At 42.2% G+C, this 60,948-nt stretch overlaps 1 protein-coding gene across 1 annotated transcript; it reads left to right on the top strand.

The window, feature by feature from the left end:
- The first annotated feature begins 239 nt into the window (after positions 1 to 239).
- Positions 240 to 48,629, top strand: bcl11ba (BCL11 transcription factor B a). The gene is made up of 3 exons (XM_074660225.1): positions 240 to 1,247; positions 12,217 to 12,693; positions 45,097 to 48,629. Exons 1-3 carry the CDS (start codon positions 1,193 to 1,195, stop codon positions 47,103 to 47,105), a joined length of 2,541 nt encoding a protein of 846 aa, XP_074516326.1. The 5' UTR covers positions 240 to 1,192; the 3' UTR covers positions 47,106 to 48,629.
- Positions 48,630 to 60,948: the final 12,319 nt, after the last annotated feature.

Below are 60,948 nucleotides of genomic sequence, written 5' to 3'. Positions count from 1 at the left end.
ATAATTGCACATATAAGCCTGCGTGCATTTTAAATGTGAATACAGTGCTCGTGCAAAGTGTCCAGCATCCTGTGGACGAGGTACGGAAGCCCCTCAGGTCACGGTTTGACAGAACTAAATCCCGCTCTAATACCGATGGGACACCGGCGGAGATGACTTGAGCGACTCTGACCACTGCTGCCGTGCGCGCCACGCGCCCGAGTGTGTGCGAGGGTGTGAGAGTGGTGTGTGTGTGTCAGTGTGTGTGAAAGCCACCACTAGTCGCCCCCAGTGCTCTTCAGTCTCCACTCTCCCTTCTCACCGCAGACTGAACGTCACGTCCGCACTTGAACTTGAGTTTTCTCCCATTGTAGAAGCCAGAGAGCCGCACAGAGCCGCACAGAGCCGCACACAGCCCGGGGATGCGGGACTCTGCAGCGAGAGCACAAAGACAAAAGAGGCTGGCAGTCTGTCCTCAAACACGCACTGGGCTTTGACTTCCAGAGTTCAAGAGTAACCCGCCCGCCTGCCCGCCCGGCTGGCAGTGCCACTGCCCGAGCAGCAGAAGAACAGAACAAGTGCCCACCACTTGGTGACACCCAGAGAAGTACCGAGAAGGACATTGGATTCCTATTTGACACACTTTAACACCTTAATTGGCGTCATTTGAGCAGCTTTGTCCGGACAGGGACGCGCGGTGTCCAGGGTGTCCGGAGAGTGGACACAGGTAGTGACTGTCCATCAGGGGGTGACCGCAGACCTCCCGCGTCTTCCCGCGTCTCTCCTCCACTCCACTCCACTCCACTCCGCTCTCCTCTGACAGATGGTGTGAAAGCGGCGGCAGGCAGAGCCGGACTAGCCTCCTTTCCTCTCCTCTCCTCTCCTCTCCTCCTCGCCTCTCCTCCCTCACCAGCAGCACCAGAAGGGAGGCGCGACACCACTTTGGCTCCGAACTCCGACCGAGCGCCCGGCCGCCCAACGCTGCATCACGGCCGGTCACCGCAGCGCGCAGGAGCCGCTGCTCGCTGGAGGTCAGTTCCAGGGGCACCTCTGGGGCCACCAGTGCAGAGAGGTCAGTTTGGGGTGGCCAGCGAGCGGCCACTTTTGGGGCCAGCTTTTGGCCGGTATAAAGGAGAAGCAGCAGCAGCAGGAGGAGGAGAGCCGACCCTTCCAGCGCCGCTCTCCGGGCGATGCCAGAGTAAATGCCAGGGCGATGTCCCGACGCAAGCAGGGGAACCCGCAGCACCTGTCTCAGAGAGAAATAACACGTAAGTACATTCACATCATCACTACATACACTTAGCTTCTCATTTCTCCTCTTCCTTGTCATTCTGACAAGTTGAGTGGATTTTTTCCCGCTGGATGATCGGTGCGTAAAAATGAGCATTTTCAGAAAGTTTGGACAAAGTGCGTCCTGAAGGCCACTTATTTCTTCTCCTGGTTTACTGACTAAATTACATACAGGCCCTAATTTACTTCACTGATTATTAGGGTCTATAAATAGCCTGCTATTTTTAGAGCAAATGTACACATCCAGCAGAGACAGTGAAAAGTGTTTGGCTGCGTATTTGACTTTTCTCTGTGAAAGCAGCTCACGGACAAGTCGAGATCCGTCCGTCCTGGTGCTTAATTGAGACATGACTTCTTTATTATTCCGCTTTTTGATTTAATTAAATTATAACCAGCGCTGTCAGTAGAAGAAAATTACACTTAATTTTCAACTGGTCATAAAACCATAATTGTACCTCCATCACTTTTATTCACTTCATACTTTTTAAACGCACTTTAATAAGCAGTTGTCGTTTCTTCCCGATGACTATATTAAACGCCAGCTCTGTTATATTCATATTAGGTGAACACACAAAAACAAGTCAATTATGATTTAGAGTATTTAATTCTAACAAACTCTTTTACATTTTCCACTTCAAGAAAAAAGGCCGATACTTTATTTTAACAGACAAATACTAAACTGAATTATTGTGCCAGCTGCCACAGGAAAAATAAATGATGAAATAAAATAAGACAATATTCCTCTTTTTTCTTGCTCTGTATCGAAGCCACGGAGTTCCTCCGTTTATTCTCTTTCTCTGCAGGTTATTGAATGTTTGATAGACACATTACTGCCTCGTGCCAGCCTCTCTCTATTATACTCTCTTTAATTAGTTAGTCCCGTTCATCATGTTTTTCTGCTGCATGGATGCAAAGCTTAGACTTTGTAATATTAATGCTCGGTTTAGATTATTTAATACCCTGCACGCCTTGACAGAGAAAAATTCCAGGGTTTCCCCCCACGGCACTTTATGCAGAGTGCAATAAGTGACGGCATTTACAGGCAAAATACCTTAAAGTGAAGTAGTTGTATTTATGTGGAGGATTAATACCATCTTAAAGGCGTTTATTGGTGGAAAGGAAAAGAGTGCCGGAAAATGGATTTGATATTTTAGAAAGAGAAACTTTTTTTTAGTCCTAATTTCAAACCTAAATTACACTTGTGATTGAAATAGGAACCGCATCGCTCTTCCTCCTTATTTAACGCAAACACTGGATGTTTTGCCGCTGAACTTCTCAGCAGTGAAAAGTCTTTTTATTTTTTTTCTGGCCTCAGATGAGTTTTTCAGCTCCAGATGTGTGTGGAGCTGGCAGCCTGGTGCGTCCTGACAGCAGCAGCAGCAGCAGCACACCTTCATGCACGACTTTAACTACTAAAAGCACCAGAGATCAGTAAGGGACACTTAGTGATGAGATGAATTCAGCTAAAAGCATCTGGTATTGATTCACATCACAATAATGAGTCTAAATCACAGAGGAAGTGCAGACTGAGTAAGTTTAATCCTAATGTTACATTTGGTGAACATTACTACTCTCTTTCGTCCAGCTTGAGGTTATTTGGTGAGGCTTGTGTTGTGTGAAGCGTGCCAGATCAGATCACTTACACTACACTATATCAGTGCGCACGTCAGTGGTTCGGTGCCTATAATATAACAGCCATATTTACAGTATAGGGACTCAGCTCAGTGTCCTTACCCAGGCTTTCGGCCACGCTGCCTGGCTGTCTATAGGTTCCTTTCTATGTTAGGAGGCTTGGCTTTATGGCATTGCACCGCCAACCCACACGGCCATACACACACACACACACACACACACACACACACACACACACACACACACACACACACCTAAAGACAATGCATGTGGCATGGATGTCAAATCATCTCCTGACAAGTAGAGATTTTATTGCTTAACAGAGCTACAACTTGTGTGTGGCAGCTCTCGTACGCAGGCCTGCAGTGCGGTTACCTTTAGAAATGGGTCACATTGTGCACGCTGCAAAGAGCCCAGTATATATTTGAAGTGATAAACAGACAGACAGGTAACAGATCTCGAGATGAGGAAAGATGAGAAAGATGGAGCCTAATAAATGAGCTTCCTGTTTGTATTGTAACAAAGCTGCTTTAAGCTCACTGTGTGTGTGTGTGTGTGTGTGTGTGTGTGTGTGTGTGTGTGTGTGTGTGTGTGTGTGAGTGAGTGTGTGAGTGTGTGTGTGAGAGTAATCATGAGTGTGTGTGTGTGAGTGAGAAGTGTAAAATGCACTTCGGTAGTTGTGTCCACAGAGCAGGTCTGACCTGTCTGTCTGTCAGATTTATCACCATTCAGGCTGCAGCACGGTGCTGTACATTCCATAATTTATGTGTAAGAGATGCTCGCCAATTTAGTATGCTTGAGTAGACACATACACAAACATGTGCACACACACACACACGCTTATATATGTATGTAGGCTTGCATGGACATCAACACACACACATATGCAAATGTACTTGTGAATCCCCCTCACCAAAATTCGCATAATTCTTCCCGAGCTGTCAGGTCATAAAATCTGTTGGATCTGTGTTTTAATCGGAGCATTTTAAATTTGGATTTCACACCACAGTGCATCACACAGTCCAAAATTTGACATTGTGCATGAATTCTAGATTTCATAGGAAAAAGAAGAAGAGTTGCTCCACCTCTTTTGTCTTTCAGCATCAAGAAGAAGTTTTAGGAAAGGTGAGACGTATTTTCTGGAGGTTAAATTGCTGATTTTTTAAATGCAGTCTGGCAAGGCCTCAGTCGTACTGCAACATTCTTACACTCAGTGCTCAAAATATGAGGGATATCGAAGCCCCGTTTTGCACAATTCCCAGTTGGCTCAAAGCTTAAAATGATTCTGTAATTGATCTTCTTCCCTTTGTTTTCATCTTTGTTGTGTGATAAGAACCGATTTTTAAAAGAGAAATCAATAAGGGATCACCGTTTTGATCTGGAATCAACTATTCAATGCACTCCATGAATGGAACATTAAAATGAAACGATCTGTCCTGAGAGAGACACACGTGGGTAAGATAAATTGGTGGAGATCTATATATTTTTTTGTTTGCCAGTCAGATTTGGTGTGGGTTTTGGCATCGCCAGGCTGAGACAGTTTACACCCGAAGGTGCAGACGTGCCTTCTGCTTCTCATTCACTGCAAATAACCCCAGCTTTCCTCCGAGAGGCAGATTTAGTGTGAAGAGACGCAAACAGGACGAGAGCTCCCGTTGTAGCCGCAAACACACACACACACACACACACACACACACACACACACACACACACACACACACACACACACACACACACATGAGGAGAGAGAGAGAGAGCTGCGTGCAAATTGCAGTCGCCCACTTGAGATGCATGTTTCCCTTTGGCTTGTCAAATAGCCGTGCACCCTGCTGGGGCTAAGTCTTTGTTAGAGAGAGAGAGAGAGAGAGAGAGAGAGAGAGAGAGAGAGAGAGAGAACCTAGTAACTCCTTCTTTTATATGCACTGAAGCATTCTGTAGATGAGGTGTTTTTGAAATGTCATAAATGAGTCTTATTAAGTGTCACAGCTGATTGTAATGAATACATAATGATATTCCTAATAGTCATATCATTCATTATTTTAAATAACACAGTTAATAATACAATTTGAGAGACTGCACAGGTAACGCTTTAAAGAGTTGCTTCATTCAAATTAACAAAAGAGTTTGCATTGCTCTCATCATTTTCAAACTTTAGATGTTGAGGTGTGTGCACTGTACAGAGTACCCAGGGCTATCTGGAAACACACATTGCTATGACATTTTATTTGTCAACGTCATATATATATATATATATATATATATATGTATATATATATATATATATATATAGTACACCAAAAATGATTTTTTTTGTCAGAAATAATCCTATAGATGCAACATAAAAAGTGTGGCTTTTTAGAGTGTGTGTGTTTGTAAATGAGTGTGCACAGGACGAGAGCTTCCAGTTCCCACAGAGCATGCCTAAACTCATTTTGTTGATCAGCAGGCTGTACACACACTACCACAACTGATACTACATTACACACGCACACACACACACACACACACACACACACACACACACACACACACACACACACACACACACACACACACACACACACACATACACACACACACACACACACACACACACAGCCATAGCCTGCATACCAGAGTGTTGGTTTGCTCAGCTGAGGCTTGGTGAGCTGTCTGTCTGTCGACGCTCTCCCTTCAACGCCACACATCTACCCCTGAACCCCCCCCCCCCTCTCCAACTCTTTCTGTATTTTCTTATGTCTCTCTATCTCTCCTTTTCTCTCTTTAGGTCTGTCTCTCTGTCTCTCTGTCTCTCCTTCTCTCTCTTTAAGTCTGTCTCTATGTCTCTCTATCTCTCCTTCTCTCTCTTTAGGTCTGTCTCTATGTCTCTCTATCTCTCCTTCTCTCTCTTTAGGTCTGTCTCTATGTCTCTCTATCTCTCCTTCTCTCTCTTTAGGTCTGTCTTTATGTCTCTCTATCTCTCCTTCTCTCTCTTTAGGTCTGTCCTTATGTCTCTCTATCTCTCCTTCTCTCTCTTTAGGTCTGTCTTTATGTCTCTATCTCTCCTTCTCTCTCTTTAGGTCTATCTCTATGTCTCTCTATCTCTCCTTCTCTCTCTTTAGGTCTGTCTCTATGTCTCTCTATCTCTCCTCTCTCTTTAGGTCTGTCTCTATGTCTCTCTATCTCTCCTTCTCTCTCTTTAGGTCTGTCTTTATGTCTCTCTATCTCTCCTTCTCTCTCTTTAGGTCTGTCTTTATGTCTCTATCTCTCCTTCTCTCTCTTTAGGTCTGTCTTTATGTCTCTATCTCTCCTTCTCTCTCTTTAGGTCTGTCTTTATGTCTCTATCTCTCCTTCTCTCTCTTTAGGTCTGTCTCAATGTCTCTCTATCGCTCCTTCTCTCTCTTTAGGTCTGTCTTTATGTCTCTCTATCTCTCCTCTCTCTTTAGGTCTGTATTTATGTCTCTCTATCTCTTCTTCTCTCTCTTTAGGTCTGTCTCTATTTATCTCTATCTCTCCTTCTCTCTCTTTAGGTCTGTATTTATGTCTCTCTATCTCTTCTTCTCTCTCTTTAGGTCTGTCTCTATTTATCTCTATCTCTCCTTCTCTCTCTTTAGGTCTGTCTCTATGTCTCTCTCCCTCTCTTCCTGCTAGGGGGAGCTCTCAGGCTGTCAGTGCTGCGCTGGCTTTGCCAATGAGAGGGGTAGCAGAGTGCAAATGTGTGTGTGTGTGTGTGTGTGTGTGTGTGTGTGTTGATCAGATGACATCAGCGCTGAAAGACCACATTCAACTCTTAACTGTCAACACCTGCACACTCTGTACTTGACTGTCTCTGTCACACTCTTTATTTACACTGTCAATTCATGACAGTGGCTGACTGACATACAGCATTCAGTATGAATGTGTGTGTGCACTGTAGTGTATTGACATAGTGGAGTTGTAGCTACTGTAAATGATTGGACAACATTCATCTTAAGCTAATCGTATATTTTGCTTTATTTTTGTCCTGAGAATTTTTTCCTAATCAAATAATTTGGTTTGAAGATATCAACCCCTTTTTTCTCTTTTAGTTTAATGACATTTTGTAAACTGCTTTGACAATATTGTCTGTGTTGTCTCTGCAAATGATCCCTGGATAAATTAGTCTATCACATACTATTATTAATTTGTCAACGGTTTATTACTAAGCCGAATCATAAAGCATGTTATAAAAAAGGACTTCATATATTTCAATTCAGAATAAAACCAATCAGTCATTTGTTACTAATCTGAAAGGAATTGTAGGTATGTGTATTTTGGGGATGAAGAACTACAGGTAACACAGTTGCTCTGCTATTTGGAGCTTTGTGTGCTGTGTTTTCTGAGGAGCGCTTCATTCCTACCACAGCACCTCCCGGTGAAGGTGGCTCTGTGCTCACTCACACATTCCTCTCTCCTCTAGTCTGAACTCTCTGCCACTCTCTGTACCGTCTTATGTGAATCCAACTAACACGGCAATCACACTGAAACAAATGTTTAGAATTGTTTGTACATTTGCATTTGAATTGGCTTCTTTGAGGTACGCAGGTTTTCATTTGGAATCAGGTCAAATCTGAAAATAGGCTGCGAGTCGTAACGGTGGAATATTTATTCCCAAACATTACTTCTATTTCTGCTTAAATATAAAGGCATGTTTTTAATTGCTAGAGCACCAAAATGTTCTATTCTAGTAGAATTAATGTTACTGTGGCAGTAGTATTTTTAGTAAAGTATTCCTTCAGGCATTTTTCCTTTATTGTGATAGTTTACAGTAGAGAGGTGACGGGAAACAAGGGGAAAGTGAGCAGATGACGTGCAACAAAGACTCAAAGTGGGGAGGTTGCAATTACAGGGATAACACCTGAAACACCACTTCATTCTCCCAATGCACTTATATATATATATATATATATATATATATATATATAAAAGTATGACATTTTAGTAAAGGTTATTAGATTTAATTTTTACAAAAGGGAACACTGGTACATACAATGACTGAGTAATGGCTCCAAAAACGAACCTATACAAATTCACAGATCAAATGAATGACTTCAAATACTTAACAAAATGCACCAAAAACACTAATCAGTACGACGACTAGAGCTTTTCAAATTTCTCACTCCTAACCGAGATTTTCAAAACTGACTTTGGATGAAAAGCTACTTCCTGTTTAGACATTGAACATTGTTACTGGAAGTGTTCTGAAGCCGTGTCTTCACTTCAACGGTCTCTGTGGTGGCAGATCACTTTGACTTTTTTCCTCTTACTTCTAATATCTCCGTCATCTAGGTTGCTTCATGTATTTACTGTCAGTGTCAAACTGTTTGTGTGTGTGTGAGTATTCACTGTGTGTGCAGCATTGCTGTGACCACCGATCAGCTCTGGAATCTGCTTTTACTTTGAAGCTTTTGGATGATTTCAGTAGCCAATCGAAAACCAGGAACTTTCACCTCCAAATCTTAGTGGTGAGACGGATGAGCTGTAGTGGCCCGTTGGAGAGTGCACATGTGTGTGTGTGTGTGTGTGTGTGTGTACGTGTATGTTTGCATACGTAGTAACCGTCCGTTTCTTCGGGTTTGGAGAAATGTTGAGGTGTGGCTATTGCTTAGTTGGCGACGAATGACTGTGATGCTACAAGTGTGTCTGCATGCCGAGCATGCGACAATTGTGATCTGTGTGTGCGTGTGTGCTGTGCAGTCTCACCCACAAACATTTAATCTTGGTTCTAGCCTAGCATGTGTATCTATGTGTGGTTGAGGAAACAGTAAAACAAAATGTACCAGTAAAGTCAAGTTTTTATAGTTTTCATCAAGTCTTTTCTTTTTAACTGGCAGGACCTTTTCTCGTTCTGAGAGGAATTTGCAGGCTTTCATCAGTCAAAAAGGGAAAAGTTATGATGCTATTAAAAAAAAAAAGTAAGATTATAAAAAAGATCTGTTGAAGAGAGGGAAAACAAATATTTGAGAAGCAGCTTTGCTCCTAATATGCTCTCCCATTTGTGTCTGTGAATATTATGTGACGGTTGTGTGGAGAGCGTGAAGGGTCGAGATGGATTAACAGCACATTTATAGTGATAGGCGGTGAATAGAGGAAGCCAAACCCCAGAGACGGTAGCCTGCTCGGAGAAAACTTCTCCCTGACGACGGGAATTCAAAGCAGCGCCTGTTTTGGCCTCAACACAAGCCAAACACCATATTTATACTCTCCAAATACCTGTTGCACTACCCTATCCTTGCAGATACTATAGATGGTTTGTGTTATTTTTGAGCCGTTCATTTTTAGACGTTCCATTTCCTTTGATTTTTTTGTTCTTCTTCTTCAGCCCGGGTTAACTGAAATCCTATTAGCGCTCTTGCCTGACTCACCCGAGCCTTATTAGGTAAATCAGGCCAAAGTGACGCTTCTTCTATTGCATGTGTCATTTGCATACACACTGTCGACTTCATCGGCATGCAGTAATTATGGGTAAAAAAACACACAACCAAATGCACGTTTAGTTTTTCGATACAGTTTTTAAATACCCACTGAAACTGGCTTTGGCTATGAACATATAGGTATTTACAGTATATTTATATACGTTTGTACATACATATCTGCAATTGAGTGTAAATTTAATAGTATTTCTGTGGTTTCAAAAGAATCAGACGTTGTGATCAGTGTGTCTTCACACACACAGGAAGTCAGCAGTGTATTTGAGATTTGGCTGTCATTTTTTTTGTCATAATATAATAATCATTAATCTCGTGATGAAGTCAAGTTTGCAGAGGTCAGTGTAATTGTGGAGTGTTTGTTCCAGGTCAGCTCACTGGCTTTATTCTCTCTAATGTTTATTACTGGAGAAATACACTCTGCTGTACATGGCTGTTCATTTCAATAGCGGAGGACAGATGGCTTCAGCCTGCAGGCCACACACACACACACACACACACACACACACACACACACACACACACACACACACACACAATGCACACAATGTGTGTGTGTGTACCCATGATGTACACATGCACATACAAACATGATACGACACGATGCACACGGTACAAACATGCAACACGTACACACATGCAGAAGGAAGCGGTGCAGTTGGTGTACGGAGATGTGGGCTGACAGAGCTCAGATACTGTACACCTGCTCACACGCACATGCTTCCTGTAGCCGTAGAAATATAAATAACAAAAATAATAATAGAAAAGATGTAATCAAATTAAGAGCCTCCTCTTATATTTTAATTTTTTTTGTGATGATGATGACAATGATATAGACGTTTACAAGAACTATGCAATTGTTTGTATAGTACACTTTAATTGTCATATATATGTGTTTTTATTTTTTATATATATATATTAATTGTGGTACCTCTAGCAGTAAGAATTGCACTTATTGTATATTGCTATTACTACTAAATAATAATTGTTGTTAATCTGGACTATATTACACTAGGGTGTAATAAGGTGCTATGATAAATCTGAGGGATCAGAAGATGATTAAAGGAATAAGGAAGAAAGCATGTCTATATTTCTGATACAAAAAGTGTGTTTTTTTAAATAGATTTACATTTTTTTTTCGATGTTTTTTTAATCTGAAAAATCACTTTTTTGTTGAATTGCTCTGATTCAAACTAAAGCTCTAACCTGCTATGTGTGGTCACAAGTAGACATTGCTTCACTTTAAAGGGTCACAACCCAAAAAAGTCAGGAACCACTGACGTGCCTAATATATATATATATATATATATGGGCGACGGGTCATTTGGGGCAAAGCCCACCTGCTGGCAGCAGAAAAAAAGTGTGGTTTTAGTGGTATTGAGTAACTTAGAAATTAATATTAATGCGTGACATAAAAAATCCTCGATTGCTGCTGTTATTCATCATTATTCTACAATTTAAGATCACTGAGCCGTATAACAGAAGGCTGAGGAGAACAGGTATGTGCCCAGGCGGATATCAGTTGTTAAACTGATATGTCCAAAGTAGTTGTTGCCCCACCATTTTTTCCACCTAAAAATGTCTTTGTATAGTTGGAATGTATAGAATGGCTCACATTATGTGTTTGCAGTGTGAAAGCAGAGGGTTCAACAGTGGTGTATTTCAAAGCAGATCTAAAGCAGTTATATGTTGAGGTGTGCTGCTCCATCTGGAGCCTTCATCTGCATTTGCCATCCCAAATCTGTTTGCATTTCTAATGTGGAGGCTGAGACAAATGGCCAACCTGCTACTAATCCATCATCTTGTATTAGAGAGAGAGAGGGGGAGAGGGAGGGATGATGATGATGATGATTTCTGTCTTTTCCTGTTTACCTCTGGGGTAACTTCTCCTCTCCATCCTCCTCCTCCAGACCTCCTCACTCCTTCACTTTGGTTCCTTCAAGCAGTAATCTAAACCAATCCCTCATTTATAGCCTGTTCATAAAGGCTTTTACATTTGTTATTCTAGCACACATCTGCTGTCTGACTGCTCTTTCCCTGCAAAACTCTTCTGCTGCACAAGGAGGAAGGTGTAGTACCTTTACGACAGCAGCAAGCAGCCCTTTGATTTAACATTATTCATAGTAGGAAAACTGGACAAAATAAATCTGTTAATTCACAATTTTAACGCTGAAAAAAGCATTTGCTTGGAACTGTTATCAGTACTCAAATGAACTTAACTATGTACTGTATAATTTAAAAGTACATATCATGGTGTCGATATCACCCAACATACTGTAGTTTTTGCTAAAGAATTAGCATGGACAACTGTAGCTCGATCCACAATTTTCCTGGAACACGTGGATTAATGGTTCCCAAACCTTCGGTCAGGAAGATAAATAGACCTGTGATGTGAGGTTCCAAGTAGACATTGCTTTGTTTTAAATTGAAATAGTAGCGAACCACTGACACGGATAACTTAAGTTCTCTTCACTTATTCTTTTCTCTAATTCTTCTACCTTCTACCTTCTTCTATCGAGTTTCTTCTACCTCAGACGAATACACTGCCTTTAAACTGAAATAAAAGTTGCAAAAGTATTGAAAACTTTTGGATTCTGATAACGTTTGTAAATAACCAAACACACACACATACAGATTATAGCGGTTGATCCTGCTCCACATTTATCTCAGGAATGTCGTACAGTATTACAGGTGAAATGAACAGAAAAAGCAGCATTGTGTTGCTCAAGGGCCCATATCGATGTCATTCTCCACTCATACCTAAAGGATTCAAACCTGCTTCTTCTAGCATTTCCAAAAATCCCACTAAACAATGTGTGTTGAGTCCAGTTTGCAGATGTCCAGGTGTTACATCATCTGATATGTCTCTTCTGTTTTTCCTATTGGACAGCGGAGGTTGAGCACCCAGATGGCGGACTGCTCTCCGACTCTCTATCCCTCCACCCGCTCCGCCTGCCCTCTCACCCTCTCGGCCTACCTCCCCATCGGTTGGACCCTAGCCTGGCCCACGCCCTGCCGCCCGGCCTCCACGCCGACCACGACCTGCTGACCTGCGGCCAGTGCCAGATGACCTTCCCGCTGGGCGACATCCTCCTCTTCATTGAGCACAAGAAGAAGCAGTGCCAAACGCCGCTGCTGGCCAATGGCTGCTACGACAAGATGACCGACCAGGGAGGAGGAAGAGGAAGGAGTCCGACTCTGCAGGGCCTTCATCACCACACACAGCGGAGGGAGCTGAGGAAGGTGGTGGAGCCGGTGGAGATTGGCATCCAGGTGACACCAGAGGAGGAGGAGGTGGGAAGAGGTGAGAGGGGAGCGAGGACGCCCATCAAAGGGATTTGCCCCAAGCAGGAGAACACACCGACAGGTAGGCGTGATAAACACACACCCTTTAACAAAACACTTGAGCTTTTTCATCACCCTAAATACATAGGACTTCTTTTGACCAAATCATTTAACTACATGTACACATAAATTACCTTCTCAGCTTTTGTGGTGGCATCCTGTTGAGATTTACCCCATCCTCTCCAGCAAGAGAGAGAGAGAGAGAGAGAGAGAGAGAGAGAGAGAGAGAGAGAGAGAGAGAGAGAGAGAGAGAGAGAGAGAGAGAGAGAGAGAGATGTTCATTTCATTAGAGGGAGAGGACAACAGAGCGAGGGAGTGAAGAGAAAGAGGGGAGAGACAGGCACATTACCCACTCAAAGCCCTAAACCCCCTCAAGGACTCGGCTAGTTGAAACAAATTGTGCCAAACGTGACAGAGAGACTCACCCTGACTTTCATGGAGAAATCCAGCCTAAGCCATCTGCTTAAAAAGGTGAAAAGCTCATTAAAATTCAAATAAGCAAAGGAGGGGAAAAAAACACGATGAGAGGAGAAGGAGGAGGAAAAAAAACAGAGAAAGAGGGATTAAAAAGAGGCTAGTTTCTCCTCCATTCAGAGGGGTAAAGAAGCAGTTTAGCAGGAGTGCAGCTGCGGGGGGAAGAGCACCAGCAGTTATCTCTCAAACCAGTCAAGACGCTCAAAGAGAGCCAGAGGGGAAGAGCAGAATATTCCAGTCTGAGACGAGAACTCCTCTCAGCTGTCCTGCCTTCTTAGAGGTCACCGGTTGTAGAACCAGAACTCTGCAGCTCAGTGCTCGACAGCAGGTACTCGCCAACAACCAGCAGGTGCTAAAATGACTCACGAGTCAATGGCTAGATACCAACTTCTCAAAGATGAAAGCATTTTGAAAAACAGCATTACTCTAGTTTGACATGTAATGTGTCACAGTTGAAATAAAACACTTAAGGTTGACTAAGTATTGTGTAAGTGTGATGCACACAGTAAATCTTGATGGTTACCATTCATACTCAAACAGTAGCGTTGAAGTAACAGCAAATCTATACTGGCAAGTTAAACTTGGATTTTTTTTTTTATCCAGCCTCATGTTTCTTTTCAGAAAAAACTCTCACTTGTGCATCTGTCATGGCAGGCTGTTCTCATTCACTGTTCGTAGCTATACCTACGAAAAGTAATGTGCTGTAATTCGTATACATCCCACAAAATCAATGCGCATTTAGTCCATGTAATCATGAACCAGGAAGTGTAAAGAGCGATAAATGCTGCGTATGGAGGAGGTCGGGGTGGACGGCTCACCCAGGAAACCGCTGTTCATATCCCATGTGAAACCAGAAGTCAACATTGATTTATTTGCCATGTAACTTCAATTACAGTAACAAAAGGAGGTAAATGTTTGTGTAAAATCTATAAAATCTGTAAAATCATTTGGACAAAAAAACAACTTCATCAGCCACACCGGACTAAACTTTAGAGGGAAGTGTTGACCCAAAGCCACATGAGGAACATTCACACTCTTGACTCTGGCTCCCCATTTAGCAGGACAGAGCTCCTCTGAACGTGTCAGTCTGCGGTTTGGCCTGCGCTGTAAAACACTGTGTTTGGGCCTGAACTTCATCAATATTTTACCAGGCTGTTACAACTCTGCTAGGCAGCCGCAAAGCGCTGCTGTAGACAGCACAGCCATCTGAACCTCTGGAAGAAGCAATCTGAGCCGTAGGAGGGTGCAAACAGCTGACGTTCTCATCCCAACTCGTCATATACTGACGCTTTGTCAGACCCCTCGGCGTCACTCGTTTTGGTTGCGGGAAACACATACGTAACAACGTACATCGCTATCACGCTATCGTTAGGTTTAGGAAAAAACAACATGGTTGGACTTAAAACTACTACGTTTGTACAGTGAAGATGACACTGAACACTGTGAACACGGGACATGAATGAACAGCTGATTGTAACATCTCCTGGATGAAAGCCTTGTGTTTGTTGGACCCATCCACCTCCCCTCCCACCCGCCCTGTGTGTCTTTTCGCTCTTAAAGCTACATCACCACACTTCCAGCGCACTTTCCCAGAGCGTTTAGTATCGACGCAGATGGGTTTACAATTACATTGCAGTTAGCGGAAAGCCCGGTGCGTTTCATACCGACGCTAAAGGATGCCTTAAGCGCCGGTATCTAACACCGATGGAGGTGACAAAACATTGGTATTTGATGCCTTGGGACTGAGCAGGGCTGAAATAGCTCTAATACAAGCCTGCAGAGCTGCACTCAAGCATGTGCACTAATTGATTGGCGTAGGTCACGTTATTAGGTCGGCATTATTCATATTTATGTGCATAAGTATATTCCCCCCCCCCGTGTTTAAATGCTTGCAATATATCTAACTGTAGTCCTCCTGTGAAATCAATTCCACATGTGCAACGATGGAAGGCTTGAAATTGTAATTGCACAATATTTCCTCATAACGGAACGCGCAATAATTTTCACATTAAAAGCGAAAACATATTAGCGGCTCAATTGGACGTGCACTGCAGCAACTGTAAACTATATTGCTGCAATAACATTTTATGGTTCAAAATTACCCTTGGTATTTCACAATTTCCACATGAAATATGGCCAACTAGCACCTTATTAACACGAGGAGAGGACAGAGGGGTTTATTAATGGAGCCGGAGTTTAATTTGGAGAGAACACGCTCAGCCCTGCTCATAATCAACGGGGGACTGAAATATGGCAGGTGGAATTTTCTCTTTGTAAGTCAGAGGTTTTTCTCCGATAGATTTTTACACCTTTCATTACCTGGTGAAAGGGGGAGGGGGGGGTTGGGAGGGAGGCAGAAAAGAGAAGAGAGAGAGAGAGAGAGTGAGGGGAAAAATGGGTTTGAATGTCAGCTCAGAACACAACTGGTGACGCTGCTTCGTAACCGGCTCCCAGCAGGTCAAACTACTCCTTTATTCTCAAGCTTTTTCACTCCCTTTTGTTCTCCAAGTGGAACACACACATATTCACACATTTGACAATTTAAGGAAGGAGTCATTTTTGATTAAGAGACTCTGTAAAAGCATGTTTTAATATTGTGTAAAGGAATACAGTGAATGATAAAAACCAGTATAAGTCCTCGATACAGTGGAACTAAACTTTCTTGGCATGATGAGGAAACATTATTTGGCCAAATAGAAACATTAAACCAATTACTAAAATGATGTCAGGATTGAGGGTGTCTTTTTTTAAATTTTGTAAATGTCACTGTTTAGAGCTTTTTTCATTTTCTTTTAATATTTTATCTGATACTTTGCAGTTAAAGTGCTGCAACAAGCCATGTATGATTTTGTTACGGGACAATGTTCTAACAACAGTCAGCTCTCCTCCTCTTCCTCCACTTGTACTCCCGTCTCCTGGACATAAATGATAGCCATGGAGGCCGTCAGTAGGCCACTGTGTGTGCGTGCGTTACCACGGGAGGGAATAGAACATGGAGAATATCTGAGAGCACCATCTTACCACACAAACACACACTCCCTTTAGGCCACTCGCAGCCTCCCAAAAAATCTTTGATCTCACAAATCCATATCTGGGGAAAAGAGTTAGTAGACAGCCTCCGCTCCTCTACCTGGACATCCATCCAGCTCCTGTTCTCATCTTCCTCTCCTTTCCTCTCCTCTCCTCCACCTGGCCCAGCCAGCACAGTTATATCACCATCGCTAGCTGTTAGCTAGTTGACTATAGATGCTAAAATAACATGCTAAAAAGCTTATGTTATATTGTATGAGTTAACATGTAGGCTAATCGTTAGCTGGTAAGGTAAGGTTAGTCCAACATAGTGATATTATCCAGACACACAACCAGTCACTGTATCACGGGTGCAATCTGATCCAGCCAAAAACTAACAAACACAACACAAATCATCCATGTGTATTCATTTCAGTTCATGTGCTTCCATATTCATTTAAATTCATCCATCCATCCATCCATCCATCTGCAACCGCTTATCCCGTTAGGGGTCGCGGGGGGGCTGGAGCCGATCCCAGCCGACATTGGGCGAAGGCAGGGTACACCCTGGACAGGTCGCCAGTCCATCGCAGTCATTTAAATTCAAATAAACTCAAATAAGCAGGTTGGCTCAAATAAGACACTCATACTCACAGGAACTGAAGTTGTTGAATGATAAGAAAATTAGGGATGCACCGACACTGGATCAGATATCGGGCCGATACTGACTCAAATAGCTGGATCTGATATCGGTGACAATGGGGCCAAACCATTCAATAAAATGTTATGTTTATACACTATATACATTATATACTGTCATTTTTATTTCCTGTTTAAGTTTTGACCAGTTTGTTGCTGCATTAAAAAGGTTCACACTTGAACTGTAATTCCTGTTCATTTTAAAGTTGCTGGTGTACCATTTATGATTTTAATAATAGATAACAATTCAATACATTTATATTTATTGATTTATTTTGTTTTACAAAGTTAGGAAAGCAATGTTTAAGTCAAGCCTGATGTTGCCGTACACATACAAGCTACAGCTTATTAATTAAACACTGGTATTGGATCGGTATACTTGGTATCAGCTGATACCCAAAGCCCAGCTATCGCTATCGGTATCGGTATGGAAAAAGTTAGATCGATGCAAAATAAAACATTTTATCTTTTGTAAAATGACAGAGGTCCAATTATTTTAGCAGGGACAGATAAAAACCATGCTTCATGCTTTGGAAAGCATGAAGCATGGTTTTGACAAAACACGTTGTAGAAGGCATTTTGAAGTGGCAACCCTGTAGCTCATGTCAACTCCAAATCTAGCAAAATTCAACATAACATGGAACAGACATGTGAACTGGTATCTAGTGGGAGGACGGTGTATTCTAGTCGTAGAAGGTCTGTTCCATATTAACACTGTCGAAGGATGTCATCCTTTATTTATGCTACCGGAGCTTCACGTTATTTTCACCCTCCAGACTCCCAGTCAGTCAGGTTAGACAGAACGAGAGAAAGAGAAGGAAACATATCATTTTGACTTTAAGGCGCACACATACGTCCACGTAGTGTACACACATCAGCGAGGAGGAGTCACCACCTGACACGGTGTTGTGCAGCCCTTAAAGCCTTGTCAACTAGGGTTTAATTCAGACATTTAACCAAGTCTAGTTGGAATGAAGAGGAACACACTCACACACACACACACATGCATAAAGGGGCGTGTAGTTTTGACAAACTCAAATATGATGACACCCTTTTAATCTGACAGAGCCATTTGACAGGTGTGTGTGCTTTGCCAGCGGTCTGACTCTACCTCTGCTTTTACACACGCTTTTCATGTTGTTTTTTTTCCAGCTGACTTTTTTTTGTTTTCCTGTTCAGTCTCTGTCTCTCACACACAGATGGTTACTACACACCGACACAAGGAGCTCTCTGGATTTCTCTCTCTTTCACACACACACATTTTGTTTTCAAATTATGAAGCAGTATATTCATGTTCATCAACCCAGCAGTGGACCACATAGTTATACATTATATATTCTTGTCCATCAACACTTTATGTGCACTCTATGTGGACACCCACAATTTTGAAAATGGGTGTACTTCCCCTTTAATTTCTGCATTTAATTGCCACTAACCTCAGCTTGTAGTAAGTACTGTAGCCTCTTGCGTTTGTTGGTTGAACAACTCCATACATTGATTACACCTTGTCAGCTCTAAATTTAAACACACACACACACACACACACACACACACACACACACACACACACACACACACGCATCTTTAAGTTGATTATCAGACGGAAAAAGAGAGTAATTAATATGCATAATTTACAACAGGATGTGAGATATGCAAAGTATGACTGAAGAATAAACACATAATGAAAAAAAGAATTATCAAGAGGGCATGTTTGAATCTTATGTAAACATTATGCATATAGACACGCACACACACACACACACACACACACACACACACACACACACACACACACACACACACACACACACACACACACACACACACACATCTTCATTAAATAATGACTGAGCACAGTGGCGTGTCCCTAAAATATTTACCATATGCTTATTTATCTTCCAAATTAAACTGCACAAAGACTTAACAAAGAGCTACGGCACAGTGTCTGTGTGAGTGTGTGTGTGTGTGTGTGTGTGTGTGTGTGTGTGTGTGTTTGATATAACAGCCTGTACTTTAGAGGCATTACGGCGCCCGCTGCTCTTGTTTTTTTGCGTTGTTTCAATAAAGCTGGGAGGCCTCTCGGATGGAGCGCCGGCCTTTTTGAAGTGGTAATTACTCTGGTTTGTATTGCTGCTCGCTCTCTCTCCCTGTCTCTCTCTACCTCTCTCGCCCTCTGTATCCTGTGTGCTTTTGGCTACTTTCGGTTCGGGTGTTTGTGTGTGTCTGTGTTCACACACAGAACAGTCCTGATGCATTTTTAATAGGCCTGAAAGGATGTGAATGGACACATGCACACACACTCAAGCAGTGAGGAAACTACACTTGCTGTTTTAGTCTTGAACGCTGTTGAACAAGTTACCTGAAAAATGTAATTTATTACTTACCACTTAGTGAAGAAGTAATTATATTATTTTACTTATTGCTCAACAGCACAATCTATGACATTCCTTGTTACATTACTTTCTGTTACGTAGTAAACGTGCCTTCTAACATCTGCCAAAGCTGCCACATCTTCTGTATGTAGGGCTGGTTGTCAAGCCACACAATGTTTTAGGTACTGACTAAAATGTGTCAGAAGAGTATCGAAAACTATCAAGTTGTGAAAGCTAACATTGAACATGTTTTCTAGGCAGCCCTGTCTCCTAAAAATTTATTTCTTATACAATGAAACTGCATTGTGAATTACGCTTTGATGGAAACATATTTTGTCGAGTTTGTTTTTGACGTATCAAATACGTTTGCAATGATAGTCTGTGTGCATAGGGAGGAGGTCGGAGGGGTGTATGGGTCAACAAACAGGACTTTCACCGAGGAGACTGCTGTCCGTGTCCTGTGTGAAACCAAAAGTCAACGTTCACCTATTTCAATTTACATCCGTATCTTAATAACGTAACAAACATAGTCAACCAAGTGTTTAAAACTGTTTAAAACTGCGACCGTAATCCGGCAGAAAATACATTTCCCACAAAACGTAATTGAGAAAGCAGTTCAGTTGTACGGGAATGGAAGTCTGTGACGTCTGTGACAGTGTTGGGAGGCCAGCTGCTTCCCTACACCTCCAGCACCTGAGTCAAGCTAACGTAGATCCTTGACTGAACACACTGAGACCAAACCTGTAACCCCCCCATCTAACTCCTGGTAACAGCCCCCCCGTAATGATTCTACACTACTGAATATAGTCATTATATAACATGTTACTAATGCTTTACTGCCCGCCATTGGTCTTGAAGACGTTTAGCCACAACTCGTCATGTGTGTGCATCTCATTTTGTCCTCCCTCTCCTCCCTCCATCCACTTCTTCTACCTTTCCTCTGTAAATCCAGCATGCATGGACACAAACCAGACACGAAGGCTGTAAAAAGACACAGAAAGACCAGAGTAGAAAGACATACACAGACACAAGCAGAGAGAGAGTTTCTGCCATTAATAGAGCATACAAAGGCACATCGGCATCTCGTGTGCTTCTTAGCATTTTCAAAATCCCTTTTTGCGATTTTCGCCTCGTCGCCTCTCTCTGCCGCGTTAATCACTTTGCATGCACTCATTTAAATATTAAAATTGTCTTTAATCATCAAAGCCAGTGAGCATCATGCATATTCATATCATCTTACCCCCTCCCCCCCAATCCCTCTCCCCCTCCATCCCTCCATCCCCTGGATCTCAGGTTCATTACTCTGCCGCACAGCCATTAGCCACTTCCCTAATCACACAGTTTACACACACAGACTAGCCCATGTGTGCACGCACACACACACTAACACAGCTAGCCACCAGCGCTAACCAGTGCTAATCCGCTAACTAGACTAAAACACACAGGCATCCCTCCAGTCTAAACTGAGTGAGCAGACTTGTCATCCATCCCGGCTGCTAGATGGCTGGAGCTGGGAGTATTTGTCAAGAGGCTCGATGAAACCCTCATTTGCATAATGACTTTGTAGTTCTGCATTAATAAAATTTGCATATGAAGCCGTGTTAATTACTCCTGATCAGCCTTTTTTGCATTCATGCATGGTAATTTTCGGCGACTTGCGAAAATTGATGTCCTGGCGTCAGGGATGAGATTGGTGGAAGAGGCTCTGTGTGTGTGTGTGTGTGTGTGTGGATGAGGATGAAGACAGGGCGGGGATGATGAAGATGGGGGATTGGGGGTGGGGGAGGGGGGGCGCAGATTGCTGTAGTTTGTTTTTTCAGGCACCGTCTTTCTATGTCTGTCCATAACTTTTATGAAATCTCTTGTAATTGTTGAGAGTAAAAGGAGAGGATTTTCAGTAAACACACACATACACACACATTCACACACATACACACACATTCACACGTACTCTCAGAGGCTGGCTGCCAGCCATTTGTGAATCTATTGTTTACTCTCAGTTCTTCATTTCAAACAGTAGAGACTTTATTTTGCACTCAGCTTCTCTAACGGGTTTGATCAGGACTGGATAATATTCACAGCATTTCATAAATGAATTTTGGTTCTAATAAGAATATGTTTTCTTTTTGTTGTTGTTATTGTGTGCGTGTGTGTGTGTGTGTGTGTGTGTGTGTGTGTGTGTGTGTGTGTTAGTAATATGGTTCAGTAGCAAATTTCTTTGACATTTTTTCTAATAAAGCACCCCCCTAAATAGAGCCACATGTGACCCTCAGAGGTCCCTGGACCCCACTTTGAGAACCACTTGGTTTAGCAGCTACTGAGACATGACGTCTGCTTTGCCGCTTCGTTTTAAATAGCTTTGGAAAATCAGCTTTTCTTTGATGAAAATGGCATCTAAGTGAGTGAAGGTTGATTTTAGAAGCTTTCCGTTTATTTAAAGCTTTTCCCTCAAGGACTCGCTCATTTGAATTCCCCACAGGGACGATCAGGTTTAACAAACCTCCTGTTAAACCCAGTTAGTGAGTTTCTTCATGGTCCCTCCAGAGTTTGGGCATTTATTCATGGCATTTCTGTTGGCCTTTTGCTTGTGGTTTTGGCACGGTGCTTTGAATGTATGTGTCATATGTGTGTTCTTAGATGCGCAAAAAAATCTATAGCGAAGCGGAGAGCAGCTATGGTGGAAAGGAGAGGAAATGTCTGTTTTTCCTGGTGGTCTCTGATTCAGTCAGTGACAGAATTAAAGCCAGGAGCTATAAGCAGCGTGGAGAGTCCGGGGCGCCAGCCAACGCAAAGACATTTCCAACAGGATGGACATGAATCACAGGCAGTCATAGATAAAGATTTTAAAGTGGTAATGAATCATGAAGATTCTTCTTTTTTGTTTGTTTTCTCTCCATTTTTAGTGGTGAGAGCTCATGAGAGGTTTCTGTTCTGCTCTTCATGTCTCGCTGATCACTTGTCAATCAGAGGGATGTCTTTTCCCTGTAGGTTCTGAGGGTGGCTCTTGTTTTTCATCAGTTAGGTCGTGGTAGCTCTCACTGCTCATGTTAACCACCTAGCTCTTTCTCCTCTGTTGAATGTAAAATATCACTTCATGTGCTTCCTGTGGTAGACAGTTGGTAAAATGTATGCAAAAATAGTGTAAAACATAATAGTTTTTTTTCCCTCTGTTTGAGTTGAAAGTATGAGCCAAAGTCATAGGCTCCTGTGGAATAGTGTTTTTTTGCAGCCAATGATAAGAGCTGGCTGAATTCTCTAAATACTAAGGAAACGTGCTCCAATGCTTCCTTTCTTATCTCCTTTAGCATAGGATACATTGGACCATCCTTGACCAAAAGGAGATAACGGCGTCCCACAATTCCTTGCGGCATTAATAGGCACCATTTATCCGTCAATAACATCCACCGTCGCATAAACATGTTGCTTAGTTTAAGGATTCTCTTAGCATCGTGGTTGTCTTTTCCTAAGTCCTCATGAACTCTCTTTCACATCTTTCCTTGACCTCCAGCCCATTCTCATTCGCTTCGACACGGCCGTCGGTGCGTGATACCGCTGCACGTGCCTTGTGCCTTTAGCACCAGTATGAGACGCACCGGGCAACAGTAAACATTCCGAGAAATTGCGCTGGGAGTGTGGTGACATAGCTTAAAGAGTGAAAAGACGCACAGGACGGGTGGGACGGGAGGTGGATGTGTCCAACAACCACAAGGCTTTCATCCAGGAGACCGCTGTTCATGTCCCGCGTGTTAAGTTTCACTTTCACGTTACAATCAGCTGTTTGTTCGAGTCCCGTGTTCACAACGTTCAGTTTCATTTTCACTTTACAAACGTAGTAGTTTTAAGCCCAGTCATGTATTTTTTTTCTAAACCTAACTAGGTGGTTTTGTTGACTAAACCTAAAGTGACTCCTCGGGGCATGACAAAGCGGCAGTATGTGAGGAGTTGTGATGAGAACGTGTTGTGACCTCATGACGTTTTCCATCGAGGTTAAGGAAAAGTGGCGAAGATTAGACATACAATGTCATTTTTTGGATGATTTCTGAAGAAAGGAAACATGTTCTTGGAGTTAATATCCACTTTTTAAGATAAATGACTACATACTACAACACGTGCTGTTAGAATTTGAACCCTTTGACAATGTGAGCATTCAAAAACTAAGCTTCCATAAATATTTACCAGTGTGGTAGCATGAAATGGGTGATACCCCCCCACACTTGCTTTGAATTTCATCTTTCCAAGTTTTTAACTAATAAACTCTGCTGCCTACAGATGTGAAAGTCTCAACTCAAGCGGCCTCTTCTGTTAAGGTCTCTGGCTTGTTGGAAACGATGGTCATTAAGGCAACAAATAACATCGATATTAAAATAAGGTCATTAGATTATTTATTTTTTAATTATGACCTTATCAAGACATATGAGTGAACCACAAGACTGTTGAGAAAGTGTGTTCCAAAGCTACATTTTCAGTAATGTATTATTACACATGTCACTTGCTATTGTTTTTGTTACAGGTAAATCTAAAGACTTTCTATTAAAAATTAAACAAAATAGGTATTAGTTAAATGAGAAAAATAAAGACTTAAAGAACATTTTGAAACAGTACTGAATTAAAGTTCAGCCGCAATTTGTAAAATCAGCACAACTGAAAAACAAATGTGACATATCAACAATGTTCACTTCAAGTGTCATCAGAGCAGTAATGATGGCTCCGAGGGAGGTGTGATCTCTGAATAAAATATAGGTTCCTTGGTGAATAATCCCTGTGTCGATGGGAGAGGCTTTCTTATAGCGTGTTGGCTTTTGTGACTCTAAGAGATCAGATCAGGCGATAAAGCACTAGGTGTAGTTTGTTTCCAATTGTGTCCCTGAGCTAGGAGCTGTTGTCAGGCAGGTAGTATGTGAAAGTGAATAGAGAGAGGAGAAAGGCTGAAGGAGGCTGATTGGGAAGCTTTGTGGAGGTGACAATGGCTGGATGCAAAGCTACACTTCCCTCCTGCATTCATCTGGACTCGCTGCTGATGATGTTTCAGGACGCAGGCCCTCCAGGAAAGGCTGCGCCCCGCACTCATTCTGAATGCCATTGTACGCTTTGTAGGCTGCAGCGTGTGTGTAAGAGAGTGTGTGTGTTTACAGAGAAGCTGTGCTCCCTCCCTTCCCTGTGTATGCGTGTGTGAGTTTTGTGTCACCTTTTTTGCGTCAATTTGGAACACGTGCTTGTCTGTGCAATTTTTTTCTCTCTGCAATTTTTCTCTAGGCAAATTTGTAATGTGTGTGCGTGTGTGTGAAATGTCTGTAAACGTGTATGTGCTGGTAAAGATGTAGCGTTTCTTCTGTAAGAAGAAGTGTGGTCATTTGTAGAAATATCTTTAGAGGCACATTCAGTTCTGTGTTTGCAGACTGATGCAATATTTGTAATCATGACAGACACCCAGTCTGAGCTCCATATGATCAGTTCTTACAGCAACACCGACACATTTACCCAATGAACCTCAAACTGGCCTTTTCCAACACACTCCCAGTTTTATACTTAGTACCAGAATGAAGGTGGGTGTCACATCCTGGAATATCTAGAAAATATCCCATCTGCAGTTAAAGTCATCATTTACAATATTTACATGTAAATAAAATAAATGCATGCAACACAAGTGAACCTATATCGAAGCTTATTTCATTATCACTAAGTTCCACTTAGAATGGAATAACTAAAAGGAGATACAGCATATCCAATGTGGTGCAGCAAACATTTAGCACCAAAGATGGAGACAAAAAATGAAACACATCTTGAATTTCTAAAAAACAGGATTGCATTTGTATTTGTGCACACATGAATTGGCTACACATTGTGTCCTGTGTGAATTAGGATGCAAAGAGTTACAGTGTTCCACATAAAGACATCAAACGCCCTGTGTCTGACTCCATGCTCTGTAGAACTGTGATATCTTTCTACCACAGCGGGGGAATAAACTTGACAGTCAACTGGCCTGGGATTGGCTATAAAAAATTTTTGGCGTGCTGGTCATCGCCAATTCTCTCTTTTTTTATCACCTGGAAATATCTGCTGCCGTCCAGCGTAACACTCTGCCATTGCAGACTCCTCTGAATTAACTCCTGAACTGTGCTCGGACTGAGACCGAGTCGTAGGGATTTTTCTGTGGCAGAGTTCTCCCTGCTGAGTCTCAGAGACGACGCTGTGCTTTGTCTTGTCTCCTCCTGCCGGAGCAGCCTGCTCTTTCTCACCGTCTTTGAGGATCTGAATCTGCAGCCGTTCCTTGTGTCGTCTATCAACCTGACACTGGTGTCTTTCACTACAACTCTGCATACAAGATCTGATTTTGTAAAGTCAAGAGTGCTGCAACACACACACACACACACACACACATACACACACACACACACACACACCACCTCAGAAATACGGTGAGACTCCGTAGCCAAGCTGACTTGTTGATGCTTCAAAACCTCTTTGGACAAAACAGACAGAGACATAGCTCTTGACTAAAAATAACTTGACAATATTGTCACTTCACAATAGCAGGCAGCGGCGGCAGCTCCAGCCCGGCCGTGCGGACAGGATGGGATTACCACAGTGTTTTGCTGCGTTGGGGGGACTCATTACTGCCCCTCTCCTCTACAATGGGCTGTTGGCGTTTAGCACCGGCCAAATCACCACTTAACAAAAGCTAATTTCTCACTTGGTTAAACTGGGAAGGATTAGGGGCCCTGTGACGGCGCAATCCATGTTTGGTGAAGAGTGAGGGATGGAGGGATGTTAGGAAAGGATTTAAACCTCAATTACAAGGGACTGAGGGCTTTTGTGTGTCCGTGGCGAAGGTGGGACACCGAGGTTTAGCGACTTCGCTGGAAATGTTTGCTGCCTTGTCGTGTGGGTGTGTATGTATGTATGTGCATGCAGCCGAGGGTGGCATAGCCTGACAAATACATGTTGATCCCCTTGTTTAGGAGGGTTTATGTCTCCCCAGTTTCACATACTAACAGCACTCAGGCTACACACAAGGAGGGACGACTCACAATCAAAGCTTATGACACAACTGCTATTTAAACCCTCCCTGTTTGTGTCATGTCATGGAAACAGCAGATGGTATTACATTGTCTGGCCGCTGTAGCTCCCATCCTATAAAAAACATAAAAAAAAACCTTAAGGACCCTATATTAAGCTTAAACCCCCATAGGATGCAGTACCACCCTATACCCCATTTAAACCCCCTTAGACTACTGTAGCAGGCTTTGCAAAACCCTCAAACTTCTGCATTAAATATAGTGCATGTTGTATTGTGTAATAGTGTTGAAACCCCTTCCTGACGTTGCAATTAGAGGGGCTTTTGCAACTTCAAAACAAGTGCACCCACTTATTTTATTCTTCACACACCTACTCCCATCACCTTGTGTGTTGTATGTACAAATTGAATGATTATTGCGTCTCGCCCTCCCCTCAATGACAGCAGTTTTTTGAGGTTATTCCAGCACAGCTATTAACACTTTTGCCCTTAGACGTGTTCGGAAGATACTTAATACGTACTAGTCTGTTTCAAGCATACCGCTTAGCATCCCTTTCCATCTCCTTTATCATCCTCAAAACAAAGTTGTAGCACACAATAGAAGCCTTTCCTTCCCCTTGAGATCCTGTAGTATCCCATAGCACTGCTTAAAGCCCTTTACCACCTCTTAAAACCATTTAGCACCACCCCTTCCACCACTGCAGCCCGACCAACTTTTACTGGCTTTTCCCTCTACCCAATATTTAGCAGTTGTTGCTGTCTTCAGCGCTCATATTCATCTATTTATTTGGTGCGAGGGACATTCTTGGTGGCGGTGCAGTAAAACCAGAGCAGCGGTCTCTCTCTGTCTTTCACCCAGAACCAGATTTTTTAGCTGCTTTCAGCATCTCTCATCTCCTCGAGACTTTTGAGGGAAGAAGAAGAGCGGGATAAGGAGGGGGTTAGATTTCCCCCCTGAACACCAAACCCTTTCGTTTGTATCAAAGCTTTGCCTCACCCCCGCTGACACCCCTGAATTATTCACTTAGAGGTAAAGATAAACAAAGCTTGCTAGCTACAGTTGTTCTATTGATTTCTCTGGGCAACATCACAGATAACAAAAAGAGGGCCGGTGGAGAGGAGCTGGGCTGCTGCCATCTCTCTTTTTTTTCATCTGTAAATAAATCAATAACATGCGTAGTTTTCCTCCTGAGAAAGCAACCTGTGTCCTGTTTCCCAGGAAAGCAAATAATGCATTTAAATTATATCTACTTTGTTAGGTAGTTAGAGCATGTGTCTATAGATCGGGGGCCTTGCCATGTGGGAACGGTCTTTTCTACCTGTTGGTTAGGCTACAATTGCCCATCGCTGGGGTAATTTGCCATTCGGAGCGAGGTTGGGGGTAAACAATGCTGGCTGAGGGCCAACAACTGGCAGTATAACCCCTCTGATTAGAAACAGGCAGATCCTCTCTCTTCTTTTTGCTCTCCTTTATGCACTGGGAGAGAGTTTTAAAATAAGCTGCTCATAACCTTTATCTGTTGCATTACTGAACACACACTGAGGATAGGGTTACAGTAAACATCTTGCTCTCCCGTATCCCTGACCAGGAATGCTCGTGTGCTATGTCAAAGTATCTGCGCACACATTTCTGCTTGTGCACGACACACAGCTAAAATTTTGGCCCATTTAGCGACACTCCTGGCCAACCACAGGATCCCTTAACTGCCCCTTTGGCGCCACTTGAAGGCTTGCAGATAAAAAGCATACCTGGGAGGAAATTGCAGGTTGGCGGGCGCAGTGTTTTTTCTCTCCCCCAGTCTAAGGCTGCTTTATCACCAGAGGGTTCCTCCATTGTTTTTGCTCCCCCTGCCCCACAGCACATTATTATGTCATCAAGATGCTTAGGTACACTGCAGCACTATGCGGCCACCCATGAAGGCATTCACAACAACCGCTGGATCTGAAATGTTTTCTTCCTCTGCCCAGCTGCGATTGGTCAGTGGATAAAGTGTGACCGGCCTGCCAGCGGGCCTCGGCCCCTCGGCGGGCTTCCCGTCACGGCTGCCAGCACAGCACCACCATCTGGTGAGGATTCTCGCTAGCAAGGGAAATCAGATCAGTGCATCCAGGGTAGCTGGACGAGAGCTTGACTGCAACAGCTACAGATGAAGCAGCCGCACACACAGAAACACTCATACGAGCAGAGCACATGCCTTCACCTAAATGGTCAGTACTTGAGTCGACTGAGCAGTGGAGCAGGCTGGGATCTCAGCTCTAACACTGGCACTAGTCACACTACCGTGTGTGTGTGTGTGTGTGTGTGTGTGTGTGTGTGTGTGTGTGCGTGCCTGCGTGTGTTTGTGACATCTATATTCTGTAAAGAAACAGAAAGAATGAGAGATCTAGAGTAGCATGCTGGCACCATATTTAGACCACCTACTCTCTCTCTATATAATGCAGCTATTATTGTCTTTCCCTCTCTCTCCGTCACACACAAACACAAACCTCAAATAGATCTCCAACAAATAGTCCAGGCCACTAAGGAGCCCCAGGAACTAAACTCAGGAACTAAAAGTCCTTCAGTACATTTGATTATGGATTTTAAGGGACTTCACTTAACATGCAATTTTGGCACACAACAAGGCAACAACAGCATTGTTGTGCTTTTTGTATGTCTGAATTAAAGTTATGTGCAGTCATTGAAAACACCAGAAAGGCAAGATGCAGGTCTTGATGCTGCAGAGTCATTTCTGTTTATTTTTCCTGCTTTGGTAGCCTACAGTAGGCTAAATAGCCTCATTAAATCATTTAGCAAGAGTAAGCCTGGGGTTCAGTTTTGTTTCTTTTGTAGTTTTTCTCTCGTTACCTTACTCCTGTTTAGATTATTCATCATCTAGAAAAGCATTCACCCATTAGAATAAGAGCTTTGACATAACCACAAAACGATGCTAATAAAACTTTAAGGGAGCTCTGATTCCAATGTTCGGGTACTTGTTTAACATATTCTTGGGCAGGAACTAGGGCCTAGGAACTAAAACTGGGTCTAGGTTCCTTGGGTTGAAATACAGTCAAAGTTCCTCATTTCCTAAAAAAGGTTCTTACAGTGATAGATGGCTGTGAGACGTGAACTCTACAGACCAGTCAAGCCAGAATACTCTGTTGTGATCTTATTTCTAAGGTATGAGTTTAAAGCATTCTTTTCCCGACTCTCACTCATCATCTGTCTTTCCCCAACTTTCTGATCCCATCTTTGTTGTGTTTGGCTGCTGTGTGATCGCTGAGCTATTGCTGAGGCTCTATCATGCTCTCAGGAAAAGGTCCTGGTGTCACACAGTATGTCATACAGTAGGAAGCTGCAGCATGCTCTGACTTATCTTAGCTCGTGCTGCAGCATTGGCCCACATCGCATCATGTCGCAGCATGTCAGAGATTGTGGCTGCACATCGTAGTATGTCGCAGGATGTGGCTGCATGTTGCCGTGTGTTACACTGTAATCTGTATCTGTGATCTTCCTCAGAGTTCCGTACGGGTGATATATGAGATGTTTTACTTACTGACTGAGTTTCTGTCTGACTTACTGGTTTACTGATTATGTGACAATGGAGCAGCTGGTGAAAACAAACCAGTGTAGTTCTCCTTTAAGAGATGGGGCAGCCATACTAGACTATGCTTCAGATTGTGTGTGTGTGTGTGTGTGTGTGTGTGTGTGTGTGTGTGTGTGTGTGTGTGTGTGTGTGATGGTATGAGGCTCGGCAAATGAAAACAGATTGGAGTGGTTATGGGAGCAGGCCTGCTTCCAGTTAGTGTGGAGACAGCGAGAGTACCAAGGAGCTCCTTTCCTTTCCTCTCTTCCCTCCTCTCTTCTTCTCTCCTCTAAGAAAAAAAAGTTGATGCTTTCATATTTTGCCCAGAATATTCCATCCACCAATCATGCCTGAGAATTAACAGTGGCAATAGGAAAATAAACTTTACAAAAGTTCATATAAATACTGTATGTAACTGAAAACAATAGACTCCAAAAATGGAAACCTGGAAAAAATATGGATGTGGTTTGGCTGTAGGTCATTTTAGTAATTGAGGTTATTGTGATAGATGCATGTCCAAAACACTATAGCCAACAAGCTACTGTACTTTCATCCAGTGTCAGCGGTAACATGCAGCTGTTGACTGCTGTTAGCTCTCACCACATCATGTCAGCTCTTCTACAAGTCCCATTTGTTGACAGTTGTATAGCAGACCAGTTAGACTGTCTGACTGACAAGAAAAAGCAAACGCCTGGTTAATCTTACTGTCTAAAGAGCTTTAGCAACAATCCTGCTCCTGCACCGTACTCAACAGTATAGACTGAAACAGGTCATTACAGTAATGTTGGTGTTTGCTGCAGGCAGTGTACTGTACGGCTAATACAAAGGAAGGATCTCCAGTCAGTGATCATAACTGTGGCAATGTCTACTAATACAAACACAAATACACTTTCACCGAAGTGATACATAAAGTTACTGTGAGGAACTGGTTATGAAACAGTCTCATTGTACTTCCGATGCCTCTATATGACCTACATCAGTAAACGAGACCATCAGCGAGAAGATTTCTATATAGTTATTCTTAACGCTTGTCATCGGGGTGACCGGGTCATATTCCGCGTGAAATCAGACAAAATCATGCAGGTCAACCAGACGTTCATTCAGCTCGGACTCCAGCGGAGCCTCCGACAGCGACCAGCCCTCCGCGGACAGACTCACATCCGGCTTCGCTGCTGCCTTCCACCTGCAGTCGGAGCTCCGGTGGGAGGTGGAGAGCTCTGCGCCCGGCAGTAGTGGCTCCTCCTGCCAGGAGCAGAGCTTCGCTTCACTGCTCCACCAATCCCCGCTGGGAGAAAACACCGTATCGCTGGGCCCGCTGGAGGCACGGGAGAACCAGAACCAGGACTGCACAAGGCAGAGGATCAGACCCTGCTGCAGTAAAATGAGAGGTTTTCTAAAGGGAGTCTGGTGCTCGGAATCACTACACTTGTCGTAAATACAAAAGTAAAGTTCCTCGTAGTAGCTTTAAGTCCTGAAGGATAATCAGCTTTAACTACCACACTGGTAGGTCTTCTCATCACCGTTTTTTATATTTCTTAATTTATTATTTTTTATTAATAATATATTAGATTTATTTAAATAACTGAGCAAACTCTGTCTGTTACTAAATGGACCTAGTTGTGGATATTGTTTTCTTTCTTATCATATTTAAAACTAGCATGCATGGTATTGAAATTTACTAAATATAAAATTGAACAGTTAAATGAATAAATAAAATGTTAAAATAATTACAACATTTTTACAGACTTGATTGGACTCCTGACCTGAACATTTCTGAAAACATGGTTATGGCTCTGAGGATAATAGCAGCTCTTTTTGTAGATTGGGCCATTCTTATTATTGGTAGTAATAACACTATACTTGAAACATGAAAAGGAATTACTGATATCTGGGAATGCGGCAACATTACTACAAAGTCAGACAGGGATAGAAACACAAGTCAAATGACGGGATGGGTTTTAAACAAACTTAGAAATGAAGACACATGGTAAAAATATAACCCACACTGTCTGACTTTGACCTACTGGACTTGCCATAGTTGTGCGCAGTTTACTTACTTTTATTACTTTTATTTTGATACTTTACTTCCAAATAATTTGGTTTGGATAACCTGGAGATAGTGTTGGCTTGTTCACCACCTTACTATTCATGGTTCCTGTCAGATTAGACTTTATCATAGTGATCTCAACAGTTAACTTGCTGAGCACAGTGTTATCATAACTGATCAAATGAAGGCATAAACTATGAAAATAAGACTCAAACTCTAGAATATAAGTATCAAAGGAGTATGATCCAACGAGTGTAGCTTTAGGTGGCTTCCCCTGTCCCGGCCTGCAGGTATATAGTTGTGCTGTGGCTCTGCTGCCTTTCCAGAGCTCTCCAGTCCTCCAGGCCTTATAAGGGCCTCCAGCACAGACCTGTCCCCTCATCCCCTCATCCCTCCATCCATGCCCTCCTCTAACCTCCATCTGGTCTGGATCTGCTCTCGTCCTCGACCTGCCCCCCCTCCAACCCTCTCTCCCTCCCCGCTCCTACTTCTCGCTGCCATTTCTGTATAAACAAGTGGAGTCTGACCATAACACTCAGACCCCCGGCTACACTCCTTCATTTTCACCCCCCTCTCCCCTCCCTGCTTCACCTCTTTTTCCACCTCACTTTCTTTCTACTCCACGGGTGGAGTTAGTCAACTCCAATATGTCTTCTTTTATTCTGTTGTTTTATAGAGAGGAAGAAGATATTTAAATAGCCGCTAAAGGTTACATTTACAAGAAAAAGATCTCTGCTTTGCTCTGAAAGTTGAAAAAGGTGAAGCTGATCAGAGGGCATAATGTTCAATTCATAAACCTGGGATTACACTCAACTCTGTCTGGTTCGTTGGTGGAGAGAGAGAGAGAGAGAGAGAGAGAGAGAGAGGTGCAGGAACAGCAGAGAGAAAGAGAGAGAGAAAGAGAGACATCTTTTCTTCTTGACGCTGGTGTCAGGCAGTGCTGTAATATGTCTTATTCAGACAGGAGGGGCACTGCTACATCATAGTCTGGGACTGGGATGGCGCTCTGGCATGTATGTGTGTGTGTGGTGTGTTCCAGGAGACTCCCACTTGGCAGTGTGCAATTTGGACGAGCTTTATATAAGTGGAGGCAAGGAGGGAGAGGATTTGGATGGGACAAGCGACAGGGAGACATAGAGAGAGAGAGAGAGAGAGAGAGAGAGAGAGAGAGAGAGAGAGAGAGAGAGAGAGAGAGAGAGAGAGAGAGAGAGAGAGAGAGAGAGAGATCCAAAAATGTGTTGGAGCGCTGTCCCGGTCAAATCAGGCTCATGGCAGAGTTTCTCTATTGTGGCTACAGAGACCAAGCCAACTCTTCACCTGACAACATGTCAATGACTAAACCTCAAAAGACAAAAACACTTTGAGCGTCCACAGAGGAGCCGTCCACGCAGGATAGTACTGTAAACACTGAAGATGTGCCTCAGTACGCCCAATAAGAGACTGATCATCTACTACATTCTGCTGTTTAAAGAAATGACAATCAGGTTGTTTTCATATATGCGACCTTCATGAAGTGTTATTAGTACTGGTTTCTTTCTTTAAAGGAGTCATGTGACTTCCCACTATTACATTTAATTAGATAATCCAAAATGATTATTTTAGAACCTGCTATTGTTAGAGTTACAATCATTATATGATTTCAAATATATTTTTGTTAAAATGTAGGATTTCTAAATCACTTCAGACCATTTCTTGTTTTTTTTTCCTTTCACATTTTTTCCAAATATTAAGAATATAAAGGAACATTATACATTCTTGTCCATAAACACTTTATGTACACTATATGCGGACACGCACAATTTTGAAAATGGGCGTAGTTCCCCTTTAATATCTTCATTTAATTGCCACTAACCTCAGCTTGTAGTAAGCATTGTAGCCTCTTGCCTGGGGCTGTGTATTGGCAAGAATCTGGAGATACGATACATATCATATACAGGGATTACGATTCAATATGTTACGATATACTGCAATACTGAAAGTAAGGCGATATATTGAGATTTTTAAATCTAATTTTAGAAAAACTGTCAAGAACACACCACCACATGCATAAAATCTGAGTACGTTTACTGATTTTCTGCCATCAGAACAGTAGGATCTGCATTTGCATTGATCCCAGTCCCTGTAACATCCAACATCATAGCTCTACTCTGAGAGGACACACACACTGAGAGGAGCATCTCTCTGCCGATGACAGAAAGTATTGACTGAGTTCATCTTTGCATGTAAACTATTAATTACAAATCAATACAGTGTTTTTGAGAATCAATACAGTATCACAAAACACAATATCACAATATTCAATTTTTTTCGATATTTTCTCACACCCCTACTCTTGCCTTTTGGTTGAACAACTCGATACTTTGGATACACCTTGTCAGCTCTAAATTTGAACACACACACACACACACACACACACACACACACACACACACACACACACACACACACACACACACACACACCTTGGCTTCCCTGTCTCATCATCGACACACACAGTGATATGTACCAGGTGCATCCTGCGAGGTGTGTGCGTCCAGGATTAGGGAGGCCACTGGCTCCAGGGGGGTGTGTTTGGGGGAGGACGATGCCCCTACAGAGTCCTTCCTGCCACCACACCCCTCACATATATGCATACATGTCATGTACGCATACAGTTACACACACACACACACACACACACACACACACACACACACACACACACACACACACACACACACACGCACACACACTCCCCAGGTGCAGTGGTGCAGGCCAGTGTGTGGGATTAGCTAGTATGCTCTGGCACTCTCTTCTGGTAATCCCTCTAATTTGTGAACAGGGCACACACACACACGCACACACACATACACACACACACACACACACTCACTGCGGCAGTTTGTTTTGGATTGCATCTCAACTCCTAATTTTGACTACAGCACTAAGGACTACTTGTTTCTTGTCATGTCGTGTGAGACCAAGTTCCTCTTCTTCTTCCTCCTGCTGCTGCTGCTCCACTCCCCTGATGAGCTAAATGCATTCTAATTTGGCTATGATCAGCTAAGCCTTCTTTTAAAATTCACAACATAAGAATGCCAAAACCCCTTCCCTCTCTCCCTGCCTCCCTCTCTTTCTTGCCTTGCCTTGACTGTCAGGGCTTGTATACACATACATACACACACACACACACACACGCACACCTTCCACAGTGATAATCCTTTGTTGGTTTGGTAACATGCAGAGAAGATGTGGTAATGCTGAAGTTCAACTCGTGCTGGGATGAAAGAAGGTTCACTCTGAAAGAGACAGAGTAAAGGACAGAGAGTTACGCAGAGAGGGGGAATACAAATAAATGCAGCTCATGTTGATTCTTTCGATGCTACCTGTTAACCTTTTGATCTGAGTTAGTCCTGGTGAGATCAACCGGCTCTGCTGGATACCAACGTTCGCTTGGCTTCCACCCAACTGTCAAATCAGTGTCATGATAACTTTTCCATCACAGGCGTAAAATGTGAGTTAAGCAGGTGTTCATCAGCTGTGCCCAAATAAAGACGTTCCTGGGAAAAGAATGTTCCTGCCACCAACAGCAGGGATTGTACCCATGATAGAATGTTGTAGGCTTGTTGCAGAGCCTACATCGGAACTGAAGCCCACATCTACTTTTTTGAAGCGGTTCAAGTAGGTCTGGTGTTGTACTCATTGACTGCTATTTTCTGGGTGTGAGAATGAGGATGTCATCTTCGTGTACCAGAGCAACGAAGGTGGTGACTGAAATTGGCCACAAAATGGCGTCAAGCGTGCATCAGATCGACGCAACGTTACAACTTCTCGCAAGATTTACAGATACGTCAGTCTCTATTGTTTGAGTAGGGATAAACCACCCCTCTTTCAAACAGAAAATCACTAACATGAACATAATGTCAGACTGAATAATGAAGTGAAAAAGAAAATGCAATTAAAGAGCCAAAGTCCAAACATCACCTCCGGGCTAGCTGCTGTTTTGCTAACTTGTGTTGCCCAGATAAAAACTATCTCTACTTTAAATGGACATAACATTTCTCAAAGTCAAATATTGAATTTTCCATTCAGCTTTTCACTTTTCTTCTTACTGAAAAAGTAAACTGTTAAACAGTTGAACACTGTTGAGCTGTGATCTCTGGTGTCTTATGTCACTGTTTTCTGACCGCTAACGTCTGGATTAGCCAAAGCTACTGGGCTAGCATACTCTGTTGAGCTGCTGACTTTCAACCTGCGTAGGACTCGTGGTTGTCGGAGATGGCCACAAACAACAGAAATATTCAAAGACATTAGAGTGTTTTTTTTAATACACCATCTTGACATTATGTCACAAATGATGTTATAGAGTTGAAATGTGAGTAATATACATTGTTACAAATGTAAATGTGATTATAAATGAAGTTTTCTTCTCTCTGGAACAGAGGAGTTCTGGGATCACTTTGGCTGTCTGTTCAGTGTGAGTATCAGGGAGATTTCTACTGAAAAGAATACAAAAAACACTTTTCAGCTTTCGTGTAAAGAGCATATGTCTTTTCATTCTTCCAGATTCCTTATTAAAAAACAAAAAAAAAAACAATCTACTTTAAATGGGCATAACATTTTTCAAAAACAAATATTGAATTTTCCATTCAGCTTTTCACTTTTGACACATCATAATTCACAAAAAGAAAAGAAAAAAAAACCTTGGATGGGAATCCAGCTCATGGCATGTAGGCTGACAGTAACAGCCTGTATAGCAACAAGAGTTTGGGGTTTGCCTCTTGGTCTTTAGCCAACAGCATCTGTGGCGAGCTGAGCTCAGAGATGACTCAGTTTCCCCAGAAGGAGTTTTTATTCTGGCCAACCGAAGCTTTGGGAGCTGTGAAGTAGCTGTAGTGAATCAGTGACTCAGATGCAGCAGATAAAGCCCATACTCGAGATTCTCATTTCCGTACAGTTAGGGCACGATTTAATTAAAGTTGCTGCTGTGTGGTCCTGTAGTGATTTTAGTCGCAAGCTATTAAAGCCAATTTAAAAAGCCTGTTGGATGACGTTAAAACCCTGCTCTCAAACCACTTCATTCAAAACTAACAGATTGCTTAAAGAATACTGGGAACTCGGCGCCAAATGAGCTCAACTTTTTGAAATTATCTCATTAGGAGGAGACACACGCACAGACTAAACACTTTGTAACTCTCCACAAGCAAAAAAAAGAAAAACATTCTCCTAGTTGTTATTGTAGCATGGATGTATGCACAGTGTATAGCCTACATACTGTATGTGAGACAGTGTACTGTGTCTGCAGAGATGGAAACACACACGCACTTCTTATTTGCATGTATTTGTTGCCATGCTATGGTGATAAACAAGACATTAGCCATGCAAGATGAGGATTTGTGCTTTAGTGCATGTGTTTATGTGTATGTGTCTGGATGGGGGGCACCTTTAGATCATACACATGTTAATGACACCGCTGGTTTAATAAGGCAAAAAACAACAACAAAAAAACATGTCAGGAAACTTTTTACAAGTGGACGAAAGAGCAAGAGAGGAACACACACACACACACACACACACAGAGAGAGAGAGAGAGAGCCACTGTACCATTGGCTCATGTCAGCTTTGTTCTGTATGTAAATGCCTCGGTGCTGACATTGCTCCCCTTACATCAAGACCTGCTCTGCTGCTACACTTCCTGTATGCAAACCAGCTCAGGTCTCTAATCCACGTTTGATTGGATGGAGGGAGCGGGGGGGGGGGATTGGGGTGGGGGGGGGGGGGGGGGGGGGGCTACTGTACAATACGGTGTCCTTAAGCCTCCTTGATTGAGAGATCAAGGTGAAGGGACAGGAGAGGAGAGTACTGTACTACACTAACCAGAGGGATGAAATGATGGAGACAGATGGATGAATGAGAGAAAGAAAAGGAAACCTAGTTGAATCAGGACTAGAATTGTGGTCATTGTATTTGAATCACATTACTGGGGGGAAAAAACACAATAATGGTTTGTAATGATCAGTTTTATATGTGGCTATAGTTGTCTAAATTGTATTTGTTAACAGTAATAGAGACACTATACTGTATACTGTATATATAGTATATGGAATCTAGGCTAATTAAATCCTACACATACACAGACATGTTCAAACTCAGAATACTTACAATAGAAGCCATTCATAAAAAATACAGGATATTAGTTCAGCTAAGCAGCTGTTAATAGTTACTTAACTTTCTCTGTAATGTTTTGTTGTCAAGGACTGCATTTATTTAGCACTTTTCTCGACCTAGCGACTACTCAAAGCACTTTCCAACACAAGCCAGCATTCACCCATTCACACACTCATTCACACACCCATCCACACACCCATTCACACACTCATTCACACACCCATTCACACACCCATTCACACACTGGAGACTGAGGCCGCTGTACAAGGTGCCACCTGCTCATCAGGAACGATAAACACTCAACACACACTCAAATTGGGGTTCAGTATCTTGCCCAAGGACATTGAACCACCGACCTTCTGATTGGTGGACTACTGCTCTAGCTACATTGAGGGTGGTTGTGCACCATAGGGCTGATGGGTAATAATTTAATGTTATCATTTATTGGCTTACAGCGAAATCATATCCTGGTGACATGATCTTGATATGATATATTAATATGATTATTGTTGCGCACATTTTTATTGTCTTAACATTTTGAAAACCTACCAAATAGTTGTTTTACACATGAAGAGTTTTGTCTTGTGCATATCCGGTTTAACCTGCTATGGGGCCCTATCATCCCCCATGTCTTCTTGTCTTTGTGTACAGTTTTTCTGAGATAGAATACTACCTGGCCCAAATTTGCTGTGTGATAATTTGATCCAACACATTATTTTAGTAATATGCATTATATAGGCACAAAATTAAACAATAAAGGTCTTTACACAGAGACAGGTAATAGAGCAGGACCACCTTGACCCTCATCCTCATCCTCATCCATCAACATACACAGAATACCAACAATAAACTACTGTAGAAAGAACCACACGAGGAGGTCTGTGTCTGTCTCCTTCACAATGACTGACAGAGTGAGAACAAAAAGGTATGAATGATGCATTCTGGAGAGAACTGGAGGTGATATTGTTTGAGTTTCTTTGAAGAAAATCTTTTGCATTTTGAAGTAAATCCCTCAACTAGCCAGCCACAAGCCGCAGGTGTATCCCTCCACTTGAGTCAGGGTTGTCTCTATATTTGTCAGTCAGTGATAACATATTTTAAACTCAAGGTCCCCAGGACAAAGCTCTTAAATGAACCATGATTAAAGTATATTTCATCACAGATATGTGTACTTGACAAGAAGGAATCTTGACCCTTCAGATGAATCTATTTAGAGGTTTTGAGTTTTGCTCAATTACACACCAGTATAATCATGTCTCCATGTGATGAAATTCAGTTTAGAATTTAAAAAAACAATAAACCTTGAAGTAAATTGTCACAAGAACGCCCGTTTAAGAGGTGAAAAGAAGAGGAGAGTGAAACTGTAAATTGAATGTAAAAGCATCCATGTAAGTGGAGTTAAAGATTAGAGGTGAGTGTGTTTAACTCTCTGGCTTTTCACAGTCCACTTTCAGTGTTTGTCTTCTCTTCGGCCGCCGGCCACAGAGAAAAAAAATGATGTATGTAATAATTTGATACAATAATCCGACGGCGCTTCTCCGACACTCGCTATATTAATCGCACACTTTACGGCGATCTGCGCTTCCTCTGTAATTGCACAGATTTGACTCCCTCTCTAATCCTCTCTCTGTCTCTCTCTTCCTCCCTCCCTCATCTGTAATAGCTGTGATTTAATTTAGCTATTTAACCTGTAATTCCAGCAATATTTATTGAGGAGCAGAGAGGGAGGGTGAGTGGGGGGGAATTGGGCCATTAGCCGCCCCAGATGAATACACTGAGATGAAAATGAACGCCGCTAACTGCCAGTTGACCTTCGCACCGATTTCTAGCCGTTCCCTCTCTTCCCTTTTTTATTAGCCGCAGCCGCAGTAATTATGGCAAATTGAATCATAGTGAAAACTGGAATCAGTCAGTAATGAGAGTTTTATACTGTGTGAAACCAAACCAGGGAGAGAATACCTAGAAGCAAGCGCTACTGAAGGATGGAGGGATTGATAGAGGGATGCAAGCCAGCGTATTTGTTTCTGTTTGTTTCTCCTCCATATGGCTACACACACACACACACACACACACACACACACACACACACACACACATTTTCTTTGTTTCTTTCGTGTGTGTCTATAGATCAACCCTTTACAAGAAATGTGAAAAGTGAATACAACTTTTATTAACCACAACAGCACACATTTTCCTTTTCTCTCAAAGCGGTTGTGCTGCTAGAGTGTGTAACCGTGTGTGAGTGTGTGAGTGTGTGAGAACGTGAGCCAAACAAAACCCATACAGGCAAAGGGCCTGGAGTCTCCCACTGACAGACTCATGTTAACTCACTTCATTTTGTCAGCATCTGTATGTTTCTTTTTTTCTTTTTTGTTGCTGTTGGTGTTCTTTTCCTTATAATTTAAAAGGTAAGATGAGTTTGATTTCTAGGACATTGGCTTTGTGTGTGTGTGTGTGTGTGTGTGTGTGCGTGTGTGTGTGTGTGTGTGTGTGTGTGTGAGGGGGTCTTCTCTTCCAGTCATTTAAAATAAATGATTTGGTAATTTCAAATAAATTTCTTTCAATTTTATAATGGTTTTGTGCAATAAATGTCAATTTTAAACCAGTAAAAGTTAAATATTTCCATTAAACGAGATGCTAGGAAAGAGTTAGCCTACTATAAGTGTTTTTTTTTTTTTTTTTAAATTAAGCATTTAACAAATGGTACATAACAAATGGTGCATAACTTAGCATGAATAGAAGGATATTTAATCCCTATATGTCAAAAATAATGCTCACAGCTGCTTTCAAATGTCACTAATCCCTGAAGCCACAGGCTAAACTCTGGACTGGATGTTAGAAGTCCTTGTAATCCCTCAGCAACAGATCAGATGGCGAGATACAATGTCACTGTGCTGGTTCACAAAACACATACTCTGTTTTTACAAAGAAAAAAGTCAACAATGTTTTAAGGCTGAACAATAAATAAGTATATAATCAATGCATTTTTCTGACTTGTTACTGGTAATGCAGTAGCTCATTTTAATATCTTCTAGACAGAAATTATAACTGAGGTTATTTCACATGAACTGTATAATCTATACTTTTCCAAAAATGTTTTGAAATATGGAAGCATTGATAGCTTGTCATAGCTGGAGCTAAAGGCTGCTGTGTGTTGCATTAGCATTGCTTTCTTCCACGTCTTCTTTGTCTGACAGATTGTTGTTAACGTGTATCCTTTCTGCTTTCTGTCCAAATTGTTCATCATTTTTTTTTACATTTAATTCCACATATAAAGATCAGAATGTTCAGTTCTAACCTTAAATGCCTATCTTACTGGCATGGCATGCTGGGACATTTCAACGGGAAAGAGTCATGGTTAGTGTTATTGATTACACCTTTGCTCTTATCTTTTTAAATGCCTGCTGTGAAAAAGGTTTGTACCGTGTCATGCCAGACGGAACATCATGCTAAGCATCATTCATTTGGCAAAAATAAAATGCCTAGTAAGACTAAATAAGAGGGGAATTAGTTTCAGGCAAGTTGCATTTGACTGACAGTGTTGAGTGAAGAAGGGATTTTGACGATTCAGAGCACATACAGTATGAACAGGACACCAAAACATGTGACCTATTTGCTAGTAATTTGTTTCCACTCAGAGGATTTACAGTATGTCTGTAAGGGAAAGTGTTGATATTTCTACACAGAGGAAGCTGGATGTCAAAAACACAAAGTGAACTGATATAACCTTTACAGAGCTGTGGAGACACCCCCCCCCCACCCCCCACACACACACTTACTATAAATACACATACAGTAGGTCATAATTCAAACTGTGTGTGCGTGTAAAACAGAAACACACAGAGAGAGGAGAGAGAGGAAGAAAGTATCTATGCAGATGCCGAAGAGGGAGTGTGTTTTCTCATTCAGTCACACACACACACACACGCACGCAGACACACGCACGCACACGCAGACACACACACACACACACACACACACACACACACACACACACACACACACACACACACACACACACAGCACTCCATAAAACATGGGTCTCTGCATTCTACCAAATCAAGTGATGAGCAGCTCTCTCTCTCTTTCTCTCTCTCTCTCTCTCTCTCTCTCTGTGTGTCTCTCTCTCTGTGTCTCTCTGTATGTGTTTTTTCATATGGAAATAGGAAATAATGGGGTGATTAAATAGAGTCGTATATTAAAGTACAGCTGACATTAGAATTAGCATAATGTGCTCTCGCCTTGGGCTGCATACTTTATTTGCCATCTGCGTTGGACTCCCTTCCCCCAGGAGGGCGCACGCTCACACACTCACACACCGACACACATACACACACACACACACAGGCACACGCACACAGACACACGTACACACACACACACACACACACACACACACACACACACACAAACACACACACTTCCCCCAAACAAAAACCCTGCTCCTTCCACTGCGGCCGGAGAGAAATGGCTTTTCAGTGCAAAAACGCACACTCCTCTCACAGTCACACACACACACACGCACACACACACACACACACACACACACCCCTCTGCTCTTAATTGTTGGGTAGAAATGAACATCGACTGCCCCCCCCGATGACTTCTGTCGGGAGACAAGAAGTTCAGCTGAAAGACGGAGGATGAAGCGAGGATCGTCTCTCTGCAGTTTTTACTCATGGATGGGTCGAGCAAACGGAGAGAGTTAGAGAGGGAGAGAGGGAGAGAGGGGTGGATGTTTCTTTTCTGGAGTGTTCAGGGTCTTAAGATTCAGGAGTAAAACAGCTTGTGTTTGTGTGTACCTTTCTCTCTCCACAGAGAGAGAGAAAGGTGCAGACAAAAGCTGAGGCGTGGGGAGCTTTTCATTGTACGTGTGTGTGTGTGTGTGTGTGTGTGCGTGTGTGTGTGTGTGTGTGTGTGCTGTCCACTATAATTAAGTCAAAAGGCTCAAAAGGACTGTGGAGGTGAACAGCTGTTCAGCCTCTCGCCTGTCCTCCTTAACACACACACATACACACACGTATACACACACACGAGTGAGCGCAAGGAGGGAGATGATTATATGAGAAGAGGAGAGGTGTTAAGGTTTCATGTCAGAGAGAAATTAAATGATTGAATTACTGAGTGTTGAATTGTTAAAGGGACAATTTGGAATTTTTCTCTGCTGATAGTTTAAAAAATAAATGAGATGTTACCGATGAGTTATGATATTTTTCATAGATCATTTATTGGGATTTTCTTACATGTATATAAAACATTGTTGGAAGGCCTTTTAAAATTCAAACACTTGGGATTTAAATATAATACATACAGATTTAATAAATATACAATTTATTGATTTGATTATTTTTATTTCGCATTATGCATGCATTTAATTTCAATTAATTTTTTCAGGCGTGCATTTCCAGACAAAATAAATAGAAATTGCTCCCCATAGTAGTGCATTCTGATATAAAGACATCTAAAAATATAACAATGAAAACAATATCAGTATTCAGCATATATTTCTGTACTTGTGTGTGTGTGTGTGTGTGTTTGTGTTTAGCTGCCATGTACACGCATACACACACAATTAAGTGAAACGATTACAGCAGCATATGTTTCTCCTAGTATCTGAAATTAGTGTACTAGGTCAAGACAACAAGCTTTCATTTAATAAATACGAGAACAAGAGCACAATTACCACTATCTGTATGTGTGTGTGTGTGTGTGTGTGTGTGTGTGTGTGGAGGGGGTGTCTCTGTATAATCCCTGTAGGAGTGCTCCTCAGCCTGTTTAGTGTCCTTGGTTGTGCCGTGGTGGTAACACTCCCTTTTGAATTGCGAGAACCTGTGTATTACATGAAAGCACTTTCAGCATTAATTAGTTGTTAAAGGTATAAAACAGATCAACGTCTGCTCTCCCAAAATCACATCGATTGGTCTTGGAAAAGCTTGTTTAGACATTTGGGTTACTTGTCTTTCTTTTTCTGTGATTCCATCTCATTTATTACCATTGATTGACAAGACATTTGCCGTCCTTAACTCTGAAGGAGCTGATGTTTGCGATTGCAGAGTCAGTATTCAAGGTCTTCCACTGCCTAGGAAATGGTTAAAAAAGTCTCACTTCTAAAAGGGTGATAAGTGGATTTTTTTAGCCAACATTAATTGAAGACTGTGCCTTTTTTATTCAGACTCATAACACAGATACAACTGCCTTTTTTATAATGTTAATCATTTTGAAAATATCATATGTACAATCATCACTTTGCTCTCCTTTGTAACTCCATGATATATTTTTTTAAGCCCTTTCTCTACGCCCATTTCTTGCGCTTGCCGGATTTTTAAAGAATGTTACTCCCCAGAAGAGCTGAGACCTTTATTTACTGGTGTGCGATTAGTCTTTGTTAAATAATTCTTGAACTTGTACTTCCTCCAACTTCACTAATATTTATATATAATAAATAATAATAGTTTGGCATCTCTATCTCGGCAAACATTACAGACTGATTGGAGGGGTTCCCAGATTTTTTAAATCATTCACTGAGCATGCAAACTTACAGTACATATATCATACCATGATGCTTACTGTATGTGTAAGCCACACACACAGTCACACACTGTTATAATTCAGCAGTTTGTAGTGGGAGATTCACTCTACTACGTGAGAGATTAAGCACCTCTTAAAACATGGATCCAGTGTGGGCCAATCCAGTGTGACTGTGAAAATGTACTTGTCAAAAGTGTGATAAGTATGTAGCATTTATGTGACAGCATGATGAGCCAAGGCCTTTCCAGCGACTATGACTATTAGGCAGCGTATAAAGCATACACACTTACCTCACTGCTTTACAACCAAGAAAAGTTTACACACTGCAAATAAGCTGTTATTTAAAAAAAAAAGCGATATTGTTCATGACAATCTGATTCATGAATGAAGTAGATTTCATTTGATCTAATAATCTTAAAAAGGAATCCATGTTTCATTTTGCACTTGAAACATGCTTGCCATTTCAGATGTGCTTGTTCATCTCTGACTGAAGTTCTAAGAGCGTAGTATAGAATAAGTTGGTTCTCAGCTGAAATATTGAATATATTTCTTTCTCTGTGTGTTGCAGGTGGCAGGGGTGAGCCTTCCAGCTATATATGTACCACATGTAAGCAGCCCTTCCCCAGTGCCTGGTTCCTGCTGCAGCATGCCCAGAACACCCACGGCATTCGCATATACCTGGAGTCCAACCCCTCCAACGCATCCCTCACCCCACGCATCAGTATGCCTCCACCCATGGGCAATGACTCCATCCCGCAGTCCCCCCTCACCAACTTTCTCGGGGACAACAACCCCTTCCACCTCCTGAGGATGACGGGCCCCCTGCTCCGGGAGCCTCCGCCAAGCTTCATGGAGAACCGCCTCCCCAACACGCCTCCATTCATCAGCCCGCCTCCCCGCCACCACCTGGACCCCCATCGGCTGGAACGCCTTAGCGCAGAGGAAATGGGCCTCATCTCACAGCACCCTAGTGCCTTTGAGAGGGTAATGCGGCTAACACCTGTGGCCATGGAGTCCCAGTCCATGGACTTCTCCAGGCGGTTACGTGAGTTGGCGGGGAACAACAACACCACCACACCACCGTTGTCACCCAGCAGGGCCAACCCTATGCACCGACTACTAAACCCCAACCCCTTCCAGCCTGGGCCAAAATCACCTTTTTTGAGCACCCCCCCCTTACCGCCGATGCCCCCAAACAGCACCACCCCTCCCCAGACACAGGCCAAGGTCAAGTCCTGTGAGTTCTGCGGTAAGACCTTCAAGTTCCAGAGCAACTTGGTGGTGCATCGGCGCAGCCATACTGGAGAAAAACCATACAAGTGCCAGCTGTGTGACCACGCCTGCTCTCAGGCAAGCAAGCTGAAGCGCCACATGAAGACACACATGCACAAGGCTGGATCCCTGACGGGGCGCTCAGATGATGGACTGTCCACCACAAGCTCCCCAGAGCCAGGCACCAGTGATGTCACAGGTGAGGGCATGAAGAATCGTGATGGGGACTTCCAGGGGGAAGGCAATGAGGAGGAAGAGGAGGAAGAAGAAGAAGAGGAACTTGAGAATGAGAGTCGACCAGAATCCAACTTCAGCATGGAGTCTGAGTTCTACCGGAACAGGGAGAATGGCGCTAAACTGCCCTCAGAGGAGAAGTCATCACTCGCCCTTGAGAAGATGGTGGACGGTGGGGGGCTCAACTCTATACAGCAGTACAATAATTTGATAGTTGACAATCGTAAAAGGATGCCCTTCTCCAAGAGGGGCTCGGATGGCCAGCGGGACACTGGGGATGAGGACTCAGTGGCTGGGGAAATGGACCACCACCATCACCACCACCAGCAGGAAGAGAGGACAACCATTAACGGCCGGAACTGTGGCTCCGGTGACTCTTTCTCAGGCCTGTTTCCCCGTAAGCCCACCCCTATCACCAGCCCCAGCCTGTCCAACTCCTCAAATAAGAGGATCAAGATTGAAAAAGACTTGGACATTCCCCCAGCACCCCACATCCCCTCTGAGAACGTCTACTCCCAGTGGTTAGTGGGCTATGCGGCCTCACGCCACTTCATCAAAGACCCTTTCCTAGGCTTCACTGACTCCAGACAATCGCCCTTCGCCACCTCCTCTGAGCACTCGTCCGAGAACGGCAGCCTGCGGTTCTCAACGCCTCCGGGTGACCTGCTGGATGGAGGCCTGTCGGGCCGCAGCGGCACCGCCAGCGGAGGCAGCACACCTCATCTGGGTGGAGGCCGGCCTACCTCCAAGGATAGCAGGAGGTGCGACACCTGCGAATACTGCGGCAAGGTGTTCAAGAACTGTAGCAACCTGACGGTGCACCGGCGCAGTCACACTGGCGAGAGGCCCTACAAGTGTGAGCTGTGCAACTATGCCTGTGCCCAGAGCTCCAAGCTCACGCGCCACATGAAGACACATGGCCAGCATGGTAAGGAGGTCTACCGCTGTGACATTTGCCAAATGCCCTTCAGCGTGTACAGCACTCTGGAAAAACATATGAAAAAGTGGCATGGAGAACATTTGATGACCAATGAGGTCAAAATTGAACAAGAACAAGCTGAGAGAACCTAAACCAGGTTCTCTGTTTCCATACTCTGCACCACACTTTGACTTAAAAAATAAACAAAACGGGGTAGCTGGATACTCTTATTCTGAAAACTTAATTTTGGGTTAATTTTGTGTTTTTAAGAAACTGCCAACTGAAAAAAAAGTGAAAACAGAGATCTTAACACCAATTGAAGCTGTCTAAACTGCCTCATTTGGGGTTCCTTTTTAAACAATCAGTCAGTTGAGTTATAACATATGTGGAGCCTTTAACTGTGCAATAATTTCTGTATTTATTGGATTTTGTATTTTGGCATGTGCAGGTACATTATTATTTAGGCATTTTAAAAAACTGTTTTACTTTGATTTTGCGTTACTCTGTTAAACCCACGTGATATCCTGAGAGTTTTTTAGAAGACAAAAGTCCATTTTAAGTAATCATTTTTTTGGCCACTGCTTGTAGGAAATTGTATATTAAGCTAAACGTGTGATTTCTTGAAGAGAAGCTGAATTCAATCTTCAATTTGAAAGTGGCGTTAACTGAGAATGCTAGAATTAGTCTATTTTGTGTGATGACGATACGCGGACAACAATCCTTTGGCATTGTAGCATGAACTGAGTCTAAAACATGTCAATATAATTGGATATGTAGCACTGAGCGTCATATTTGACAGTAAATCTAAAATCAAAGAGGATCCCAAGGTTCATAAACCCTTTCTCCTCCTAGGAACATCATTACCAGCCAGAAGAAAGAGATTCTAGATAAGGCAGCTGCTGACTGGTATGTAGTACCAAGCCCTGACAACGCTACGACAACCATCCCTCACTTCTTCTGCTTTGCCCCTCCCCCCCTCCATCTTACCTACATTCATACATCCATGTATTATATTTTGCATGAAGCCATATGATCTAGGCTATATTATTTATTTTAAGTAAACTGAGCATGAAGCCATGCAATACGAGTATGCATAGAGGTAGATAGAAGAATGAGACAAGAGAGCGAGCACAGGGACATCTCAGGGTGAGCTATACTACTTTTCTTGATATACCCATTCATTCCTATGCTTCCAGAAGCATTTCTATTTCATAACACGTTGAAATAATCAGGGACAGTTGTGTCCGCTACACCATCCCTTGCTGCCCTCTGTCCCCCCTACCGAGCTAATGCCCAAGATTTATACTCGAATCAAAGTGGTTAGACTCGATTCTATTTGAAGTCACAGCTTCTAAATATAACATGAATTAGTTTAGAGAGGGTTAAATGGATGTGCATACATGGCAGATGTCACTACTTTAACTCCATTTCTGCAGAAAATTTAATTCTCAGATTTATAAAAATTAACATCCCTATGCATTTTGTGTGCTAAAATATCTTACAATTTGTTTCAAAAAAGTGGTACGGTAAATTTTGACTAGTGTTGTTATAGTGATTCTATAATTATATAATCTGATCTCCAGGAATAGGAATCCGTCAAAGTTTTACCATTAGTTGTGGGACAGTTTTGTGTAGAAGAGGAACTATATATCAGTGTGTGCTGAAGTAGTAAGACTAATAGAAAGAGAAGCAGCATCAGTTCGCTCCATGCCCCTTTGTTCATTTGAATATCATAACCCCAGTTTTCTTTAGGCCCCATCCGCCTTCATAGTGGCACTTTTAAAAAAGAAAAAAAAATCAGATCTGATTTGCTGTCAATGTATAAATTCAGAGCTCTTAGCAACAGACCCGCACTTTATGATTTTTCCGTCCGACACACACACAAAGCTGGACAGAAAAGGTACTAAAGGGTCTAGAGCTTGGGATCTCCTGACGCTGAAGTGCCCAGGGTTGTTAGGCTAGGCTTTCCCAATGCTGGCACTATAAAGTTGAAAAAAAAAAAGAAGAAAGAAAAACAATTTATTTGGGACAGTTTTTGTACTGCCATTCGATTTGACATGAGTGTGCCTTGAATAATGATCTTCCTATTTATTGTCTCAGACAAATGCAACACTTTTTATGAAGCATCAAATTGAACAAGAAAGAAAAGTAAAATTGTGTTAACTTTAACGTGATTTGACATTTCAACAGAAATATTGAAATCAATACAACAATGAAACAATGCTCAGTTTAGGTTTAGGAGTACCCAGCACAATATCAGTGTGTCTGTGTGTGTATATATGTATGCATATGTACATATAAAGGCACAAACTTATATATAGATATATATCAAATTCCTCACTCATAAGGACAAGAGTCTGTCCCACAACAGAAAATTCCAGGAGTGGACAAAAGCCACACAAAAAGTCAAGGAAGAGACTCAACAAAAATCAGGAAATGCAGAAACTAAAAAAAGAATTTAGTGCACTCTGTCTTAAAATAAGTTTACAGTATTGAAACAAGTACAAGGGTAAAATAATATTTGTGTGTATGTGTGTTTTAAACAAACGAGTATTTTTTTTTTCCAGGTTTGCTTATAAAGTTTCTCTGAATGCCGTAGTGGCGATGTGTATATTGTTTTTTTTCTTTTTCTTTTTTTTTTGGTGACGGGGTTTTAGTATATATATAAATATATATGAATATATATTACATTTTTCTTGTTTACTGTAAAAGTATACCAGTATTTGTAATATTGGAGAATGCCTGGGCATTTTACAAAAATAGAAAAAAGGTTGTTTTTTTATTTTTTATTTTGCAGTCCAATTTAAATTGTGGGTCTCTTAAACTGTTTTTGTCACTGTAACTGTAAAAGTCTTAAGTTTTAGTAACTTTTATTCTGCCTTGGGTGTAATGAAATAAAAAATAAACAAATTAAAAAATGACTGAGCTGTAACAACCTTGGATTTGGTGGTGGGATGGCTGTTGGGGTAGGGGTGGGGGGGGGGATGGGTTTTCTCCCTTAGAAACGACAGAACATTGGTTCTGCTTTTCAGGAAAAACACACTGAGAATCCTGACTTTTATCTATTTTTCTTCTTCTGGAATGGATTATTCTTCATGGATGGTTTGAAATATGTGTGTAGGCACTTGCTGTCTTTCCTAAGGAGCTTGTCTTTTTTTAACTTGTAGGCTATGTGCATCCTTTTGTAAACAAGGTACTCTGAGTACCTCGGGACGTCTTGCTCTTGTATCGGGTGCAGGGGGAGAATGACTTCATGCCAATGACGAGATACGACTCACAGGCTACCGCAAGCTATTTTCCTCTCGTTGGGCAGGATAAATCACCTGATGAATTTGTACTGTTGTAATGAATGACGTTGTACAGAAGGGGATCAAAAGGTTGTCTGACGGCCTTTTAGTGACAAAAACACAAGTCAATGGTTTGTTTACCATTCCATTGGTTGTACATAGTTTTTTATGACTATGCTGTTTTCATTTTGTTTGACTTTTTTTTCTTTTTATTTGTTTGTGATTTCTAACTGGCACTGGCAGTGACTTCCTGTGTCTAGGGGTGGGGTTGGGGGTGGGGGGGTATTCTGTTTGACCTTTGTGACCTCCATGTCAGTTTTCAGACACATGTCTCCCCCGTTGATATTTCTCGGCATGAGAACAGAGCACAAATACAAGCTGTTACAATTCTTCATCCTTTGCTTGTTTGTCTCATTTTCTTTGAGCTGGTCTGACAGAAAGGGACCATGGCAACACACTGATGGACATTAATCACACACTCTTAAATTCTGCTCGAGGTTTTTGGCGTAATTCAATAGAGTCCTGAAAACATATTAACTTCAAACACATTTACTGCTGCTGACACTGACCACAAAAACCCACAATCATATGAACACCTGCAAATCAAAGAAGTGCCGAGATGATGAAGAAGAAAACAACCTGACTGTATACTCCATTCGTTTGATGCTTTTTCTCATAGAAAATGGTTGGTGCTCAGATAAAACCCTGAAAGCTACTGAATTCCCCATCAGCAGCTCCTCTCTAGAAGAAGCAGAAGCTAATCCAGTAAAGTTGCATTTGTTACGACAGTAGACTTTTATTTGTCAGCCACTTCCTGATACTGTCTTCTGTCCTGTTTTTATTGGCTCTCCCACCAGGTCCTACCTATCAAAATCAAATCAATTCCACATTCCATATCGTCAGCTAGCTTTAGGTTTCAAAAATAATATAAACAAAAAGCAGCATTGGGATGAAATTGAGAAAATGTAATTTTTGATATGTAATAATGTTCAATAATGCAGAGGGTCTGGGACTGGGGGGCGGGGCTTTTGGAGTAGAGATGTAATGCTGTTTGTGATGTCACTTTATTTAAATACATAAACTGACTCTTATAGGCTGCGGCTTGTGTTCTCTATGATGTCACTGAGATGCGGCCAGTGGACGCTATTGGCTGGTTACAGTAAACATGACATTGAGACTCCCCCCCGTCTACTTCTTTTTTTTTTAAGTGCACCGCACCACAAAATGACTTGCATGTGCATTAGCAGCACATGGAAAGCACATAAATAACCACAGTAAAAGAGTCCATCGAATACTACAGATAGTTTGACTGGTCTGAGCCATTCATCACATCATAATGTAATGTTTTCCTGTTTATAATTACATTTCATTCTCTGCATGGTCCAGTCATTAACAGTACACTTATACATATACATGAACTATAAGTACATTTAAATTTCCACTATAATTAAATCTGAAATATTTCTAACCCTTCTGAAGTTGTAACAGGAGAGATTTCAGAGAGCATGTCCACACTGGAACACACGGCTTCAAGGCAGTGAACTTTATTTAAAGACTAATGTTTCGATGCCCACTGCGTCTTCATCAGAGTATTGTATTTCGTTTTAAAGCATGTGGAGTACACTTCAGCACATCACGTTAACTTTGCAGTGTAGTCACTAACAAAATACTTTTATACTTATACTGTAAGAATATTAAAATTCCTTTTGAGCCGTCATAATTAAATCCAGTGTAAATTGTATACAGTAAAATTTACTATTATACTGCACACTTTTATACATATACTACAATTAAACAGTAAAACCATTTATAGTAAACGTCAACACATCAGAATTCACTCTTATCCTGTTAAAAAAACACGTTATTACTTTTGTCACATACATACAGGTACATACATGAAATTTGACTCTGCATTTACCCCTTCCTAAGCATTTAGGAGCAGCCGGGGAGCAACTTGGGGTTCAGTGTCTCGTTCAAGGACACTTGCGGACAGGAGGAGCTGGGGATGAACTGCCAACATTGTGGTTAAAGGACGACCCGCTCTACCCACTGAGCTACAGCCACCCCTAATATATATTGTTGTGTAACAGGATATGTTTCTACATATATTGGATGCATATCTTAATTCCCTTTGAGCATTTTTTAATTAAATCTGAGGCCATCACTAAAAACATACTTCTAACCCTCCACTTTATTAATCAGATAGTGTTTACCAGTTTAAACTGGGACAAACCACAATTTACTGTTATTCCTTTACTGACTGCACAGTAGAGATTATTATTATCCTGTTAACGACAACACTGCGTTAGCAGGGTATTTTTAAACATTTATCATAAGTATGATTTAATTCCTTTTAAACGTCTATAATTAAATCTGGAACCACAGCTTATAGCCGTCACCGACCGCTCGCTCATCATCAGAAAAGAGCTGAGGCCGGGCGTAGCAACGCAACGGTGAGGAAAAGAGAGTGATGGCAGCACGGAGCATGGCCTGGGCAGCCCCCCCCACCTCCCTTTCCAGGCTGCCTCGACAGAGGCATTCCAACAGAGGGCTTCTGCTCGGAGTGGAACAACAGGGCAGATGCTGGTCTATGGGAGAGAGCATCCCCGACAGTGTGGGTGCAGTCGGCAACTCTGAGGTGTGAGAAGTGAAGCCAATGCTGAAGAGCCTTAAACCTGTATTCTCTCTACCAGCCAGCAGGGGGCGACTCCTCTGGTTGCAAAAAGAAGTCTGATTGTATAGAAGTCTATGAGAAAATGAGCCTATTTCTCTCTTGATTTATTACCTCAGTAAACATTGTAAACATGAGTTTATGGTCTCAATCTCTAGTTTCAAGTCTTCTTCAATACAGCATGATGTTCATTTAGTAAATGATGGTCCCATTTAGAGTCACATAGACCATAAAGCAGGGGATGCTTCAGGGCGGGGCTACCTTGTGATTGACAGGTCGATACCACGGCGTTGTCTGGTCTGGGAGTTGTCCGTGTTTCCGTCTTAGAACTTTAACCCTTTCACAGTGTGTTTTCAGTTCATCAAAGTTAATTAGAACCTTTGGTCGCCTAAAAATGTCTTCTTCAGCGTTCGGTTGTACTTTACTCCACCCTCTCATGTCACTTCTGGTTGCAAATAACGGAGATGGCGACGGCTACAACTCAACATGGCGACGGCCAAAATGACGCACTTGAGGCTTCAAAACAGCAGTCTACAAATGATTGGGTGATGTGACGATGACTACGTCCACATACAGTCTATGTGTGGGTCGCGTGACCCACTTAGGGCGTGATGGCGTGATCTGGTTGATGTTGTTAAATAAAGCGGATGTTGGCTATTTTGTAGAAAATGTAAAGAATGTTTTGATTAAAACAAATTACATTGCTCATAGAGCACATTACCCTCACCTGTCCACCTCCTCAGCACTCCATGACGTCTCGTTAAAACGGCATGAACCAAATATGACGTTTTTATATGGAGGACGGAACCTGCCAAAATAAAAAATAAGTGAATAAATAAATAAATGACTCAGTAAATAAATAAGTGTCATTAAATGTAGCAAAAATAATATTAAAAATAAATGTAGCCATTGATTAATTGATAAAATGTGACATAAACTTATATTTCTGTTTTAATTTGCTTCTTTATTGATTTATATTTGTAATAATTCCATTATTTATTCTCTTTAATTCTACCTTTTATTTATTTATGTATTCATTGTTTATTCATTTTAAAATGTGTTTATTTATTTTTGCATTTATTTTTTTATTCATTTTAAAATGTGTTTATTTGTTTGTTTTTTATTTATTTATAAATTTTTGCATTTATATTTATTTATGTATTTATTTTTCTGGGAACCCTCAGGCCAATGCTGCTGCGCCTCAAAGCGACAACGGCACCCATGGGAGACTCTGCTCGAGCCTGGATCGGTGGAACACGCCGGACTGCTTGGCGCTCTGCACGGCACCGAGTCCTATGATGGAGAGAACGGGCTCTGCAGTGTCTGATGTCATGGAGCTGTTGTCACTGCGTGGTGCATTTCCAGCAGCATCGGCCTGAAGGTTCCAACTCCGAACGAGCTCAACCTCGGGAAGGAGACTGGTGGTGCGTCTGCAAAACAGTTCAGCTTCAGACGGTTGATCTGCACACCTGTACCACTATGAGATGGCAGCGAGGGGAGCAGCAACAGGTCGATGACCCGCTTAAACAGAAGAGTAAAAAAAAAGTCTATTAATATTAAGATTAAATAAATGAGTTTTAGCCAGTTTCATGACGGCCCAGTGTCAACCACACTCACACACACAAACCAGCCATAACCCATATGTCTATTTCTCCCTCATCGATCTCCACATGGGATTCAAGGGTTCTATGACACAATGTCAGCTGCTGCATTACAGGCGGGTCGGCGGTGCAATCACGGATCTCACCACCAGGCTCGTCCTTTTTCACTTCCTACTCCCGGTTTTGGCTGTCGTTACTGTGTTATTACAGATCGACGTGTGCAAATCGTACCCTGGGTTGGCGGTGGGATGTCTGGCTGTATTACCTTGTGGGGAAATACACTTCACTCTAGTTTAACCCTGGGGGATGGAGGAAGAACACACGTGTCTGTTCCTCCTTCATCGATCTCCACAAGGGAGACGGGAGGGATGAAACACAGTGACCCAACGTCTGCAGCTTCATAACAGGCGGGCCAGTGGTGATGTGTTCAAAACTTCATCACAGGCTCGTCTCTTTCCATGTTCTCCCTACGGGAGGGATTGAACACGGTGACGTAAATGGTAAAAACGGTAAATGGACTTGCATTTATACAGTGCCTTTCTAGTCTTCCAACCACTCAAAGCGCTTTACACTACATGTCAGTATTCACCCATTCACACACACATTCAAACACTGATGGTTCGTTCAATGACCTCATATCCGGCTCGGACATTTCTATATCGGTCTCCCATAGGCCAGCCTTCCGTTTTTGGAAAATCACGTGAGGGCTGAGACAGGGTTGCAGCTTTCTAGCCGCCACCTCACAGCTGGTCACAGAGTTATTTTTTTGCAGTTCTACAGCGTTCAACGGCGGCAGGGTTTAATGGGGTTTAGGGCAGCTGCCCTTCCAGTGCTACCGCTGGGGCTTCTACACATGCAGTGCTTAGCCTTAACAGGTTGAGGAGGGTTGGACTCTCTGTCCAGGTTGTGCAGACCATCCAGGCGGCAAGGACGGGATCCACCACTGCCTATTACAGGTGTGCTGAAAAGGAGGCCAGATCCCCTGTCCTGTGTAGTTGGGTCCATTCTCTCCTTTTTGCTGGAGATGGACAGAAGGCTGTCTCATGCCACTACTAAAGTGTTTGCAGCAGACACTCCTTCCTGCCACAAGGGTTTTGGCGACAGACCGGTCTTTGGCTACCCTCTCGTGAAGCGGTTCTTGCAGGAGGCCTCCCCCCCCAGCAGTGGAGGTAAGAGAGTGTGTGAACTGACCGCCCTGTCGGTGCACCCCAGTTGCTTGCTGTTTGGTGGTGGCTGCAGCAGGGCTACCCTCAGACCAAATCCCTCCTTTTTTCCAAGAACTGAAGGAGTTCATTCAGGTCTTGGGTCATACAACTGGATGCATTTTGTCCTCCACCCCATGTGGGAGACAGGGACGCAGAGCCACAGCTGCTTTGCCCAGTTTGTGCGTTGGCATGTTACGTTGAACGAATAGCCCCCATCAGCTCTAAAACTTGATTTTTGACAGACAAGATGACATTCACTGATTGTGGTTAAAATTTGGAATATATTAAACAAAGTTTTTTAAAAAGGTATTAGAACGTTTAGATAAAAAAAAAAATGAAGACAGTGATAACAAAGGCCAGGCTGAGAGAGAAACCACATCACAGTCCGTTTCGGTGTAATGAAAGTCCAAACTATGTAACATTCAGTTGTGTGTTACCGACTATAAAAACTGTAAAAGCAACACACAACAGACAAGAAGAGATCATTTATTGTTTTCATCTCACAAAGCGCTGTACTTCTATGACTTTGAATGACAGGGTTTACAATGAATATACAAAAATCTACATTGATAGCAGCACAGTCACTAAGATCATTATTCTTGGCATCATCGAATGTCACTGTCTTCTTACAGTTTTTTTTTTTTTAATTGATTATACTGGCAATTAGTTCCCTTTTTCAAATTGTTCAGACAATTCTCTTGTCTTTACTGACATGCAGCTCAGCACAACAGTTAACCTCACATCCAAAATGCACTAATGCAACCAGAACACTTGATACATGTGTCAATGTCTCAGGATCAACTCCTGTACCAGAACACTGACAACATTAGTCTCCCAACAGTGACACTTTGTCACTCATCAAACAAGGAACTAAAACAATATTAACAGCAGGTAGCATCACAATATGTATCATCATTGTCATTATTTATTTATTTAGCATAAACCAAGATTCAATTAAAACAAAAAACCCTTCTTTATCAATGGATTGTGCTACAGTAAATATATGAAAACATAAATGAATCAGAAATGCTTCAATAGGCTTTATTGTTTTTGACAATTTTGAAGAGAGTAATACCAACTGCACAAAATGAAACTAAAGTAATTCCAGTAATGCAAGACCAAACCATACTTATTCACTATTCATCAATGGCGTAAGGTGGTTCCGATGGGCCCCAGTGCACACCCTAGTGCACACTAGTTACTTATAAAGCATACACTCACACACACAAACACATCATTTTAACGTCAAATTAAAAATATAGACCTGACATTGGACAATATTAACATATTACCCAGTAATCATCATTGCATATCTGTATATGACAAAATACCAAAGAAAATGATGAAATGATTAATTTAATTGAATAGTTAATAGTTAAGCATAAAAGAATAAGCCTATCATTTTATCACAGCTGACTATTTTACCCCCCAAAAAAGAGAAAGTAAACCATGATGGAGATAGATCTGCCTTTTCCAGGGCCTACAGAGCAAATGGCACCATCATTACTTTAATGTAATGTGAGTTCTTTTTCTTTGACCACAGGTATATTGCTGAAGGTTGCAAACACTCGCAAGAGTCTGTAGTTTATACGTTTTAATTCATTTTGTATTTATTTTTAGATGTCTTTAGATGTCTCTAGATGTCTTTAGATGTCTGATTTACAGTAATTATGTTTCATGAATTAAACAGTTTTTACAATAGTATGTAAATGTGCAAAATGGAGTGTAAATACACAGACGTTGGTGGTTGAGTTTGAGTGAGAAAACAGTTCATGAATTTTGATAGATGTGGTCATTCAATGTATTTTGTGTCAACGCAATGAAAAGTAATCCACAGTTAGGTCCACTTTGACTGTTGTACTAACTGGGAAGAGTTTGAAAAAAGTGAACTCAGTATTGAGACAAAAAAAACTAATACACATGGAGGCAAGTAACTCTCTCATCACCTGCTTTAACATTTCAGATTTTTCTCTCCTATTTTGATTTCATTTCATCTTCCATTTTCACAGCGGAGGAGGAAAAAGAAAACGAAATCCAGACCCACAATTAGTCTGAGGGAGGCAGGAGTGCGGAGTCGGACGGACCAAGGCGAGTTGTGATTTGGCTTGAGTTTCAAGGCAAATGGGTAATTAAGGCTTTTCCCTGGCCGGCCTGCACTTTGAAGTCCCCTACAGGGGGGATTATCCCAGCCAAGAGAAAGAAAGTGAGAGCGAAGTAATGAGACCCAATAAGAGGGGGGAGAAATTGAGAAAGCAAGGAGTGAAGCCTTGCTCATAAAAAGAGATTAAAAATCACAAGTAATTAATTTTAAAATAGCTAAAATGACGAATCATGTACAGATTTATGTCGCAGGTAAAACAACATCCCAAAAAAATCTCAGAGATTTGAAACACATAATAAAGCAGTGACGTTAACATTAGTGGATTAATTGATTTGTTGAATGACAGAAAATTAATCAGCAATCTAGTAATCAACAGTCATATTTTGCCAAAATGCCAATACTTCCCTGATTTTAGCTTCAGTTTGGGTTCCAAATGTGAATGTTTGCTGGTTTTCTTACATCATTGGTCGGACAAATCAACACATTTGAAGAAGTCATCTTGGACATTTTTCAGACCAAATGATTAATCAAGATAATAATTACTCTATAATAAAAACAAATTATTTGGTTGCAAGTTTATGTCATTTTGGATCCCAGTAATGTTCAGTATTATGTTCTCATCAAAGATGACCATTTGTAGTGACAGAGTTGCAATCATTTTTAAATTGTAATTGACAATGCGTCTTTGTTCGTTTGATTCATCGAGTGAATCCACAGTGCTTCAGCAGAACTGCGGTCTGCATTGTGACAGGACGAGGATGTCCTTCTCTCTGCCACCACTTCCTCATTATTAGCCCTGCAACCTGCTTTTATTTCCACTACCTTAAAGGTGTGTGTGTGTGTATGTGTGTGTGTGTGGGGGGGGGGATTAAGTCAGACAGACACCTCTGGTTATTCAGAGGTATGGAATTATTTCAAGACCCTGACTGGCTGTCAGCGCTCACTGCGCCTCCTCCCCTCCTCATTAAAAAAAGAAGCAACTTCAAATGACTTAAGCCGCTGGTCGTCAGCGCCAAAGCCACACTGTTGACAGGTACAGTAGGGTCTTAAGCCTTCAAGATCAACGCCGCTATTCTCCCTGACAAAATCCCCCCGCGGGGCTCTTCCCCGACTGGATGGCAGAGGAATGAAGGAGGGAGGTGGAGGGGCTTTGGAGGAGAAAGAGAGAAGGGGTCAGACGAGGAGGTGTCACAGTATCAGGAGGTAAAGCTGGGAGGAAAGGGATAGAAGGGGCTAGTGCTGGGGCACATTTCATTAATGCAGAGCTTTCACGGCCAATCAGGGAGGAGTCCCACGGCGTGGCTGGTAATTATTAACATTATCACTCACCAGCCTTGTCCCTGTCCAATTGATTGACATGCCTGTTTCATGGCTCTTTCCAAAAAAGCAGCTATCACGCTTCTCGGTCTCTGCCTCATTTCCACTGTCAATTTCCCACAGCAAATGAATCCTCATCAGACTTTTACTGGGCTCAATTTGATCCCAGAGTGCAGCGCTACACACAAATAAGAGGAAGAACCGGCACTGCCTCCTCTTCAGATCCTGAATAAAGGAATACAAGGTAACTGATTGTTAGTTAAATACTCCATACATGTAGTGACTCGACTCAACCCTTTTGTTTCCCTTTGAATCTGCATATTGTTCCACCACAAAGCCTCGTATCGCTGTTTCTGAAATAAATACATCTTGGTGACAAAGCAGAAGCCATCGATTTATTTCAACTCACAATCGCTGCCACTTAGACAATTACACAGATGTAGTTTGTTATTATCTGCATGAATCAAAGCGTTCATATGTCGGAGAAAAACAAGCGAAACAATAAAGAGAAAGTTAAATGTGACATTGATTTTCTGCTCTGCGACAAACTTCAGATTGTGGCATCTTATGTGTTTTATTCCCTTTTTTAATGCGAGTGAGAGTGAAGCGGGGTGAGTCCTTTAAAGACGGAGACGGAGAGAAAGAGAAAGAGAAAGAGGGAGATAGAGGGAAGTAGTGCGTTAGCAGTGGAAGTACTGAAGGCGCCGCATAAGAGGTGCGTGGCGTCTTTTTGATATTCAGATTCGCCTGCCTACACACGGCATTATGACACATTTGGATGATCGCATTGTAGGATTAACGGGCCTGCCTTGTCATTTTCAACAACAATGCCACGATTTAGGGATGCTATTTCTCACACAGCGCTCCGCATTAACGCCCGGCCCAAAGATTTACATAAATCTTTGTCTTAAGATGAAAGCGGAGTGGGGCTTGAGACAATGAAGTTAAGCTTTGGAAATAGGAGAGAGAAGAGAGGAAGGAGAGCCGTCACCAGGCGTTGGTGGTGTAGGGATGAAGAAATGGAAGGGAGAGAGGGAGGGAGAAAAGTTTGACGATAAAGCAACCAGTAGTCATGCTGATTTGAAGAAACACTGTCCCCTCCTCCCATCCTTGTTGGCGTCCATATGCTAGAAATAATTAAAAAAAGAAGTGAATAGGGAAGGAGAAGGGAAATTTGCATTTCCATATCTAAGAGCAGTTGTGGATGTGGTGGTTGGGTGGGTGGGTGGGTGGGTGGGTGGGGGGGGGGGGGGGGGAATGGAGGTGAAGGTGATGAATGCATGTGTGATTTAGTTGCATCGCTGAATGAAAGGCTTCTTCTTCATCGTAGAAATTCTGTCTTTCTAATCCCCCCCTCCTCTCCCTCTCTGTCTCACTCTCTCTGTCCTCTAATCTCCTGGCCTGCAGCAGTCATTGGGAAAAGTGCCCTACATTGATGCGCCTCCCCCTTCGCCTTGATTGGATTCATCCTGGCTGATTGGGAATCTGCTTACATTAAAGCCAGCGAGAAAAAAAGATAGGATCAGATAGATCTGACCACTGAAGGCGATTTTTTTTTTCTCCACTTTGAAATAGAGAGGAGGTTACAGGGGGAAAAACAGAAATTATAGGCCAACAGAGACAGTGAGGGAGAGGTGAAGCATGAGTGACACTATCAGTACCATTATCACTCTGCTCCAGCCTTGTTTCAGAGCCTTTCTTTCACACACTGCCCAGGATTTTAGAGATGAAGCCTTCCAGCAAAAAGCAAGAAGGGCGTCAAACTATGATGTTACGAGTCCTCCTCATCAAAGCTTTGAAAATCATATATCTA

The sequence above is a fragment of the Sebastes fasciatus genome, chromosome 15 (assembly GCF_043250625.1).
Source record: "Sebastes fasciatus isolate fSebFas1 chromosome 15, fSebFas1.pri, whole genome shotgun sequence".
NCBI lineage: Eukaryota > Metazoa > Chordata > Actinopteri > Perciformes > Sebastidae > Sebastes > Sebastes fasciatus.
The sequence above is the reverse complement of the archived record's forward strand: the minus strand, read 5'-3'. Positions and strand labels throughout refer to the sequence as shown.

Bases quoted from the DNA above. Each gene is read 5' to 3' on its own strand.
- bcl11ba (XM_074660225.1), top strand. From the start codon at position 1,193: ATGTCCCGACGCAAGCAGGGGAACCCGCAGCACCTGTCTCAGAGAGAA. The intron at 1,248-12,216 runs GTAAGTACATTC...CCTATTGGACAG, and splicing joins GTCTCAGAGAGAAATAACAC to CGGAGGTTGAGCACCCAGAT. The intron at 12,694-45,096 runs GTAGGCGTGATA...TGTGTGTTGCAG, and splicing joins GCAGGAGAACACACCGACAG to GTGGCAGGGGTGAGCCTTCC.